Source organism: Scyliorhinus torazame, chromosome 30 (genome assembly GCF_047496885.1).
Source record: "Scyliorhinus torazame isolate Kashiwa2021f chromosome 30, sScyTor2.1, whole genome shotgun sequence".
NCBI lineage: Eukaryota > Metazoa > Chordata > Chondrichthyes > Carcharhiniformes > Scyliorhinidae > Scyliorhinus > Scyliorhinus torazame.
Genome location: NC_092736.1, coordinates 33,774,808 through 33,846,896, shown reverse-complemented (window position 1 = coordinate 33,846,896; position 72,089 = coordinate 33,774,808).

Genomic DNA, 72,089 nt, shown 5'->3' with positions numbered 1-72,089 from the left:
TTGTGCTATCCACAATGCTACCATGCTGCCCACATAGATTCAAAATCCTTTAGAAGTGCTAACTGTCCTAATAGATGATTGTTAGTAAATCCTAATAAGTTGTCTTCCCACAACAGTCTGTTTTGGTACTTTAAATGGAATGTAAATGAGTTACAACAGATTCTTCTCTCCCTTGCAGATTTTTGGTGGGAGCAAAGTCCAGGGGCCTGTCGGGAAGGTAAGTGTAACTTTAAAAACTTATGTTTACAGCTGCAGGAAGTCGGCCGTGGGGATTTCTGGGAAGATTTGTTAGTACCTGTATATAAGTTGGGCGGTTGCTAAACCTGAGACACTACGCTTGTAGCGTCCCCCACCCTTCCACCTCCTCTAACCTAAGGGGTTGAGTGAATAACAGGTGAGCTCTTCCTTTCTTTTTCTTGTTTTATCGAGAGGGGGTGGCAGGGAAGGCAGTGCAATGTTCCTCCTGCAGAATGTTTGAGGTGAGGGACGCCGTCAGTGTCCCTCTGATTTCACCTGTGGGAAGTGCACCCATCTCCAGATCCTCAGAAACCGCGTTAGGGAACTGGATGAACTTAGGATCATTCGGGAGGCAGAGGTGGTCATAGATAGAAGCTTCAGGGATGTAGTTACTCCGAAGAATAAAGATAGATGGGTGACGGTGAGAGGGGCTGGGAGGAAGCAGTCAGTACAGGGATCCCCTGTGGCATTCCCCCCAGTAACAAGTATACCGCTTTGGATACTGTTGGGGGGTGGGTACTTACCAGTGGTAAGCTATGGGGTCCAGGTCGCTGGTACAAAGTCTGTCCCTGTTGCTCAGAAGGGAAGGGGGGAGAGGAGTACATCATTAGTCATTGGAGACTCCATAGTTAGGGGGATAGATAGGAGATTCTGTGGGAACGAGAGAGACTCGCAGTTGGTGTGTTGCCTCCCAGGTGCCAGGGTCCGTGATGTCTCGGATCGTGTTTTCGGGAACCTAAAGGGGGAGGGGAGCAGCCCCAAGCTGTGGTCCACATAGGTACCAACGACATAGGTAGGAAAGGGGATGGGGCTGTAAGGCAGGAATTCAGGGAGCTAGGATGGAAACTTAGATCTAGGACAAACAGAGTTATTATCTCTGGGTTGTTACCAGTGCTAGCGAGACGAGGAATAGGGAGAGAGCGAGCAGTTGAACACATGGCTACAGGGATGGTGCAGGAGGGAGGGTTTCAGATTCCTGGATAATTGGGGCTCATTCTGTGGTAGGTGGGACCTCTACAAACGGATGGTCTACACCTGTACCAGAGGGGTACCAATATTCTGGGGGGGAAATTTTCTAATGCTCTTCCGGAGGGTTTAAACTAGTTCAGCAGGGACTTGGGAACCTGAATTGTAGCTCCAGTATACAGGAGGTTGAGAGTAGTGAGGTCATGAGTAAGGTTTCAAAGTTGCAGGAGCGTACCGGCAGGCAGGAAGGTGGTTTAAAGTGTGTCTACTTCAATGCCAGAAGCATCCGGAATAAGGTGGGTGAACTTGCAGCATGGGTTGGTACCTGGGACTTCGATGTTGTGGCCATTTCGGAGACATGGATAGAGCAGGGACAGGAATGGTTGTTACAGGTGCCGGGGTTTAGATATTTCAGTAAGCTCAGGGAAGGTGGTAAAAGAGGGGGAGGGGTGGCATTGTTAGTCAATTCTGGCCGCCACATTATAGGAAGGATGTGGAAGCATTGGAAAGGGTGCAGAGGAGATTTACCAGAATGTTGCCTGGTATGGAGGGAAGATCTTATGAGGGAAGGTTGAGGGACTTGAGGCTGATTTCATTGGAGAGAAGAAGGTTAAGAGGTGACTTAATTGAGGCATACAAGAGGATTAGAGGATTGGAGAGGGTGGACAGTGAGAGCCTTTTTCCTCAGATGGTGATGTCTAGCACGAGGGGACATAGCTTTAAATTGAGGGGAGATAGATATAAGACAGATGTCAGAGGTAGATTCCTTACTCAGAGAGTAGTAAGGGCGTGGAATGCCCTGCCTGCAACAGTAGTGGACTCGCCAACACTAAGGGCATTCAAATGGTCATTGGATAGACATATGGACGATAAGGGAATAGTGTAGATGGGCTTTAGAGTGGTTTCACAGGTCGGCGCAACATTGAGGGCCAAAGGACCTGTACTGCGCTGTTATGTTCTCTGTTCTCTATCTGCCTTCCCTGTTTGTAGCAGAATCTCTCCCTCCCTCACCACAGTCACTCTGTCTGCCGCGGGCTCCTGACCTCAGGCCCTGACCTTGGCGTTTGTGAGATTCAGCGGCAAACTGTTGCAATTGTTGCCTGGCTTGACCACTGATTGCTGCAGAGGGAAATATTTGATGCTGAAATGGTCACCAACAAACCTCCGGCAGTTAATGTGTTACCTGGTTTTCAGAACACTGGGTGGCATTGTTTACTGTAAGAGTACAGCTTTGTGGAGACAATTTAACAGCACAAACTGTAAGATCTGTGCAGGGGCTGTTTAGCACAGGGCTAAATCGCTGGCTTTGAAAGCAGACCAAGACAAGCCAGCAGCACGGTTCGATTCCCGTAACAGCCTCCCCGAACAGGCGCTGGAATGTGGCGACTAGGGGCTTTTCACAGTAACTTCATTGAAGCCTACTTGTGACAATAAGCGATTTCATTTCATTTCAAACACGGAGCTCAGACTGCAGAAGGGGACAGTTTGCGTCACTTGAATTTGAGAAGAATGGGAAAGAGAACTCGAAAAATTAAGACTCAGTAATGACACTTCATAAGAACATCAGAACTAGGAGCAGGAGCAGGCCACCTGGCCCCTTGAGCCTGCTCCACCATTCAATGAGATCATGGCTGATCTTTTGTGGACTCAGCTCCACTTTCCCGCCCGGACACCATAACCCTTAATCCCTTTATTCTTAATCAAGGATCCTCAACTTCTTCCTTGGGCAGAGAATACCATAGATTCACAACCCTTTGGGTGAAGAAGTTCCTCCTAAGCTCAGTCCTAAATCTACTTCCCCTTATTTTGAGGCTATGCCCCCTAGTTCTGCTTTCACCCACTAGTGGAAACAACCTGCCCGCATCTATCCTATCTATTCCCTTCATAATCTTATATGTTTCTATAAGATCCCCCCTCATCCTTCTAAATTCCAACGAGTACAGTCCCAGTCTACTCAACCTCTCCTCGTAATCCAACCCCTTCAGCTCTGGGATTAACCTAGTGAATCTCCTCTGCACACCCTCCAGTGCCAGTACGTCCTTTCTCAAGTAAGGAGACCAAAGCTGAACACAATACTCCAGGTGTGGCCTCAATTGACCGTTCTCTTTTATGGTGCCGTTGGGAGGTTTGCCATCTCTCCAGGATTTTCTGGGAATCTCCTGGGATGTAACTATTAGTCCCCTGGGCATCTGGTGTGAGCACCTGGAATAGGAAAACCATAAAATGTTTAAAAGAATTGAGCGCATATTTTTAACTCAAAATTTCTTTTGAGCAATGAGCTTGGCCGGGCAATTAGAAATGGGAGGTCAGACGTCAGAAATTTCAGAAATGTACCCAAGCATATTTGGCACCTTGACTCTGTACTCGGGTAGAGCTGTAGCACTTTACAGCAGAGAAAGAGGACATTCAGCCCATCGAGTCTCCACCAGCCATCAAGCACCTATCTATTCCAATCCCATTTCCCAGCATTTGCTCCATGTCCTTGTACACAATGCATTTCAAGTGCTTATCTAAATGCTTCTTAAATGTACCTGCCTCTATTGCCCTCTCAAGCAGCGAGTTCCAGATTCCCACCACTCTCTGGGTGGACAGGTTTTGCCTCAAATCCCCATTAAATCTCCTGCCCCTTACCTTAAATCTATGCCCCCTGGTAATTGACCCCTCCGCTAAGGGAAAAAGTTTCTTCCTATCCACCCTATCTATGCCCTTCATAATTTTGTAGACCTCAGTCAGGTCGCTCCTCTGCCCCCTCTACTCCAAGGAAAACAACACCAGCCTAATCAGCCTAATATTGGAAAGGATTCTGAGAGATCGGATTTATGATTATTTAGAAAAACATAGTTTGATTAAAGATAGTCAGCATGGCTTTGTGAGGGGCAGGTCATGCCTCACAAACCTCATTGAATTTTTTGAGGATGCGACGAGACACATTGATGAAGGTCGGGCAGTGGATGTGGTGTATATGGATTTCAGTAAGACATTTGATAAGGTTCCCCATGGTCGGCTCATTCAAAAGTTAGGGGGTATGGATACAGGGAAATTTGGCTGTCTGGATACAGAATTGGCTGGCCGAAAGAAGACAGCGAGTGGTAGTGGATGGAAAGTATTCCGCCTGGAGGTCGGTGACCAGTGGTGTCCCGCAAGGATCTGTTCTGGGACCTCTGCTCTTTGTGGTTTTTATAAATGACTTGGATGAGGAAGTGGAAGGGTGGGTCAGTAAGTTTGCCGATGACACGAAGGTTGGGGGAGTTGTCGATAGTGTTGAGGGTTGTTGCAGGTTACATTAGTGTAGCGCACAATGACTTACGAGAGAGACGAATAGAGATGAAGTCGATGAGGCTTTATTAAGCGTGACTTGTTCCCCGCAGTTCAGCAACAGACTGGAGCTGCGGGGAGAAGCCCAGGTTCTTATACTCCGCCTTCAGGGCGGAGCTAGGGATCAACAGCCAACCAGGACCCGGGATCTGTCAGCCAAAAGCATCACGGCTTCACAGTCCCACATGACCGCTAATGCATACTACCACATTCACCCCTTGTTAAAAATGAACCCGGCGGGGTGGTGCTTCGCATGGTGGTAGGGGTTTACAAGGCTGGTCCTGGGAGGAGAACATTTTTGTCATGTCCTTTCAATGCTCTACACTTTGCCCTACATTGGGCTATGTACAGGGTTTGTGAACTATTTACAATATTCATAAGAGGAAAAGAACATTCTCGTTAAAGTCCACAACATTCTTGTGTTACACCAATGCCACGAGTCGAGCGGGCGGTCTGGTCTTCCTTGTCGATCGCCTCAGCACCGGTGGTGGTGCAGGTGCTTGTTCCCGCGTTGTCGCTCCGGGAGCTTTTCGGTGTCTGCTTCAGTTTCACTCCTGGTCGGACATGGGAGGAGGACCGATCCTCCCGGGAAGGGGGCGGTCGCGGGGTGCGCCGGTGGCAGGGAGGGGGTGATCGGTGTCGGGGGGGTGTGCGTGTTGCCGGCGGGCGCCAGGTCTCTCAGGGAGACCGTGTCCTGTCGGCCGTCGGGGTATGCCACGTAGGCGTACTGCGGGTTCGCGTGGAGGAGATGAACCCTCTCGACCAACGGGTCCGACTTGTGCGCCCGCACATGTTTCCGGAGCAAGATGGGTCCTGGGGCCGCCAGCCAGGTCGGCAGCGACGTTCCGGAGGAGGACTTCCTGGGGAAGACAAGGAGGAGCTCATGAGGCGTTTGGTTAGTGGTGGTACACAGCAGCGACCGGATGGAGTGGAGAGCGTCCGGGAGGACCTCCTGCCACCGTGAAACTGGGAGATCCCTGGACCATAGGGTCAGTAGGACGGTCTTCCAGACCGTGCCGTTCTCCCTCTCTACTTGCCCGTTCCCCCGGGGGTTGTAGCTGGTCGTCCTGCTCGAGGCTATGCCCTTGCTGAGCAGGAACTGGCGCAGCTCGTCACTCATGAAGGAGGACCCCCTGTCGCTATGGATATATGCGGGGCAACCGAACAGTGTGAATATAGTGCTAAGGGCTTTAATAACTGTGGCCGCTGTCATGTCGGGGCAGGGGATGGCGAAAGGGAAACGGGAGTACTCGTCCACCGCGTTCAGGAAGTATGTGTTTCGATCGGTGGAGGGGAGGGGCCCTTTGAAATCCAGACTGAGGCGTTCAAAGGGGCGGGAAGCCTTGATCAGGTGCGCTCTATCTGGCCTGAAAAAGTGCGGTTTGCACTCTGCGCAGATGCGGCAGTTCCTGGTGACTGTACGGACCTCCTCCACGGAGTAGGGGAGGTTGCGGGACTTTATAAAATGGTAGAACCGAGTGACCCCCGGGTGGCAGAGGTCCTCGTGGAGGGTTTGGAGACGGTCTATTTGTGCGTTGGCACATGTGCCGCGGGATAGGGCATCGGACGGTTCGTTCAGCTTTCCGGGACGGTACAAGATCTCGTAGTTGAAGGTGGAGAGCTCGATCCTCCACCTTAAGATCTTGTCATTTTAAATTTTGCCCCGCTGTGCATTATTGAACATGAAAGCTACCGACCGTTGGTCAGTGAGGAGAGTGAATCTCCTGCCGGCCAGGTAATGCCTCCGCTAGAGCTACATCGGAGGCGTCGCTCTCGACCTGGAAGGGGAGGGACTCGTCGATGGCGCGCATCGTGGCCTTTGCGATATCCACTTTGGTGCGGCTGAAGGCCTGGCGAGCCTCTGTCGACAGGGGGAAGGTCGTGGTCTGTATTAGGGGGCGGGGCCTTGTCTGCATACTGGGGGACCCACTGGGCGTAATATGAAAAAAAACCCAGGCATCGTTTCAGGGCTTTGGAGCAGTGGGGAAGGGGAAATTCCATAATGGGGCGCATGCGTTCGGGGTCAGGGCCTATTATCCCATTGCGCACTACGTATCCCAGGATGGCCAGCCGGTTTGTGCTAAACACGCACTTGTCCTCGTTGTATGTGAGGTTCAAGGCGTTTGCGGTCTGGAGGAATTTTTGGAGGTTGGCGTTGTGGTCCTGCTGATCGTGGCCGCAGATGGTTACATTGTCGAGATACGGGAACATGGCCTGTAACCCGTGTTGATCAACCATTTGGTCCATCTCCCGTTGGAAGACCGAGACCCCGTTTGTGACGCCAAATGGGACCCTTAGGAAGTGGTATAGTCGCCCATCTGCCTCGAAGGCTGTGTACTTGCGGTCACTTGGGCGGATGGGGAGCTGGTGATAGGCGGACTTGAGGTCCGCGGTGGAGAAGACCTTATATTGGGCAATCCGATTTACCATGTCGGATATGCGGGGGAGAGGGTACGCATCTAGCTGTGTGTACCTGTTGATGGTCTGGCTATAGTCTATGACCATCCTTTGCTTCTCCCCTGTCTTTACTACTACCACCTGTGCTCTCCAGGGACTATTGCTGGCCTGGATTATGCCTTCCTTCAGCAACCGCTGGACTTCGGACCGGATAAATGTCCGGTCCTGGGCGCTGTACCGTCTGCTCCTAGTGGCGACGGGTTTGCAATCCGGGTTGAGGTTTGCAAACAAGGATGGCGGTTCAACTTTGAGGGTTGCGAGGCCGCAGATAGTGAGTGGGGGTATTGGGCCGCCGAATTGAAACGTTAGGCTCTGCAGGTTGCACTGGAAATCTAATCCCAGTAATGTGGGCGCGCAGAGTTGGGGAAGGACGTAGAGCCTGTAGTTTTTAAACTCCCTCCCTTGCACCGTTAGGGTCACTATGCAGAACCCTTTGATCTCTACGGATTGGGATCCTGCAGCTAGGGAAATCTTTTGCGTACTGGGACGGATGGTCAAAAAACAGCGTCTTACCGTGTCGGGGTGGATGAAGCTTTCGGTGCTCCCGGAGTCGATCAGGCATGGGGTCTCGTGTCCGTTGATCAGCACCGTTGTTGTCGTCGTCTGGAGCGTCCGGGGCCATGCTTGACCCAGCGTCACCGAGGCCAGGTGTGGTCGTAGTGTCTCAGCGTCTTCTTCGGACCCCATGGAGCCGTCGATGCTGGGGTCCTTTGTTGTCATCCAAGATGGCGGCATCCATGAATCGCACGTGGCCGGGGGTGGACAAAATGGCCGCCCCCATGCATCGCACATGGCTGGGGGGTCACAAGGTGGCGGCGCCCATCCTCCCCTAGTGGTGGCCGGGACCCAAAATGGCGGCGCCCGCGGGTCGCTCATGGGGCGCTGGGGGGGGGTTGGGGAGCGTTTGGGATGCGCTGGACTCTTTCTTCTCCGGGGACAGCGGCGACCCCCCGGGACCGGCACATAGCCGCGAAATGGCCCTTTTTCCCGCAGCTCTTGCAAGTCGCTGCGCGGGCCGGGCAGCGCTGCCGGGGGTGTTTCGCCTGCCCGCAGAAATAGCAGCGGGCCCCCCCGGGATGATCTGGAGTCTTAACTGCGCAAGCCTGTGAGGGAGGGGGAGGGTTTGTCGCGACGGGGGTCCACGGAGCCCAAGGGGCTGCTGCGCGGTCGGGGCCGTAGGCGCGGGCGTTTTGCGAGGCCACATCTAGGGAAGCTGCGATGGCCCGTGCCTCTGAGAGTCCTAGCGACTCTTTTTCTAAAAGTCTTTGGCGGATTTGGGGAGAGTTCATACCTGCCACAAACGCATCGCAAATTAACATGTCCATGTGTTCATTCGCGTTTACCGGCGGGCAGCCGCAGCCCCGTCCCAAAATTAGCAGCGCGGCGTAGAACTCCTCTAGCGATTCTCCGGGACTTTGCCGTCTCGTTGCGAGTTGGTAGCGTGCGTAGACCTGGTTCACTGGGCGAACGTAGACGCTCTTTAGTGCTGCGAGCGCCGTCGGGAAATCCTCTGCATCTTCTATGAGAGGGTAAATTTCCGGGCTTACCCTTGAGTGCAGGACCTGTAGTTTCTGGTCTTCTGTGATCCGGCCGGGGGCCGTTCGGAGGTAGCCTTCGAAACAAACCTGCCAGTGTTTAAAAGCTGCTGCCACGTTCACTGCGTAGGGGTTGATCCGCAGGCATTCCGGGGCGATCCTGAGCTCCATAGTCCTTTAAGCACGCTTAATAAATTGTAGCGCACAATGACTTACGAGAGAGACGAATAGAGATGAAGTCGATGAGGCTTTATTAAGCGTGACTTGTTCCCCGCAGTTCAGCAACAGACTGGAGCTGCGGGGAGAAGCCCAGGCTCTTATACTCCGCCTTCAGGGCGGAGCTAGGGATCAACAGCCAACCAGGACCCGGGATCTGTCAGCCAATAGCATCACGGCTTCACAGTCCCACATGACCCCTAATGCATACTACCACAATCAGGACATTGACAGGGTGCAGAGCTGGGCTGAGAAGTGGCAGATGGAGGTCAACCTTGATAAATGTGAAGTGATTCATTTTGGAAGGTCGAATTTGAATGCTGAATACAGGGTTAAAGGCAGGATTCTTGGAAGTGTGGAGGAACAGAGGGATCTTGGGGTCCACGTACATAGATCCCTCAAAGTTGCCACCCAGGTTGATAGGGTTGTTAAGAAGGTGTATGGTGTGTTGGCTTTCATTAACGGGGGATTGAGTTTAAGAGCCGCGAGGTTTTGCTGCAGCTTTATAAAACCCGAGTTAGACCACACTTGGAATATTGTGTCCAGTTCTGGTCGCCTCATTATAGGAAGGATGTGGATGCTTTAGAGAGGGTACAGAGATTTGCCAGGATGCTGCCTGGACTGGACTAATTTCCTTAGTTTCCTGAGGAAGTGGCGCTGTTGTGCTTTATTGGTGGTAGCGTCGACGTGGGTGGACTCTGATCATCCTGTATGCCTCAATGAAGTCACCTCTTAACCTTCTTCTCTCTAATGAAAACAGCCTCAAATCCCTCAGCCTTTCCTCATAAGATCTTCCCTCCATACCAAGCAACATTCTTCTAAATCTCCTCTGCACCCTTTCCAATGCTTCCACATCCTTCCTATAATGCGGCGACCAGAATTGCACGCAATACTCTAAATGCGGCCGCACCAGAGTTTTGTACAGCTGCAACATGACCTCATGGCTCCGAAACGCAATCCCTCTACCAATAAAAGCTAACACACCGTACGCCTTCTTAACAACCCTCTCAACCTGGGTGGCAACTTTCAGGGATCTATGTACATGGACACCGAGATCTCTCTGCTCATCCACACTACCAAGAATCTTACCATTAGCCCAGTACTCTGTCTTCCTGTTATTCCTTCCAAAATGAATCACCTCACACTTTTCTGCATTAAACTCCATTTGCCACCTCTCAGCCCAGTGCTGCAGCTCATCTATGTCCCTCTGTAACTTGCAACATCCTTCTGCGCTGTCCACATCGCCACCGACTTTAGTGTCATCTGCAAATTTACTCACTCATCCGTCTACGCCCTCCTCCAAGTCATTTATAAAAATGACAAACAGCAGTGGCCCCAAAACAGATCCTTGTGGTACACCACTCGTAACTGGACTCCAGTCTGAATACTTCCCATCAACCACCACCCTTTGTCTTCTTCCAGCTAGCCAATGTCTGATCCAAACTGCTAAATCTCCCTGAATCCCATGCTTCCGTATTTTCTGCAGTAGCCTACCGTGGGGAACCTTATCAAACGCTTTACTGAAATCCATATACACCACATCAACTGCTTTACCCTCATCCACCTTTTTGGTCACCTTCTCAAAGAACTCAATAAGGTTTGTGAGGCACGACCTACCCTTCACAAAACCGTGTTGACTATCTCTAATCAAATTATTCCTTTCCAGATGATTATGCATCCTATCTCTTATATACCTTTCCAAGACTTTGCCCACAACAGAAGTAGGGCTCACTGGTCTATAGTTACCGGTGTTGTCTCTACTCCCCTTCTTGAACCAGTGGACAACATTTGCTATCCTCCAGTCTTCTGGCACTATTCCTGTAGACAAAGATGACTTAAAGATCAAGGCCAAAGGCTCAGCAATCTCCTCCCTAGCTTCTCAGAGAATCCTAGGATAAATCCCATCCGGCCCAGGGGACTTATCTATTTTCACACTTTCCAGAATTGTTAACACCTCCTCCTTATGAACCTCAAGCTCTTCTAGTCTGGTAGCCTGAATCTCAGTATTCTCCTCGACAACATTGTCTTTTTCCTGTGTGAATACTAACGGAAAATATTCATTTAGCACCTCTCCTATCTCCTCGGACGCCAAGCACAACTTCCCACTACTGTCCTTGACTGGCCCTACTCTTACCCTTGTCATTCGTTTATTCCTGACATATCTATAGAAAGATCTAGGGTTATCCTTGATCCTACCTGCCAAAGACTTCTCATGTCCCTGTTGCTCAGAAGGGAAGGGGGGAGAGGAGCAGAGCATTAGTAATTGGGGACTCTATAGTCAGGGGCACAGATAGGAGATTTTGTGGGAGCGTGAGAGACTCACGTTTGGTATGTTGCCTCCCAGGTGCAAGGGTACGTGATGTCTCGGATCGTGTTTTCCGGGTCCTTAGGGGGAGGGGGAGCAGCCCCAAGTCGTGGTCCACATTGGCACCAACGACATAGGTAGGAAAGGGGACAAGGATGTCAGGCAGGCTTTCAGGGAGCTAGGATGGAAGCTCAGAACTAGAACAAACAGAGTTGTTATCTCTGGGTTGTTGCCCGTGCCACGTGATAGTGAGATGAGGAATAAGGAGAGAGAGCATTTAAACACGTGGCTACAGGGATGGTGCAGGCGGGAGGGATTCAGATTTTTGGATAACTGGGGCTCTTTCTGGGGAAGGTGGGACCTCTACAGACAGGATGGTCTACATCTGAACCTGAGGGGCACAAATATCCTGGGGGGGAGATTTGTTAGTGCTCTTTGGGGGGGTTTAAACTAATGCAGCAGGGGCATGGGAACCTGGATTGTAGTTTTAGGGTAAGGGAGAATGAGAGTATAGAGGTCAGGAGCACAGATTTGACATTGCAGGAGGGGGCCAGTGTTCAGGTAGGTGGTTTGAAGTGTGTCTACTTCAATGCCAGGAGGATACGAAACAAGGTAGGGGAACTGGCAGCGTGGGTTGGTACCTGGGACTTCGATGTTGTGGCCATTTCGGAGACATGGATAGAGCAGGGACAGGAATGGATGTTGCAGGTTCCGGGGTTTAGGTGTTTTAGTAAGCTCAGAGAAGGAGGCAAAAGAGGGGGAGGTGTGGCGCTGCTAGTCAAGAGCAGTATTACGGTGGCGGAGAGGATGCTAGATGGGGACTCTTCTTCCGAGGTAGTATGGGCTGAAGTTAGAAACAGGAAAGGAGAGGTCACCCTGTTGGGAGTTTTTTATAGGCCTCCTAATAGTTCTAGGGATGTAGAGGAAAGGATGGCGAAGATGATTCTGGATGTGAGCGAAAGTAACAGGGTAGTTATTATGGGAGACTTTAACTTTCCAAATATTGACTGGAAAAGATATAGTTCGAGTACAATAGATGGGTCGTTTTTTGTACAGTGTGTGCAGGAGGGTTTCCTGAAACAATATGTTGACAGGCCAACAAGAGGCGAGGCCACGTTGGATTTGGTTTTGGGTAATGAACCAGGCCAGGTGTTGGATTTGGAGGTAGGAGAGCACTTTGGGGACAGTGACCACAATTCGGTGACGTTTACGTTAATGATGGAAAGGGATAAGTATACACCGCAGGGCAAGAGTTATAGCTGGGGGAAGGGCAATTATGATGCCATTCGACGTGACTTGGGGGGGATAAGGTGGAGAAGTAGGCTGCAAGTGTTGGGCACACTGGATAAGTGGGGCTTGTTCAAGGATCAGCTACTGCGTGTTCTTGATAAGTATGTACCGGTCAGACAGGGAGGAAGGCGTCGAGCGAGGGAACCGTGGTTTACCAAGGAAGTGGAATCTCTTGTTAAGAGGAAGAAGGAGGCCTATGTGAAGATGAAGTGTGAAGTTTCGGTTGGGGCGATGGATAGTTACAAGGTAGCGAGGAAGGATCTAAAGAGAGAGCTAAGACGAGCAAGGAGGGGACATGAGAAGTATTTGGCAGGAAGGATCAAGGAAAACCCAAAAGCTTTCTATAGGTATGTCAGGAATAAGCGAATGACTAGGGAAAGAGTAGGACCAGTCAAGGACAGGGATGGGAAATTGTGTGTGGAGTCTGAAGAGATAGGCGAGATACTAAATGAATATTTTTCGTCAGTATTCACTCAGGAAAAAGATAATGTTGTGGAGGAGAATGCTGAGCCCCAGGCTAATAGAATAGATGGCATTGAGGTACGTAGGGAAGAGGTGTTGGCAATTCTGGACAGGCTGAAAATAGATAAGTCCCCGGGACCTGATGGGATTTATCCTAGGATTCTATGGGAGGCCAGGGAAGAGATTGCTGGACCTTTGGCTTTGATTTTTATGTCATCATTGGCTACAGGAATAGTGCCAGAGGACTGGAGGACAGCAAATGTGGTCCCTTTGTTCAAAAAGGGGAGCAGAGACAACCCCGGCAACTATAGGCCGGTGAGCCTCACGTCTGTAGTGGGTAAAGTCTTGGAGGGGATTATAAGAGACAAGATTTATAATCATCTAGATAGGAATAATATGATCAGGGATAGTCAGCATGGCTTTGTGAAGGGTAGGTCATGCCTCACAAACCTTATTGAGTTCTTTGAGAAGGTGACTGAACAGGTAGACGAGGGTAGAGCAGTTGATGTGGTGTATATGGATTTCAGCAAAGCGTTTGATAAGGTTCCCCACGGTAGGCTATTGCAAAAAATACGGAGGCTGGGGATTGAGGGTGATTTAGAGATGTGGATCAGAAATTGGCTAGCTGAAAGAAGACAGAGGGTGGTGGTTGATGGGAAATGTTCAGAATGGAGTACAGTCACAAGTGGAGTACCACAAGGATCTGTTCTGGGGCCGTTGCTGTTTGTCATTTTTATCAATGACCTAGAGGAAGGCGCAGAAGGGTGGGTGAGTAAATTTGCAGATGATACTAAAGTCGGTGGTGTTGTCGATAGTGTGGAAGGATGTAGCAGATTACAGAGGGATATAGATAAGCTGCAGAGCTGGGCCGAGAGGTGGCAAATGGAGTTTAATGTAGAGAAGTGTGAGGTGATTCACTTTGGAAGGAATAACAGGAATGCGGAATATTTGGCTAATGGTAAAGTTCTTGAAAGTGTGGATGAGCAGAGGGATCTAGGTGTCCATGTACATAGGTCCCTGAAAGTTGCCACCCAGGTTGATAGGGTTGTGAAGAAGGCCTATGGAGTGTTGGCCTTTATTGGTAGAGGGATTGAGTTCCGGAGTCGGGAGGTCATGTTGCAGCTGTACAGAACTCTGGTCCGGCCGCATTTGGAGTATTGCGTACAGTTCTGGTCACCGCATTATAGGAAGGACGTGGAGGCTTTGGAGCGGGTGCAGAGGAGATTTACCAGGATGTTGCCTGGTATGGAGGGAAAATCTTACGAGGAAAGGCTGATGGACTTGAGGTTGTTTTCGTTGGAGAGAAGAAGGTTAAGAGGAGACTTAATAGAGGCATACAAAATGATCAGGGGGTTGGATAGGGTGGACAGTGAGAGCCTTCTCCCGCGGATGGATATGGCTGGCACGAGGGGACATAACTTTAAACTGAGGGGTAATAGATATAGGACAGAGGTCAGAGGTAGGTTCTTTACGCAAAGAGTAGTGAGGCCGTGGAATGCCCTACCTGCTACAGTAGTGAACTCGCCAACATTGAGGGCATTTAAAAGTTTATTGGATAAACATATGGATGATAATGGCATAGTGTAGGTTGGATGGCTTTTGTTTCGGTGCAACATCGTGGGCCGAAGGGCCTGTACTGCGCTGTATTGTTCTATGTTCTATGTTCTATGTTCTATGTCCCCTCCTGGCTCTTCTTAGCTCTCTCTTTAGGTCCTTCCGAGCTAACTTGTAACTCTCAAGCGCCCTAACTGAACCTTTGTGTCTCATCTTTACATAAGCCTCCTTCTTCCTCTTGACAAGTGTTTCGACTGCCTTAGTAACCCACAGTTCCCTTGCTCGACCACTTCCTCCCTGCCTGACAGGTACATACTTATCAAGGACACGCAGTAACTGTTCCTTGAACAAGCTCCACATTTCCATTGTGCCCATCCCCTGCAGTTTTCCTCTCCATCCGATGCATCCTAAGTCTTGCCTCATCGCATCATAATTCCCTTTCCCCCAGATATGACTCTTGCCCTGCGGTATATACCTATCCCTTTCCATCACTAAAGTAAACGTAATCGAATTGTGGTCACTATCACCAAAGTGCTCACCTACCTCCAAATCTAACACCTGGCATGGTTCATTACCCAGTACCAAATCCAATATGACCTCGCCTCTTGTTGGCCTATCTACATACTGTGTCAGGAATCCCTCCTGCACACATTGGACGAAAACGGACCCATCTAATGTACTCGAACTATAGCATTTCCAGTCAATATTTGGAAAGTTAAAGTCCCCCATAACAACTACCCTGTTGCTTTCACTCCTATCCAGAATCACATTTGCAATCCTTTCCTCTACATCTCTGGAACTTTTCGGAGGCCTATAGAAAACCCCTAACAGGGTGACCTCTCCTTTCCTGTTTCTCACCTCAGCCCATACTACCTCAGTAGACGAGTCCTCATCAAACCTCCTTTCTGCCACCGTAATACTGTCCTTGACTAACAATGCCACCCCTCCCTCTCTTTTACCACCTTCCCTGAGCTTACTGAAATATCTAAACCCCGGCACCTGCAACAACCATTCCTGTCCCTGCTCTATCCATTTCTCCGAAATGGCCACAACATCGAAGTCCCAGGTACCAACCCATGCCGCAAGTTCACCCACCTTATTCCGGATGCTCCTGGCATTGAAGACACACTTTAAACCACCTTCCTGCCTGCCGGTACACTCCTGCAACTTTGAAACCCTACTCATGACCTCACTACTCTCAACCTCCTGTACACTGGAGCTACAATTCAGGTTCCCAAGCCCCTGCTGAACTAGTTTAAACCCTCCCGAAGAGCATTAGCAAATATACACCCCAGGATATTGGTGCCCCTCTGGTTCAGGTGTAGACCATCCCGTTTGTAGAGGTCCCACCGACCCCAGAATGAGCCCCAATTATCCAGAAATCTGAAACCCTCCCTCCTGCACCATCCCTGTAGCCACGTGTTCAACTCTTCTCTTTCCCTATTCCTCGTCTCGCTATCACGTGGCACGGGTAACAACCCAGAGATAATAACTCTGTTTGTCCTAGATCTAAGTTTCCCCCCAAGCTCCCTGAATTCCTGCCTTACATCCCCATCGCTTTTCCTACCTATGTCGTTGGTACCTATGTGGACCACGACTTGGGGCTGCTCCCCCTCCCCCTTAAGGATCCCAAAAACACAACCCGAGACATCACGCACCCTGGCACCTGGGAGGCAACTCACCAACCGCGAGTCTCTCTCGTTCCCACAGAATCTCCTATCTATGCCCCTAACTATGGAGTCTCCAATGACTAATGCTCTACTCCTCTCCCCCTTCCCTTCTGAGCAACAAGGACAGACTCTGTGCCAGAGACCTGCACCCCATGGCTTACCCCTGGTAAGTCCCCCCCCCCTCCCCCCAACAGTATCCAAAGCGGTGTACTTGTTACTAAGGAGAATGACCACAGGAGATCCCTGTACTGTCTGCTTCCTCCCAGCCCCTCTCACCGTCACCCATCTATCTTTATTCTTCGGAGTAACTACATCCCTGAATCTTCTATCTATGACCACCTCTGCCTCCCGAATGGTCTGAAATTCATCCAGCTCATGCTCCCTAAAGCGGTTTCTGAGGAGCTGGAGATGGGTGCACTTCCCACAGATGAAATCAGCAGGGACACTGTCAGCGTCCCTCACCTCAAACATGGGAGACTTTAACTTTCCAAATATTGACTGGAAAAGATATAGTTCGAGTACATTAGATGGGTCGTTTTTTATACAGTGTGTGCAGGAGGGTTTCCTGACACAATATGTTGACAGGCCAACAAGAGGCGAGGCCACGTTGGATTTGGTTTTGGGTAATGAACCTGGCCAGGTGTTGGATTTGGAGGTAGGAGAGCACTTTGGGGACAGTGACCACAATTCGGTGACGTTTACGCTAGTGATGGAAAGGGATAAGTATACACCGCAGGGCAAGAGTTATAGCTGGGGGAAGGGCAATTATGATGCCATTAGACATGACTTGGGGGGGATAGGTTGGAGAAGTAGACTGCAAGTGTTGGGCACACTGGATAAGTGGAGCTTGTTCAAGGATCAGCTACTGCGTGTTCTTGATAAGTACGAACCGGTCAGGCAGGGAGGAAGGCTTAGAGCGAGGGAACCGTGGTTTACCAAAGAAGTGGAATCTCTTGTTAAGAGGAAGAACATAGAACAATACAGCGCAGAACAGGCCCTTCGGCCCACGATGTTGCACTGAAACAAAAGCCATCTAACCTACACTATGCCATTATCATCCATATGTTTATCTAATAAACTTTTAAATGCCCTCAATGTTGGCGAGTTCACTACTGTAGCAGGTAGGGCATTCCACGGCCTCACTACTCTTTGCGTAAAGAACCTACCTCTGACCTCTGTCCTATATCTATTACCCCTCAGTTTAAAGTTATGTCCCCTCGTGCCAGCCATATCCATCCGCGGGAGAAGGCTCTCACTGTCCACCCTATCCAACCCCCTGATCATTTTGTATGCCTCTATTAAGTCTCCTCTTAACCTTCTTCTCTCCAACGAAAACAACCTCAAGTCCATCAGCCTTTCCTCATAAGATTTTCCCTCCATACCAGGCAACATCCTGGTAAATCTCCTCTGCACCCGCTCCAAAGCCTCCACGTCCTTCCTATAATGCGGTGACCAGAACTGTACGCAATACTCCAAATGCGGCCGTACCAGAGTTTTGTACAGCTGCAACATGACCTCCTGACTCCAGAACTCAATTCCTCTACCAATAAAGGCCAACACTCCATAGGCCTTCTTCACAACCCTATCAACCTGGGTGGCAACTTTCAGGGATCTATGTACATGGACACCTAGATCCCTCTGCTCATCCACACTTTCAAGAACTTTACCATTAGCCAAATATTCCGCATTCCTGTTATTCCTTCCAAAGTGAATCACCTCACACTTCTCTACATTAAACTCCATTTGCCACCTCTCGGCCCAGCTCTGCAGCTTATCTATATCCCTCTGTAACCTGCTACATCCTTCCACACTATCGACAACACCACCGACTTTAGTATCGTCTGCAAATTTACTCACCCACCCTTCTGCGCCTTCCTCTAGGTCATTGATAAAAATGACAAACAGCAACGGCCCCAGAACAGATCCTTGTGGTACTCCACTTGTGACTGTACTCCATTCTGAACATTTCCCATCAACCACCACCCTCTGTCTTCTTTCAGCTAGCCAATTTCTGATCCACATCTCTAAATCACCCTCAATCCCCAGCCTCCGTATTTTTTGCAATAGCCTACCGTGGGGAACCTTATCAAACGCTTTGCTGAAATCCATATACACCACATCAACTGCTCTACCCTCGTCTACCTGTTCAGTCACCTTCTCAAAGAACTCAATAAGGTTTGTGAGGCATGACCTACCCTTCACAAAGCCATGCTGACTATCCCTGATCATATTATTCCTATCTAGATGATTATAAATCTTGTCTCTTATAATCCCCTCCAAGACTTTACCCACTACAGACGTGAGGCTCACCGGTCTATAGTTGCCGGGGTTGTCTCTGCTCCCCTTTTTGAACAAAGGGACCACATTTGCTGTCCTCCAGTCCTCTGGCACTATTCCTGTAGCCAATGATGACATAAAAATCAAAGCCAAAGGTCCAGCAATCTCTTCCCTGGCCTCCCAGAGAATCCTAGGATAAATCCCATCAGGTCCCGGGGACTTATCTATTTTAAGCCTGTCCAGAATTGCCAACACCTCTTCCCTACGTACCTCAATGCCATCTATTCTATTAGAAGAAGGAGGCCTATGTAAAGATGAGGTGTGAAGTTTCAGTTGGGGCGATGGATAGTTACAAGGTAGCAAGGAAGGATCTAAATAGAGAGCTAAGACGAGCAAGGAGGGGACATGAGAAGTATTTTGCAGGTAGGATCAAGGAAAAGCCAAAAGCTTTCTATAGGTATGTCAGGAATAAGCGAATGACTAGGGTAAGAGTAGGACCAGTCAAGGACAGGGATGGGAAGTTGTGTGTGGAGTCTGAAGAGATAGGCGAGATACTAAATGAATATTTTTTGTCAGTATTCACTCAGGAAAAAGATAATGTTGTGGAGGAGAATGCTGAGACCCAGGCTATTAGAATAGATGGCATTGAGGTACGTAGGGAAGAGGTATTGGCAATTCTGGACAGGCTGAAAATAGATAAGTCCCCGGGGCCTGATGGGATTTATCCTAGGATTCTCTGGGAGGCCAGGGAAGAGATTGCTGGACCTTTGGCTTTGATTTTTATGTCATCATTGGCTACAGGAATAGTGCCAGAGGACTGGAGGATAGCAAATGTGGTCCCGTTGTTCAAAAAGGGGAGCAGAGACAACCCCGGCAACTATAGACCGGTGAGCCTCACGTCTGTAGTGGGTAAAGTCTTGGAGGGGATTATGAGAGACAAGATTTATAATCATCTAGATAGGAATAATATGATCAGGGATAGTCAGCATGGCTTTGTAAAGGGTAGGTCATGCCTCACAAACCTTATCGAGTTCTTTGAGAAGGTGACTTAACAGGTAGACGAGGGTAGAGCAGTTGATGTGGTGTATATGGATTTCAGCAAAGCGTTTGATAAGGTTCCCTACGGTAGGCTATTGCAGAAAATACGGAGGCTGGGGATTGAGGGTGATTTAGAGATATGGATCAGAAATTGGCTAGCTGAAAGAAGACAGAGGGTGGTGGTTGATGGGAAATGTTCAGAATGGAGTTCAGTTACAAGTGGCGTACCAAAAGGATCTGTTCTGGGGCCGTTGCTGTTTGTCATTTTTATCAATGACCTAGAGGAAGGCGCAGAAGGGTGGGTGAGTAAATTTGCAGACAACACTAAAGTCGCTGGTGTTGTTGACAGTGAGGAAGGATGTAGCAGGTTACAGAGGGACATAGATAAGCTGCAGAGCTGGGCTGAGAGGTGACAAATGGAGTTTAATGTAGAGAAGTGTGAGGTGATTCACTTTGGAAGGAATAACAGGAATGCGGAATATTTGGCTAATGGTAAAGTTCTTGGAAGTGTGGATGAGCAGAGGGATCTAGGTGTCCATGTACATAGATCCCTGAAAGTTGCCACCCAGGTTGACAGGGTTGTGAAGAAGGCCTATGGAGTGTTGGCCTTTATTGGTAGAGGAATTGAGTTCTGGAGTCAGGAGGTCATGTTGCAGCTGTACAAAACTCTGGTACGGCCGCATTTGGAGTATTGCGTACAGTTCTGGTCACCGCATTATAGGAAGGACGTGGAGGCTTTGGAGCGGGTGCAGAGGAGATTTACCAGGATGTTGCCTGGTATGGAGGGAAAATCTTATGAGGAAAGGCTGATGGATTTGAGGTTGTTTTCGTTGGAGAGAAGAAGGTTAAGAGGAGACTTAATAGAGGCATACAAAATGATCAGGGGGTTAGATAGGGTGGACAGTGAGAGCCTTCTCCCACGGATGGAAATGGCTGGCACGAGGGGACATAGCTTTAAACTGAGGGGTAATAGATATAGGACAGAGGTCAGAGGTAGGTTCTTTACGCAAAGAGTGGTGAGGCTGTGGAATGCCCTACCTGCAACAGTAGTGAATTCGCCAACATTGAGGGCATTTAAAAGTTTATTGAATAAACATATGGATGATAATGGCATAGTGTAGGTTAGATGGCTTTTGTTTCGGTGCAACATCGTGGGCCGAAGGGCCTGTACTGCGCTGTATCGTTCTATGTTCTATTCTGCAGAAGGAACATTGCACTACCTTCCCTGCCATCCCCTTAGATAAAAAAAAAGAAAAAGAAAGAAAGAGCTTACCTGTTATTCACTCCCCTTCTCAACAAGCACTCACTCAACAACCTCTGGGCCCTGCACGATAACACCTGAAGGAAAATACAAGAAAAACTACTTACCAGTCACCAGCCAATCCCTTACCTGCAGGCTGTGACATCACCGTTCAACTTCTGTCTACTTCTACCTGCCCTCGAGCCTTCCTCTTGATCTTTACAGCGGTTGTTTTTTTTTGGTTAGAGGAGGGGGTAGGGAGGGAAACACTGAAGAAGTGTTTCGGGTTTAAGTGTCACTTGACAACAGCTCATCCACAAACCAGCTTCTAGTTAGGGTGACCACAACGGAGGTATGCAAATTTGCCTTGCCACAGCCAATCAGCAGCTCCACTCTACTGCCCTCTGCTGGATGCGTGTCTCCACTTGAACTGCTAGGGTCTCTAGCTCAGGTACACCTGCAAGTTAGGGTGACCACAATGGAGGTATGCAAATTTCCCTTGCGACAGCCAATCAGCAGCTCCGCTCTACTGCCCTCTGCTGGATGCTTGTCTCCACTTGAATAGCTAGAGTTTCTAGCTCAGGTACATCTTCAAGTTAGGGTGACCGCAACAGAGTTTTTAAGGATCCTGGTTTGAAAGACAGCCAGGCTTTGTGGCTACGAAATGGATTATTAAAGCATTGTGAAAGTAATATCCTGGTGTATTCCAGCCATGTTTATTATTTACCCAAATTGGGCTAATGGAAATTTGTTTATAGAAAAAAGGTTCTCTGGGGACTAGAAAATTAGAGACATTGTGTTTAGCATTAGTGAGATGGTCGTAACATAATTAGTGGGATAGAGATGATGTGGTTAGCACTGCTGCCACACAGCACCAGGGAAGCGGGTGTGATTCTGACCTCAGGTGACTGTATGTGTAGGGTTTGCACATTCCCCCCTGTCTGCATGGGTTTGCTCCGGGTGCTCCGGTTTCCTCCTATGGTCCAAAGATGTGCAGGTTAGGTAGATTGGCCATGATAAATTTCCCCTTCGGATGGGGTTGCAGGATGAGGATGGGGGATTGGGCCTAGGTAGGGTGGTAGGGTGGTCTTTCAAAGAGTCGGTGCAGACTCTATGGGCTGAATGCTCTCCTTTTGCATTGTAGGGATTCGATAGTTAATGGGAGGAGCCAGGCACTGAAGCAGTCAGTATTGAGTTTTCAGTTTTAGTTTTTGGTTGGAAGGTGAGCGGAGAGTCAATTTCTGTAGAATACAGCCAGAAATTCTGCATTATTCTGATATTTGTCAGGTCCGTCTCTTCAAGCAGTCTCAAAAGAATTCTATCCAATGTTTGGCAAGGAATTCTGTTGTTCCTACCTCTAGTTAAAAGTGAATTTTGACCAGAGATGGGTTTTGATTGATTGGAGATAAAAAGATAGCCGTTAGGGGTTGAAAGTGTTTAATTTTATTGTTAAGCATTGTTTAACTGGTAGTTGAAAGTCATTTCTTGTATGATGTTAAAGTTAGTTTAATCTTGTGTTAGTAATAAAGTTTGTTTTAATATATTATATCCTTATTTGTGCGTGGAATCCTTTCCTCACCGTTTTGTAAATTAAATAAAATATTAGGGTTTCTACCCAGTATCCTGGCAACCGTTCGGGTCTGGTCCAGGGTGGTGATAAAATAGCATCTTTAATGTAAAGTGGCCCAAGCAACATTCCCTCTACTTTTCCCTGAGCCTGCAGGTGTTTTATTTAAGTATGTGGTCCTGAACGTTTTATTCGGTCTGCGCAAGGTTGGTTATTTAAAGGTGCTGTCAAGTTTGTGGCCTGCATGGGGCCTTTCGGCTTGTCATGTGGCCATGCAGATAGTTGTCAAGTCTCCCTCTTCAAGCAGTCAAGGGAACCAGGGGAACCTTGGTTCAAAGGCACTTCACAGAAATGTAATAAAGGGAAACCTGACCCTGAATCCTGTCAGGGGATATGAGAATACGATGGTCTGAGCTTGGTCACACACTTTTAAGCAGTGTCTTCGGGGGAGAAAATGATGTAGAACATAGAACAGTACAGCACAGAACAGGCCCTTCGGCCCTCAATGTTGTGCCGAGCATTGTCCGAAACCAAGATCAAGCTATCCCACTCCCTGTCACTCTGGTGTGTTCCATGTGCCTATCCAATAACCGCTTGAAAGTTCCTAAAGTGTCCGACTCCACTATCACAGCAGGCAGTCCATTCCACATCCTAACCACTCTCTGAGTAAAGAACCTACCTCGGACATCCCTCCTATATCTCCCACCCTGAATCTTATAGTTATGCCCCCTTGTAACAGCTACGTCCACCTGAGGAAATAGTCTCTGAACGTCCACTCTATCTATCCCCCTCATTATCTTATAAACTTCTATTAAGTCGCCTCTCATCCTCCTCTGCTCCAAAGAGAAAAGCCCTAGCTCCCTCAACCATTCCTCATAAGGCCTACCCTCCAATCCAGGCAGCATCCTGGTAAATCTCCTTTGCACCCTTTCCAATGCTTCCACATCCTTCCTATAATGAGGTGACCAGAACTGCACACAATACTCCAAATGTGGCTGTACCAGGGACCTTACAGTTGCAGCATAACCCCACGGCTCTTAAACTCAAGCCCCCTGTTAATAAACGCTAACGCACTATAGGCCTTCTTTACGGCTCTATCCACTTGAGTGGCAACCTTCAGAGATCAGTGAACATTGTTAGAGAGAACATCAGAGATTAGTGGGCAGCACGGTAGCATAGTGGATAGCACAATTGCTTCACAGCTCCAGGGTCCCAGGTTCGATTCTGGCTTGGGTCACTGTGCGGAGTCTGCACATCCTCCCCGTGTGTGGGTGGGTTTCCTCCGGGTGCTCCGGTTTCCTCCCACAGTCCAAAGATGTGCAGGTTAGGTGGATTGGCCATGATAAATTGCCCTTAGTGTCCAAAATTGCCCTTAGTGTTGGGTGGAGGTGTTGACTTTGGGTAGGGTGCTCTTTCCAAGAGTCGGTGCAGACTCAATGGGCCGAATGGCCTCCTTCTGCACTGTAAATTCAATGATAATCTCTGATTAATCTAGGACAACGGTTCGGCACAACATCGTGGGCCGAAGGGCCTGTTCTGTGCTGTATTTTTCTATGTTCTATGTTCTATTACAAGCCAGCTGTTTAGCCCACTGTGCTAAACCAGCCGCTTAGAGGTATAGCTTTTTACTTAGCAGGGGGATTGAGGGTTATGGGGATCAGCCAAGAAACTGGAGAAGAGGCCGAGATGGGATCAACAATGATCGTATTGAATGGCAGAGCAGGTTTGAGGGGCTGAATGGCATCCTCCTGCTCCTCGTTCTTATGCCTTGGAAATTTGGTGGGCCATTTTGAAAAAGAGATTTCAGCAGCCAGATCGGGAAGATAATAACGGAATGACATTTGCTAGCAAATATTACATTTTTGAATCGAAAGAGCTTGAAAAATTATGACTGTGGTCTTTTTAATTCTTTAGAGGAAAGTCTAGCATGTCTTTCACAAGCTTAAGCCATCGCAAAGTCCTTATTCACCTTACACCTAACACTCCAAACCCCCCACTGTTTGTTCATTGTCACCATGTTAATGGGGCCATTAGCATCGTCTAACTTGTTACAGTACTCGGGCGAGACCCCAATTTATATTAGGAAATCTGACGGGACCCCAACAATCTTTCAATTTGTAAAGTGTGAGGAAAGGATACTTCGCTCCTGGAGTGATTCTACTGACAATGAGGGAATGTTTACATTAAAGTCAAACTGTATTATTAATATTGGATCAGCCCCATTGACATCCAAGGATAAAACAGTTTTTCAATTAACCGTCAATCCATTCTAAAGAAAAAGAAAGGTCTTTGAGCTCACTTTCCCATCTACTTCTAAGCTTTCAAATAAGCGAAATCCAAGCACACAGGTCAAAAGCCACTTATGAATAAAGTTAACACTAAGCGGTTTACAGATTTATTCATAAAGTCCTTGGGAGAGAAGCTTTCAGAAGTCAGTCTGAGAAACACATCTCCTTTCCTCAGAACCCAGAGCAGAACTCTTAAAAAAGAAACGAAAAATGTCAGACGTAGGGCAGGGCTGAAAATGAAACTAAAAACAGACCCAGCCCCTTCCATGAACAATATCACAACCTGCCTAGCTGTTAACCCCTTAATCACAGCTTTAGCAGACATATAATCTAGATACGTTAACCTAAGTTATTTTAATAACATTACTGCTACAGACACAGAATGTAATATATATAAACATTCCCTACATTCATCACATGCTCCTTCTCTGGTATTCTTCAAATCTCCCTTGGTCCATGTCTCGATGTTACGCTCCTCTCTGATTTTGTTCCTTCCTCTTCTATTTGTACCCTCAGTTTCTCCTTCGATCGTTGCATGGACAAGGCTGCTGGTGTTTGTTTCCAATGATTGTACTTGGCAATTGGAAATGAAGTTGGGTGGAGATGAATGTAAAGATTTTCTAACGGCATCGGAGGTCAGAGAGGTGGTGGGGGTGGGCCGTGGGGGGCTGGTGGGGGATTGGGGCGGACAGGCTGGAAACTGACAGGACACTCTGGTTTCATTCTGCATTTCCTTTGGTGAAACCGGCTAACTTTTATTAAAAATGTAGTGTTGGGGACAATGTTACCCCACCCTATCCATCAGAATCCTAATGGACTTAATGCAGTGTTCACCTTGAGCTTGCCTGGTTGACTCAATGGAGAATAAAATCAGCCTGGGTGTAAAGCTAGCATTGCACAAGATCATACACATTTCCACATTGGTTGATTGAGTGGACATGCCCCTTACGCTATATTACTGTTCTCTTTCCTCTTCACATGTGGTAATAAGCTCCGAGCATCTTTGGAGAACACAAGATCATAGATCATCATAGAATTTACAGTGCAGAATGAGGCCATTCGGCCCATCGAGTCTGCACCGGCTCTTGGAAAGAGCACCCTACCCAAGGTCAACACCTCCACCGTATCCCCATAACCCAGTAACCCCACCCAACACTAAGGGCCAATTTTGGACACTAAGGGCAATTTATCATGGCCAATCCACCTAACCTGCACATCTTTGGACTGTGGGAGGAAACCGGAGCACCCGGAGGAAACCCACGCACACACGGGGAGAACGTGCAGACTCCGCACAGACAGTGACCCAAGCCGGAATCGAACCTGGGACCCTGGAGCTGTGAAGCAATTGTGCTATCCACAATGCTACCGTGCTGCCCCATGTGAGACAGTCCCACTCAGCCTTTATGCGTTAGAAATGAGATAGAAGCAGACACTACCCCAGGATGAATAGCATGAAGCTTGCCTCTCCCCTGAGGTGTGGGTGATCCTCAGGTTAAATCACCACCAGTCTGCTCTCCCCCTCAAAGGGGAAAGCAGTCTATGGTCACCTATGGAATACCCAGGATTCGCTTTCCAAAATTGCTGGCTCACCTATTTTAATCCAGAAATTTGTCAAAAGAGGAAAGCAATTTTAGGCTATCGTCTCTCACTTTTCTATGGCAAATATTATCTGCAACCAATTTGTCTAATTTAAAAAGAAAATTAATTTACTAGGGCGTCGCTAGTTGGGCCAACATTTATTGCCCATCCCTGGTTGCCCTTCAGAAGGTGCTGGTGATTAGCCTTCTTGAACCGCTGCAGTCCTTAAGGTGTAGGTACACCCACCGTGCTGCTAGGGAGGGAGTCCCAGGATTTTGCCCCAGTGACAGTGAAGGATCAGCGATATATTTCCAAGTCAGGGTGGCGAGTGTCTTGGAGAGAACCTCCAGGTGGTGGGGTTCCCAGGTATCTGCTGCTCTTGTCCTTCTAGGTGGTAGTGGTCGTGTCTTTGGAAGGTGCTGCCTGAGGAACCTCGGTGAGTTACTGCATCTTGTAGATGGTACACACGGCTGTCACTGTTCGTTGGCGGCGGAGGGTTTGAATGTTTGTCGATAGGGTGCTGGTCAAGCGGGGCTGCTTTGTGCTGGATGGTGTTGAACTTCTTGAATGTTGTTGGAGCTGCGCTCATCCAGTCAAGTATTCCAAGAGAGTATTCCAATACAATCAATATAACCTCCTTAAAACCTCTTCCAGCCCTCCTCCCTGTTGGCAAATTTTTGAATTTATGCATCATTGTCAAATTTTGAAGGTGTGCTTCAGCCCAGAGCATCCATCTGTCCTGAAAACCAAAAATAAAATGACCCAGTTCTTACTCCCAGGTCATATCATTTCCAATTCTTCACCCAGTGATATAGCTCATTTCCCCCAACTCTTTGATTCCTGGCTGCAAGCCAGCTTTCCAGTCATGCTTGCTGTTATATTTTCTCTTACACCGCACGCCAAAATATTTTTAAAAGCTACTGTTTTAGAAAGTCTTCTGAAGACACTCCACCGGCTGCAATCCCGTTTCCCTGCCAACCAGTCCCCTCCTCAAAAGACCTTGTAAAATTTGATGAGCTTGGTTTTCAAGTGAATTTATTTCAGAGTCAACTGGTTGAGAGAGCGGGTGTGATCCAGGATGAAATTGTATTCCCGCGCTGGCCTGAATTGATAAAGGTTTGGCCGGAATTCTCCAGCCATTGCGATTCTTCTTTCCGGCCACTGGTGAGGAGGCTGATAAACCCCATTGACAAGGAGCGGGAGTAAAGAATCCGCCACCAGCCAATGGCATACCACCGAGAGACATGCGGCTGTTAAACCGGAGAATCCTTGTCCATGAAGTAACTGTTTATAATAGGACTCCTTGCAACCTTCAGAATGGTCAAAATTAATAAGACCCAGCTTCTCATCATGGCCTAAATTGGCCTTTTTTGCAGCATGTTCAGAAGTTATTGAACTAATTTTCCTGTGCTGTCATTTGTTTTGTTCCTTTCCTCGGAAGGGTAGGGGGTTTCAGTTCAGACGGGCAGCATGGTCGGTGCACACTTGGAGGGCTGAAGGGCCTGTTCCTGTGCTTTGTTCTTCATTCCTTGTGGACGGCACGGCGGCACAGTGGTCAGCACTGCTGCCTCACAGCGCCAGGGTTCCAGGTTCAACTCCAACCTCGGGTCACTGTCTGTGCGGACTCTGCACATCCTCCCCGTGTCTGCGTGGGTTTCCTCCGGGTGCTCCGGTTTCCTCCCACTGTCCAAAGATGTGCAGGTTAGGTGGATTGGCCATGCTAAATTGTTCCTTGATGTCCAAAAGAGTAGGGATGGCATCGTGGGGCAGTGGTTAGCATTGCTGCCTACGGCGCTGGGGACCCGGGTTCAATAAATTGCCCTTAGTGTCCAAAATTGCCCTTAGTGTTGGGTGGGGTTACTGGGTTATGGGGATAGGGTGGAAGTGTTGACCTTGGGTAGGGTGCTCTTTCCAAGAGCCGGTGCAGACTCGATGGGCTGAATGGCCTCCTTCTGCACTGTAAAAATTCTATGAAAAAAAAAAGGTCACTGTCTGTGTGGAGTTTGCACATTCTCCCCGTGCCTGCGTGGGTTTCAACCCCACAACCCAACGTTTTTTTTAAAGTTTAGATTACCCAATTCATTTTTTCCAATTAAGGGGCAATTTAACGTGGCCAATCCACCTACCCTGCACATCTTTGGACTGTGGAGGCGAAACCCACGCAGACATGGGGAGAATGTGCAAACTCCACACGGACAGCGACCTTGAGCTGGGATCGAACCTGGGACCTCGGCGCCGTGAGGCAGCAGGGCTAACCACTGCGCCACTGTGCTGCCCTCTCACAACCCAAAGATGTGCAGGGTGCTCTTTCAAAGGGCCGGTGCAGGCTTGATGGGCCAAATTCCCTCCTGCACTGTAGGGATTCTATTCACAGCCCTTTCCTCATCATCCTCCTGCAGTGAAGGGGCAGCTAGCATTCAGGGACTCCCCATTATCAACTCCCTGAGTTGTTAGCCTGCGAGCCCCCCCCCCGGGCGTATAGCAGGAGCCACGTCCAGAAGGGTCACCCAGGTGTCCTCTCTAATCCAGGACCTCCTGACACATGTCGCGATGAGGGTGGCTCCAGACCTCCTGCCCATGCGCATGGGCCAATGGAGGCTCTTGCAGAAGGTTTGGGTTTCCTGGTCGCACTTGGATGCTTGTATTTGGACGGTGAGGTGGGGTTTGGGAAGTGGGGGGGGAATTACAATGGACTTGCTAATGCAGGAACTGGGGGCCTGGGGAGCGGTGAACCCCTTGTCCTTGTTGCCAAGGCCTGCCAGTCCTCTCACTGAAAGCTGAGGTCCGGCCTTGACTGTACCGCTGTGAGGAGCTGATGGTGCAAAGGGTTAATTCCAGAGGGCCTATCAGTGTCACAAGTGTGAATCTCAGCTTACCAACTGGGCACAATTGCTCCCTCCCTCAGTTCAAGGCTGTGCTAATGACAAATGTTGAATTCTTTACCCGTCAGTCTGGCCTCAATAAAACTCAAGATGGATTTGTAGACACAGTATTATTTATTTTTAACCAACTTGCAAGTCTGATTCGCTTCTCAGGGACACAGAACACAGAACCAGTCTCCTGGACCCCATGGAAACGAATGAGGTCCGAGACAAAGGGATCTCTGCAAATACATTCACATGGCATCAAGTTTCACGTACACGATTCCCATAGATGATCCTATACCCCTCGTGACCTGGCCATACATCCTAAATGGCTCACTTCTCACTCCTTAACCCTGGTCTCTTGTTACCCAACATCCTTTTTTCCTCCTCTACCAGACATCCCTCCCCCTCCCGTGCCATGCTTTCTGAAATCCTTTGTCTGTGAACTCACTAGAATCAGACCGGCCTACATCTACATTACAGTAACTAATATATTTAAAGTAACTATTTTATATCACATTCGTCATTCCCTCCTTTTATCATTTCATGATAACCTATCTATTCAATCCATAGCTACGGCCCCTCATCGAAAAAGATTTGTCGCTGCATTTCCAATTCCTGTTGTAGCCCCCCTTCATCCGCTACACCCTCGTGGATCCTAACAGCCAAGATTCTAGGGGCGTCTATCTGTTCCAGTGCACCCCGCATTCTATCCATCATGCATTTAAGGATGGCCAGGCCCACAAAGATGCAGCCGATAGCCACCACTAAATACATGGCCATATTTATCAACCAGTCCTTCCAACCTCCAAATCCCCAGTTACCCCAAGAGCGAGGGTCCTGCATTCCGTCCAGGTGATCCCATATGCGATCCATAAATTTAGTGATGTTAGCGGTTAGGTCTTGAACTCCCATGATACACTTGCCCTGCACTATGGCACATACCCCACCCTCACGGGCCAGAAGATAGTCAAGAGCATACCGGTTCTGCATTGCAAACAACCGCAGCTGAGACAATTCCTTGGTTATTGCCCCGAGGGCTCCCAAGGTTTCATTTCCCAGGATGGTAAGGCCACAAATAAAATAATTCCTATTGCTGACAGCCAAGGAACCCCCCACACCTCCCAGTGTCAAGACGCTCAGAATCCCCCACCCGGCTGAGTGGCCCCGGTTGGGTGCGAGAACCTGAGGTTTTTTCCAGTTCTCGCAGAATTCAGCTGAGACTGCCCGGCGTGCTAACTGATTATGCAGCATCCACGCCGAAGGGCAGGGGACTGTGGTAGGGACTAGAGTCCCTATAGCAATTTGGCGGGGAAATGGGGGTGACAAAACATTGGTCGCTGTGCCATTAAAAAAAAAAGTAGTATCCTTGCTCCGTGTACAGGTTAGCATCACAATCAGTATATCGGTTGCGTAGGGATCCCCCAGTAGCCCAGTTTATCCAGCTTTGGAACGCCCATTTGGGCCTCCCAGCAATGCGGAATGCCCCAGTCCCAACAGTGATATGAGAGACATTCGCCCAGCCACGAAGGAGCTGGAGGCCGGCGTTCAATGGAACGCAAGTGGTGTTGTAACAAACGCATTGGCCAGACGCCTGGGTGATATGATACCTCCTGTCCGTACAGGTGGGGAACAGACATGTTATATTCGTTTCCACCTCTACCAGCAAACAGCCGTACCCGTCACTGCTGAAACAATTCTCGTACAACCGGGAGTCTCTATTGGGAGTGAAGTGGCTAGGTATGTATATGTATATTGTATATGTTGTGTTGCCCTATTATGTATTTTCTTTTATTCCCTTTTCTTCTCATGTACTTAATGATCTGTTGAGCTGCTCGCAGAAAAATACTTTTCACTGTACCTCGGTACACGTGACAATAAACAAACCCAATCCAATCCCTCCACCATTGCAGCCTATCATACTGTGAGTGGGAATTATCCCGAGGAAGGGGAAGACAAATAGCCGGTGGTGCTGAACCCGGATCGTAAGGAAGAGTGACTTGCTCGGGCAGTGGCTCGGAACGCTGACAATGAACCACCGTTTGGGGAGTGTCCCAAAGCGGTGAAACAGAAAATAACCTAGACACCGATGCGGGGTTCGGGTAGCAGACAACCCGTCCCTGGCCATACAAGCGGTGGTAAATCTGGTAGAAGAGATTCATACTGCCCAGGTTTCTCTCATTCTGGGTCCTAAATGAATTAAGTGTATCTCCTGATAACCTACATTCTAGTTGTACTCCCCTCCTTACACGCCCCGTCCTCTCTCTAGTCCCCCTCTCTCTCTCACAACCTCTTCCTACCCTCTCCTGACGGTCTGATGTTACCTTTATTGCACCAATCTTAACACATCCGAAATCAAATTTACATGTACTCCAAAAACAAGGCAATGTCCATGTAATGTTCCCATCCCATCGCCGGGACCGGTTCAATTGCTTCATGAGTCCTGCATTGTCCGTTAACCTGGTGACCTTCCATGAGTCGATACCATGTCCTCGTATATGGGGGCAGTGAACAACATCACCTCTGCATAAATGAAATGTCCTTGTAGTTTGGTTGGGGTTACAGATGTAGATAATATTTCCCTTTTCCATGTCCGTCCCCGATGTCACTCCAAGCGAGGCGAGGCCGAAGATTAGACAAGCGGTGCCACCCCATCATGCTTCACACCTGTAAAACAGCGCTGGGGAAGGGAGGCAGGTCAGTAACCGACCTTTTTACAGTGGTAGAGGTGGACCCAATTCCACATTCGTCACTAATAGGCAACTTGGCAACTTGGTAACCGAGGGCAGCACGGTAGCATTTTGGATAGCACAATTGCTTCACAGCTCCAGGGTCCCAGGTTCGATTCCGGCTTGGGTCACTGTCTGTGCGGAGTCTGCACATCCTCCCTGTGTGTGCGTGGGTTTCCTCCGGGTGCTCCGGTTTCCTCCCACAGTCCAAAGATGTGCAGGTTAGGTGGATTGGCCAAGATAAATTGCCCTTAGTGTCTAAAATTGCCCTTAGTGTTGGGTAGGGTTACTGGGTTATGGGGATAGGGTGGAGGTGTTGACCTTGGGTAGGGTGCTCTTTCCAAGAGCCGGTGCAGACTCGATGGGCCGAATGGCCTCCTTCTGCACTGTAAATTCAATGATTCTCAAGTAGCAGCCATCCGGGATCTCATTGCTGTTATCCCTCCATAATAACTGGATAGTAAATCCTCAGCTGCAGCCAGTGACCACCCCTCCCCTTGGCCGCCCAGGAGGGGGCTTCAACAACCAGTGTCATGTGGGCACCCACCCACCCGGGCAGGGCACCCACCACCCAGCTGGCGAGGCTGTATAGCACAGAACAAGACCACCCCACCTTCACAGCCCTCCTGACCCCTCGCCACTCGCAACCTCACAGACGCCTGCAATCAGATTTCCATGCGTGAGGTTAATCACAGACTCCCGACAGCGACCCTCTTCTTGCCCCCCCCCACCCTCCACATTCCTGCCAGAGCATTCCGGTGTCCTCTCTCCCCTTAGACTCCCTGACGGATGATGGTGACGTGCATGATCACCTCCAACCCTCCGCCCAGACGTCATGGCGCCAGGTTTGCGTTTTTCCAGAGCGGCAGAGCTGTTTGCCGGTGTGACATCACGGCGACCGGGTGGGAGACACAACGCCCGTGGACGACGCGTTGCGGTGCCCGCTGATGAGGTTGTAATTCATGAAAATCAAGCCCGTGCCCTTTCTGAGTGCGAACGTAATTGCCCCACTGGGGAGTTGAGGGGGGAAACAAGCTGGGAATATTGCAAACGGAAGTCCCGGCTGTGATGATATGCATAAAGCAAGTTTGTACATAATGTCCGAAGACCATAAGACATAGGAGCAGAATTAGGCCACTCGACCCATCGAGTCTGCTCCGCCTACAGGACAGGGTGGTGTCTGGCACCTGGGTAGGAGAGGGGAAGGTGTCGGACGTCTAGCAAGAGCTGCAGGAGGCGGAGGAAGCCCCAGTGGAGCAACTGAAGGGCAAGTGGAAGGAGGAGCTGGGCGAGGAGCTGGATGAGGGCCTGTGGGCTGATGCCCTGGGCAGGATAAATTCCTCATCATCATGTGCCAGGCTCAGCTTAATTCAGTTTAAGGTGGTACATTGGGCACATATGACGGCGTTGAGAATGAGGAGGTTCTTTGGGGTGGAGGACAGCTGTGCGAGATGTTCAGGGAGTCCAGCGAACCATGTCCATATGTTCTGGGCATGCCCAGCGCTTAAAGAATTCTGGCAGGGCTTTGCAAGGGCTATGTCCAGGATGTCGGGTGAAACCGAGTCCAACAATAGCGATCTTTGGGGTGTCGGAGGATCCGGGAGTGCAGGATGCGAAAGAGGCCGAGGTTTTGGCCTTTGCCTCCCTGGTAGCCCGGAGACGGATCTTGTTAATGTGGAGAGACTCAAAACCCCCGAGCGTGGTGACCTGGGTTAGTGATATGGCTGGGTTTCTCAGTCAGCAGCGAATAAAGTTTGCCTTGAGACGGTCCTTGCTGGGGTTCTCCCGGCGGTGGCAACCGTTCCTTGACTTTCTGGGAGAGCGTTAAAATGTCAGCAGCAATCCGGGGGGGGGGGTTGGCGGGGGGAGGGGCCACTTAGGTGGGGAACGGTTTATTTAATGTATATTCTCTTTTTGTATAATGATAACAGCCACCTAGTTTTGTTAAATATTTTCCTTTTATTTTTCTGTTATTGGTTGTGTAAAAATTCTGTTTGAAAAAAGTTTTAATAAAAACAAATTATTTTTAAAAAAGAGTCTGCTCTGAAGTGTTGGGAGTTCGAAGCGCTGCTTAAAGAGCGTCCAATTGAGGCCCAGGTTCCCAGCGACTTGCAACGGCTGCGGTGTGTTGACGGTGTCCATGGCACAGGATGGCAGATTTGTGGGTAGGTTTCAATTCACTTCTGGTACCATGAAGTGTTGGGTGCTCTGAGATACAGACGAACCAACACGGTTGCGATTGGTACAACGCAGTTTTATTCTGTTAAACTATTTATACAACAAACTTGGTACTCAGCGCGTGGTGACTGTGTGAGTGCCTGGCTTTGAAGTCCTTGCCCTGTGCCGTCTCCTAATGGACTGCTCAGGAAGTGTCGTGTTACTTGTTTTGTACTGTGGATGCTGTTGTCTGTGATTGGCTGTCGTGTTATGTGTGCTAATTGGTCCGTTGCTCTGTCTATCATTATGTATGTGTTTATGGGCTGTGATGTTCTCTTGAATATCATGACATCCCCCCTTTTTTTACAAGATTATGTGCCTACGTGGTTATAAATAGAAATGTGTACTGAATGCAGCTAAATGTGTGTGTGTGTAATATTTGCAGCGTGTACATGGGGCTTAACTATATACAAGGGGTGATGTCGGGTGTGACATAATAACGAGGTTGTACCATCACAAAAAGAAAACAACGTGGAAATGTGGAACGATAAAACGAATGCCTGTAACAAGAAAAACATAGACATGTTAAAACAGTGGTTGCAAGAGTTCAACGTGTAAACAGGCTCATAAGTCCAGTCTAGTAGGTGGGCGACGATTTCGGGTTGACCGCCTCAAGGGTGGGTCGGGAACCACCGACTAAGGTGTGGGCCTGGCCACGGGCGGCGACGGAAGGGGCATGGTAGCAGGCAGCTCCACGAAGTCGCTATCAGGAACCACTGGCGTCAGTGTAAGGTTTCGTTGCGAGCGTGGAAGTAGGCGAAGAGCTCGGCGATTGCGCCTACGCACGGATCCATCAGGCATGCGTACCAGGAACGAGCGGGGAGCCACGCGTCGGAGAACTTCGGCAGGTGCTGACCAGCCACCTTCTGGTAGGTGGATGCGGACGTCGTCTCCAGGGGCCAGGGCGGGAAGATCAGTTGCCCGCTTGTCATATGACCTCTTCTGGCGACCGCGCTGCAGTTGCATCCTATGCAGTACCGGAGCATGGTCTGTTGTTGGTGCCAGGATGGAAGGCACAGTGGTTCTGAGGCCGCGACCCATCAGCAGCTGTGCTGGTGGGAGACCAGTGGCTAGTGGGGCCGAGCGATAGGCCAGCAGGGCGAGGTAGAAGTCCGACCCGGCAGCAGCAGCCTTGCAGAGGAGCCGCTTGGCAATGTGAACGCCCTTCTCCGCCTTTCCATTTGACTGGGGGTGCAGAGGGCTGGACGTCACATGTGTGAAGCCATACGAGGCAGCAAACAATGACCAATCCGGGCTGGCGAAACAGGGCCCATTGTCCGACATGACAGTCATCGGAATGCCGTGGCGAGCAAAGGTGTCTTTGCAGGCCCTGATGACAGCAGATGACGTCAAATCGTGCAGGCGTATGACTTCTGGGTAGTTTGAGAAGTAGTCCACTATGATGACATAGTCCCTGCCGAGCGCGTGAAACAGGTCCACACCCACCTTCGTCCAGGGGGACGTCACCAGCTCATGGGGCAGAAGCGTTTCCGGAGGTTGCGCCGGCTGAAACCTTTGGCAGGTTGGGCAGTTGAGCACCATGTTGGCAATATCGTCACTGATGCCCGGCCAGTATACCACCTCTCGGGCCCTCCGTCTGCACTTCTCGACCTGCAAGTGGCCTTCGTGTAGTTGGTCGAGAACCAGCTGGCGCATGCTGTGCGGAATCACAATCCGGTCCAGCTTCAGAAGGACACCATCAATGACGGCCAGGTCGTCTCGTACATTGTAGAATTGCGGGCACTGCCCTTTGAGCCACCCTCCCGTCATGTGGCGCATCACTCGCTGCAGAAGGGGGTCGGCCGCAGTCTCTCGGCGAATACGGGCCAGACTGGAGTCGTCAGCCGGCAGATTTGCCGATGTGAAAGCCACCTGTGCCTCGACCTGACATACGAACCCCTCCGCATCTGGCGGCGTGCTCACTGCTCTGGATAGGGCATCCGCAATGATAAGGTCCTTCCCTGGGGTGTAGACCAGTTGGAAGTCGTACCTCCTGAGTTTATGTAGGATGCGCTGGAGGCGAGGGGTCATCTCGTTCAGGTCCTTGTTTATTATGCTGACCAGGGGGCGGTGGTCAGTTTCGACAGTAAACCGGGGAAGACCATACTCATAATCATGGAACTTGTCTAAACCGGTTAGCAAGCCCAGGCACTCCTTTTCGATTTGCGCGTAGCGCTGCTCTAGTATCATAGAATCATAGAAGTTAACAGCATGGAAACAGGCCCTTCGGCCCAACCAGTCCATGCCGCCCAGTTTTTACCATTAAGCTAGTCCCAGTTGCCCGCACTTGGCCCATAACCCTCTATACCCATCTTACCCATGTAACTATCTGAATGCTTTTTAAAAGACACAATTGTGTCTTTTGGGTCTTTTGTGACCCTCTGTGGGGGTCATGGCCCGCGATGCATAGGCACCTGGGGCCCATGATGCCGTGTCATCCCGCTGCAGGAGCACTGCTCCAATGCCGGATTGGCTGGCATCAGTCGAGATTTTGGTGGCAGGAGACGTGTCAAAAAACGCCAATACCAGTGCCGTGGTGAGCTTGAGTTTGAGCTCCTCCCATTCCAACTGGTGTGTGTGCTGCCACTGGAACTCTGTGGACTTTTTGACGAGGTGGCACAGAGCCGTCGTGTGGGAGGCAAGGTTGGGAATGAACTTCCTCAGGAAGTTGACCATGCCTAGGAAGCGTAGCACTGCTTTCTTGTCTGCCGGCTGCGGCATGGCTGTGATGGCGCTCACTTTGTCTGCATCCGGACGGACCCCTGACCGGGAGATATGGTCCCCCAGGAACTTCAACTCGGTCTGGCCAAAGGAACACTTGGCTCGGTTGAGGCGCAGGCCGTTTTCCCGTATGCGGCCAAAAACACGTTGGAGACGATGTATGTGCTCCTGCGGTGTGGTGGACCAGATGATGACGTCGGCCACGTGGACGCGCACCCCTTCGATGCCTTTCATCATCTGCTCCATGATCCTATGAAAGACCTCGGATGTCGAGATGCTGCCAAATGGCATCCAGTTGTAGCAGAACCTGCCAAAAGGGGTGTTGAAGGTACATAGCTTTCGGCTGGAGGGATCGAGTTGGATCTGCCAAAACCCCTAAGAAGCATCCAGTTTCGTGAATATCTTCGCCTGGGCCATTTCACTGGTGATCTCCTCCCGTTTGGGTATGGGATAATGTTCCCTCATGATATTATTATTGAGGTCTTTGGGGTCAATACAGATACGGAGCTTGCCAGAGGGCTTCTTGACACACACCATGGAGCTGACCCACGGCGTGGGCTCCGTGACCCTGGATAGGACCCCTTGGTCCTGGAGATCCTGCAGCTGCAGCTTGAGGCGGTCCTTAAATGGCGCAGGAACCCTGCGAGGTGTGTGAATGACCGGGATGGCGTCCGTTTTGAGGCGAATTCGCTAATTGTATGGCAGTGTTCCCATGTCCCGAATGCCTCCTGGTTGTGGGCGAGGTGCGATTGGAGCTGTGCGTTGAACTCTGCATCAGGGAAGTCAGATGTGCCGTCTGGAGAGAGAGAGTGGACTCGTTGCACGAGGTGGAGAGCCTTGCATACCTGTGCGCCCAGCAGGGAGTCCTTCGATGAGCCGACTATCTCGAACGAGAGTGTGGCCGTGTGTGTGTTGTGTGTCACCTGGAGCTGGCAGGATCCCATAGCCGGGATAACGTTCCCGTTGTAGTCGACCATCCTGCACCGGGACGGCCGGATTGGTGGTCTGACCTTCATGGCGTAGAAGGCTGACCATGCTCTGAGGTTGGCGGAGGCGCCAGTGTCCAGGCGGAAAGTGATCGGCGATCGGTTGACCGTCAGGGTGGCACACCATTCATCACCCGGATTGATTGTGTTGACCCGATTCCCATGAATGACCGCAACACGGAATGTCTTGGTCATCTGTGTCATCGGTTTGGATGTCGTAATGTGAAGGCTGAATGGTCCGCACGTTCCTGCGATGTTGTCGGATATGCGGGAGATTAACAGGTTGAGCCGCTCGACAGTAGGCAGCGTAGTGGCCCACCTTGCCACAGCGTAGGCATTGTCGGGTTTTTGCGGGACATTGCCCTTTTAAATGTGCAGCTCCACAGTTGACGCACGTCGTGACGTCATGGCGTTCGTTACGCCACTGCGCATGCGCAGTTCGGTCTTGCGTCGAGCGCGCCTGCGCATCACGTCCCTGGCAGAGATGGCAGATAGAGTTTAATCCGGACAAATGTGAGGTAATGCATTTTGGAAGGTCTAATGCAGGTAGGGAATATACAGTGAATGGTAGAACCCTCAAGACTATTGAAAGTCAGAGAGATCTAGGAGTACAGGTCCACATGTCACTGAAAGGGGCAACACAGGTGGAGAAGGTAGTCAAGAAGGCATACGGCATGCTTGCCTTCATTGGCCGGGGCATTGAGTATAAGAATTGGCAACTCATGTTGCAGCTGTATAGAAGCTTGGTTAGGCCACACTTGGAGTATAGTGTTCAATTCTGGTCGCCACACTACCAGAAGGATGTGGAGGCTTTAGAGAGGGTGCAGAAGAGATTTACCAGAATGTTGCCTGGTATGGAGGGCATTAGGTATGAGGAGCGGTTGAATAAACTCGGTTTGTTCTCACTGGACCGACGGAGGTTGAGGGGCGATCTGATAGAGGTCTACAAAATTATGAGGGGCATAGACAGAGTGGATAGTCAGAGGCTTTTCCCCAGGGTAGAGGGATCAATTACTAGAGGGCATAGGTTTAAGGTGAGAGGGGCAAGGTTTAGAGTAGATGTACGAGGCAAGTTTTTTTACACAGAGGGTAGTGGGTGCCTGGAACTCGCTACCGGAGGAGGTGGTGGAAGCAGGGACGATAGTGACATTTAAGGGGCATCTTGACAAATACATGAATAGGATGGGAATAGAGGGATACGGACCCAGGAAGTGTAGAAGATTGTAGTTTAGTCGGGCAGCATGGTCGGCACAGGCTTGGAGGGCCGAAGGGCCTGTGCCTTTGCTGTACTTTTCTTTGTTCTTTGTAAGTGCAAACATCCTCTCCACGTCCACTCTATCCAGGCCTCGCAGTATCCTGTAAGTTTCAATAAGATCCCCCCTCATCCTTCTAAACTCCAACAAGTACAGACCCAGAGCCCTCAACTGTTCCTCATACGACATTCTCATTATACCAGGGATCATTCTTGTGAACCTCCTCTGGACCCTTTCCAAGGCCAGCACATCCTTCCTTAAATATGGGGCCCAAAACTGCTCACAATCCTCCAAATGGGGTCTGACCAGAGCCTTATGCAGCCTCAGAAATACATCCCTGGTCTTGTATTCTAGCCCTCTCGACATGAATGCTAACATTGCATTTGCCTTCTAACTGCCGACTGAACCTGCACGTTAACCTTAAGAGAATCATGAACAAGGACTCCCAAGTCCTTTTGTGCTTCTGATTTCCTCAGCATCTTCTCATTTAGAAAATAGTTTATGCCTCCATTTCTCCTTCCAAAGTGCATAACCTCACACTTTTCCACATTGTATTCCGTCTGCCACTTCTTTGCCCACTCTCCTAGCCTGTCCAAGTCATGCACGACCTCCGGCCACTAGGTGGCAGTGTAAACCCACCACGTGACCCTGTGTTCATCATTCACTTCGGCCAGTCGACAGAACATGACACCGGCGTCGAGAATCGCGCGTTTTTGGCACCTCGCGAGATTTAGCGGCCATTACGGGAATTGCGCCCATGGCTAACATGACTGTTAAATCTCAGCCCGTGATCCTGTGGTGGAGTTTGTCGACACTGCGCAGAATTATCCTGCTGTCTTTTCGATTCCGTGCGCTTTGTTTCCCTTGCCACGGTTTGACTTTGAGAGGACGATCACAGTGGCCAATTAGAAAATAGGTGGCATTTGCCAATTAATGTATTCTTGGTCATTTTGACATTCAATTCATCCAGTTTTTATAATCGTCATGTCGAGGGTTGTTTCTATCGAACTTTGAAGGATGTGTGATTTGGAACAGGGCAAAATGATTGAGTTGCTGCAGGTGTTAGATCCAGCAGCTTAGACCAGACAGCGACGCGTTCAGAGTGAAGACCCCTCGGCGGTTTTCTGCTCTGGTTTCGCTTGTCGAAACTGGGTAACTTTTTGACTTTTTACCATGTGGAAACTTTCTCCGACAGACTCGATGATTGATTTTACTTGGGCCGTGTTTTCCAGCCTCACCTCAGACATGTCCCCGTATCAGTGCGGCTTCCTTGCGCGTTTTATCGAGTTGAAATATTGTGTTCTGCAGCAAGGAAGAAAAATGGTTTACCGGCACATTCCATAGCTGGTGTCAGGATAATCAATCATTTTTAAATACAGGGAAGGAGGAAGCTCAACACTTTACACCAAATCTTTCTTGTACTTGCAGGCGAGGCAGAGTGGAATAATATATTACAGGCGTTACCTGATAACTTTCATTTTAAATGGAGCTTTGCTTTTGTGCTTTACTGCAGGGAGCTGTTATTTCAAAAACCTACTTTTTATTCCACCTACTTTTTTTTCTAATGCATAATAAATCACAAACTTCGCTGGTGAATGCTCTCCACTTTGGAAAGCCCCATTAATGACCATTTGTTTCTTTTTACACTTTTTAATCTCGAGAATCAGCAATAAAATCAGAATAATGACAACAAGCATTGCTTGGGTGCTGGGTACATAGAATTTACAGTGCAGAAGGAGGCCATTCGGCCCATCGAGTCTGCGCCGGCTCTTGGAAAGAGCACCCTACCCAAGGTCCACACCTCCACCCTATCCCCATAACCCAGTAACCCCACCCAACACTAAGGGCAATTTTGGACACTCAGGGCAATTTATCACGGCCAATCCACCTAACCTGCACATCTTTGGACTGTGGGAGGAAACCGCAGCACCCGGAGGAAACCCACGCACATACGGGGAGGACGTGCAGACTCCGCACAGACAGTGACCCAAGCCGGAATCGAACCTGGGACCCTGGAGCTGTGAAGCAATTGTGCTATCCGCAATGCTACCGTGCCGCCCTTCAGTAGGTCTTAATGAAGTCTTCAGTAGGTTAACTTACTGCATGTATTTATTAACTGCAAGAACCTTGTATATATATATGCAGTAAAGGTTTGAATCTCAGAGCTGTCTCCGTGCTTGCTTGCGCACAGGGCTCTGTCCGACACTAGACTGACCCCCTCGGTGTGGGTCATGTATTCTCTTACATCACTGTATGGGCAACACTGTGCTCAGTCCCACGTTAACCCTATGTGTGCCAGGCCCTTATAGCAAACATATTTCTGTATGGTGTGTTCACTCAGGGATCTGAGTCGCTATGGCAACAGGCACCATTTACATGCATGTTCTAGTCTGGAGCTATGGGTGGTGGTCGAGGCTCTAATGTTCTTTCCATCACATGGCTGACCAGGAACATCCCCCACCCTTACCGCCCACCTATGGTGTGTGTTGGAAGGATTCACAGGCTAATGCTCGACCTATTTGGCCAGGTTAGGAACCTCCCATTGCCATCAAGTCCTGGGCTGGGAAACAATCCCAGTTCTTCTGGCACAGAGGCAGGGATGCTCCCCACTGATTCCAGTACAATACCTCCATATATTTTGAAGTAACACGGAGCTGTTTAATTTAAACACAAACTAAAAGGCAACTGGTGATCCGTAATCACATTGCCACCACGATAAATGCCGATGCTGAAAACAGGGAGCAGTCCAGCCAGCTGAGATGAAGAGGCCGGGGAAGTTACATTTTCAGACCTGGCTGAGTTACTGCAATCGCCATCAATGTTGCTTGTTTTTGACATGAATGAAGGGGTAGCGTTTCATAGGAACATAGGAATTAGGAGCAGAAGTCGGCAAATCAGCCCTTTGAGCCTGCTTCGCGTTTCAATCAGATCCTGGCTGATCTCATCCTGGTCTCACATCCACCCCACTGCCCCTTCCTCATATCCCTTTCACACATTTTTTTGATCAGAAATATATCGATTGCCTTCCTGAAACTATATAATGACACAGATTTCACTGCACTATGGGACAGCGAGTTCCACAAATTCACCACCCTCTGCAAGAAGTAGTTCCTCCTCATCTCAGTTCTAAATCTACCGCCTCGCAATCTATATCTGTGACCTCTCATTCTACATTGCCCCACAAGGGGAATATTTGGTCTACATTTACTTTATCAATCCCTTTTAATAAGAACATAAGAACTAGAAGCAGGAATAGGCCATCTGGCCCCTCGAGCCTGCTCCACCATTCAATGAGATCAAGGCTGATCTTTTGTGGACTCAGCTCCACTTTCCGGCCCGAACACCATAACCCTTAATCCCTTTATTCTTCAAAAAACTATCTATCTTCATCTTAAAAACATTTAATGAAGGAACCTCTACTGCTTCACTGGGCAGGGAATTCCATAGATTCACAACCCTTTGGGTGAAGAAGTTCCTCCTAAACTCAGTCCTAAATCTACTTCCCCTTATTTTGAGGCTATGCCCCCTAGTTCTGCTTTCACCCGCCAGTGGAAACAACCTGCCCGCATCTATCCTATCTATTCCCTTCATAATTTTATATGTTTCTATAAGATCCCCCCTCATCCTTCTAAATTCCAATGCGTACAGTCCCAGTCTACTCAACCCCTCCTCGTAATCCAACCCCTTCAGCTCTGGGATTAACCTAGTGAATCTCCTCTGCACACCCTCCAGTGCCAGTACGTCCTTTCTCAAGTAAGGAGACCAAAACTGAACACAATACTTCAGGTGATGCCTTATACAATTGCAGCATAACCTCCCTAATTTTAAACTCCATCCCTCTAGCAATGAAGGACAAAATTCCATTTGCCTTCTTAATCACCTGTTGCACCTGTAAACCAACTTTTTGCGACTCATGCACTAGCACACCCAGGTCTCTCTGCGCAGCCGCATGTTTGAATATTTTATCATTTAAATAATAATCCCTTTTGCTGTTATTCCTAGCAAAATGGATAACCTCACATTTGTCAACATTGTATTCCATCTGCCAGACCCTAGCCCATTCACTTAGCCTGTCCAAATCCCTCTGCAGACTTCCAGTATCCTCTGCACTTTTTGCTTTACCACTTATCTTAGTGTCGTCTGCAAACTTGGACACATTGCCCTTGGTCCCCAACTCCAAATCATCTATGTAAATTGTGAACAGTTGTGGGCCCAACACTGATCCCTGAGGGACACCACTAGCTACTGATTGCCAACCAGAGAAACACCCATTAATCCCCACTCTTTGCTTTCTATTAATTAACCAATCCTCTATCCATGCTACTACGTTACCCTTAATGCCATGCATCTTTATCTTATGCAGCAACCTTTTGTGTGGCGCCTTGTCAAAGGCTTTCTGGAAATCCAGATATACCACATCCTTTGGCTCCCCGTTGTCTACCGCACTGGTAATGTCCACAAAAAATTCCACTAAATTAGTTAGGCACGACCTGCCCTTTATGAACCCAAGTTGCGTCTGCCCAATGGGACAATTTCATCCAGATGCCTCGCTATTTCTTCCTTGATGATAGATTCCAGCACCTTCCCTACTACCGAAGTTAAGCTCACTGGCCTATAATTACCCACTTTCTGCCTACCTCCTTTTTTAAACAGTGGTGTCACGTTTGCTAATTTCCAATCCACCGGGACCACCCCAGAGTCTAGTGAATTTTGGTAAATTATCACCAGTACATTTGCAATTTCCCTAGCCATCTCTTTTTGCACACTGGGATGCATTCCATCAGGTCCAGGAGACTTGTCTACCTTTCGCCCCATTAGCTTGCCCATCACTACCTCCTTGGTGATAACAATCCTCTCAAGGTCCTCACCTGTCATAGCCTCATTTCCATCAGTCACTGGCATGTTATTTGTGTCTTACACTGTGAAGACCGACCCAAAAAACCTGTTCAGTTCCTCAGCCATTTCCTCATCTCCCATTATTAAATCTCCCTTCTCATCCTCTAAAGGACCAATATTTACCTTAGCCACTCTTTTTTGTTTTATATATTTGTAGAAACTTTTACTATCTGTTTTTATATTCTGAGCAAGTTTACTCTCATAATCTATCTTACTCTTCTTTATAGCTTTTTTAGTAGCTTTCTGTGCCCCCTACAGATTTCCCAGTCCTCTAGTCTCCCACTAATCTTTGCTACTTTGTATGCTTTTTCCTTCAATTTGATACTCTCCCTTATTTCCTTAGATATCCACGGTCGATTTTCCCTCTTTCTGCCGTCCTTCCTTTTTGTTGGTATAAACCTTTGCTGAGCACTGTGAAAAATCACTTGGAAGGTTCTCCACTGTTCCTCAACTGTTTCACCATAAAGTCTTTGCTCCCAGTCTACCTTAGCTAGTTCTTCTCTCATCCCATTGTAATCTCCTTTGTTTAAGCACAAAACACTAGTGCTTGATTTTACCTTCTCACCCTCCATCTGTATTTTAAATTCCACTATATTGTGATCGCTCCTTCCGAGAGGATCCCTGACTATGAGATCCTGAATCAATCCTGTCTCATTACACAGGACCAGATCTAGGACTGCTTGTTCCCTCGTAGGTTCCATTACATACTGTTCTAGGAAACTATCGCGGATACATTCTATAAACTCCCCCTCAAGGCTGCCTTGACCGACCTGGTTAAACCAATCGACATGTAGATTAAAATCCCCCTTGATAACTGCTGTACCATTTCTACATGCATCAGTTATTTCTTTGTTTATTGCCTGCCCCACCATAATGTTACTATTTGGTGGCCTATCGACTACTCCTATCAGTGACTTTTTCGCCTTACTATTCCTGATTTCCACCCAAATGGATTCAACCTTATCCTCCAGTGATGTCATCCCTCACTGTTGTCCGGATGTCATCCTTAAATAACAGAGCTACATCACCTCCCTTACCATCCACTCTGTCCTTCCGAAAAGTTTGATACCCTCGGATATTTAACTCCCAGTCGTGACCATCCTTTAACCATGTTTCAGCAATGGCCACTAAATCATAGTCATTCACAATGATTTGCGCCATCAACTCATTTACCTTATTCCGAATACTACGAGAATTCAGGTAAAGTACACTTATGTTGGCTTTTTTACCTCTGTTCTGAATCTTACCACCTCGATCAGTAACCTCTCCGAAGTTATATTTCCTCTTAACATTTCTCCTGATTTTCCTTGTCGTTGAACCCATATCTTCATGTAACAACCTGCCACGTCGCTTACCATTAATGTTTTCACTTCCCGTTTTATTCCTTTTAGAATCCCTGGTCCTATTCACTGAGCTCCCCTCAGTCACTGTACCTTGTACTGTCGCCCTTTTTGATTTTTGACTATGGCTTCTCTGCCTTACACTTTCCCCCTTACTGCCTTTTGTTTCTGTCCCTGTTTTACTACCTTCCAACTTCCTGCATCGGTTCCCATCCCCCTGCCACATTAATTTAAACTCTCCCCAACAGCTCTAGCAAATCCCCCCCCCCAGGACATCGGTTCCAGTCCTGCCCAGGTGCAGTCCGTCCGGTTTGTACTGGTCCCACCTCCCCCAGAACCGGTTCCAATGCCCCAGGAATTTGAATCCCTCCCTCTTGCACCATCTCTCGGGCCACGTATTTATCCTCTCTATCCTGACATTCCTACTCTGACTAGCTCGTGGCACTGGTAGCAATCCTGAGATTACTACCTTTGAGGTATTTTTGTATACAAAATTATGAGGGGCATAGACAGAGTGGATAGTCAGAGGCTTTTCCCCAGGGTAGAGGGGTCAATTACTAGGGGGCATAGGTTTAAGGTGAGAGGGGCAAAGTTTAGAGTAGATGTACGAGGCAAGTTTTTTACGCAGAGGGTAGTGGGTGCCTGGAACTCACTACCGGAGGAGGTAGTGGAGGCAGGGACGATAGGGACATTTAAGGGGCATCTTGACAAATATATGAATAGGATGGGAATAGAAGGATACGGACCCAGGAAGTGTAGAAGATTGTAGTTTAGTCGGGCAGTATGGTCGGCACGGGCTTGGAGGGCCGAAGGGCCTGTTCCTGTGCTGTACATTTCTTTGTTCTTTGTTCTTTGTTCTTTGTCCTACTTTTTAGTTTACCTCCTAACTCCCTGAATTCAGCTTGTAGGACCTCATCCTGTTTTTTACCTATATTGTTGGTGCTTATGTGCACCACGACAGCTGGCTGTTCACCCTCCCCCCCACCCCCCCCCCCCCACCCCAGAATGTCCTGCAGCCGCTCCGAGACATCCTTGGCCCTTGCACCAGGGAGGCAAGATACCATCCTGGAGTCTCGATTGCGTCCGCAGAACCGCCTGTCCATTTCCCTTACAATTGAGTCCCCTATCACTATAGTCCTGCCATTCTTCTTCCTGCCCAGCTGCGCAGCAGAGCCAGCCACGGTGCCATGAACCTGGCTGCTGCTGCCTTCCCCTGGTGAGCCGTCTCTCTCAACAGTATCCAAAGCGGTATATCTGTTTTGCAGGGAGATGACCGCAGAGGACACCTGCACTGCCTTCCTACTCTTGCTCTGTCTTTTGGTCACCCATTTACTATCTCCCTCAGTACCTTTCACCTGCAGTTTGACCAACTTGCTAAACGTGCTATCCACGACGTCCTCAGCATCGCGGATGCTCCAAAGTGAGTCCATCCGCAGCTCCAGAGCCGTCAAGCGGTCTAACAGGAGCTGCAACTGGACACACTTCTTGCATGTGAAGGAGCATGGGTCAGTGGACGTGTCCCTGAGCTCCCACATCGCACACGAGGAGCATGACACAGTTCTGAGATCTCATGCCATGTCTTAAACCTTCGGTTAACTTCAACAATTACAATTTCCCCCCAAAAATAAATAAACAACGAAGAAAAAAATATATATATATACCAATGAAAAGAAAAAGAAAACAGAAACACTACTTACCAGTCACTTACCAGGGATAAAAAGCACTTCCTCCCCATCCAGCTTCGAATTCCCACCTAGATTCAAATTCCCAAACTCACTCTTGATTCTGTCTCACTCTGGCTGTGTCTTCTCTGGCTCACTGGGAGAACTCACTCAGTTCTTATAAACTCAATCTGATCCCCTCTCAAACTTCTAAACTCCAGCGAGTATAAGCCCAAACTGTTTAATCTCTCCTCGTACGTCAACCCTTTCATCCCCGGACTCAATCTGGTGACCCTCCTCTGAACTGCCTCCAATGTCCCACATCCTTCCTCAAATAAGGAGACCAAAACTGGACACAATGCTCCAGATGTGGTCTCACCAACACCCTATACATTTGCAACAACACTTCTCTTCTTGGATGTACCACAGTGAAATCATCCTGAGATCAGTGGAACCACTTAAAGGATGGTGGAGTCTTAAGCACAGGCCTCAAGCTTCCACCATTTTTAGTGTGAATTTAAGAAGACCGACATCCTGGAGGTACCTCCACCGATAAAAGTGGCCATACCTCGAGAGAGTTAAGTATCATTAGGAGTGCTGACTAATTGGGCAGCACGGTAGCACCATGGTTAGCACTGTTGCTTCACAGCGGCAGGATCCTAGGTTCAATTCCCGTCTTGTGTCACTGTCTGTGCGGAGTCTGCACGTTCTCCCCGTGTCTGCGTGGGTTTCCTCCGGGTGGTCCGGTTTCCTCCCACAAGTCCCGAAGACGTGCAGGTTAGGCAATTTGGACATTCTGAATTCTCCCTCAGTGTACCCAAACAGGCGCCGGAGTGTGGCGACTAGGGGCTTTTTCACAGTAACTTCATTGCACTGTTACTGTAAGCCTACTTGTGACACTAATAAAGATTATTATTATAATTGAACTCATTAATGGGCTTTTGAGGAGGGCACACAGATGATTGATGCAGGGAGGGCAGTGGATGTTGTCCATATGGACTTCAGTAAGGCCTTTAACAAGGTCCCTCATGGTAGACTAGTACAAAAGGTGAAGTCACACGGGATCAGGGATGAACTGGCAAGGTGGATACAGAACTGGCTAGGTCATAGAAGGCAGAGAGTAGCAATGGAAGGATGCTTTTCTAATTGGAGGGCTGTGACCAGTGGTGTACCGCAGGGATCAGTGCTGGGACCTTTGCTGTTCGTAGTATATATAAATGATTTGGAGGAAAATGTACCTGGTCTGATTAGTAAGTTTGCAGACGACACAAAGGTTGGTGGAATTGCGGATAGCGATGAGGACTGTCAGAGGATACAGCAGGATTTAGATTGTTTGGAGACTTGGGCGGAGAGATGGCAGATGGAGTTTAATCCGGACAAATGTGAGGTAATGCATTTTGGAAGGTCTAATGCAGGTAGGGAATATACAGTGAATGGTAGAACCCTCAAGAGTATTGACAGTCAAGAGAGATCTAGGTATACAGGTCCACAGGTCACTGAAAGGGGCAACACAGGTGGAGAAGGTAGTCAAGAAGGCATACGGCATGCTTGCCTTCATTGGCCGGGGCATTGAGTATAAGAATTGGCAAGTCATGTTGCAGCTGTATAGAATCTTAGGCCACACTTGGAGTATAGTGTTCAATTCTGGTTGCCACACTACCAGAAGGATGTGGCGGCTTTAGAGCGGGTGCAGGAGAGATTTACCAGACTGTTGCCTGGTATGGAGGGCATTAGCTATGAGGAGCAGTTGAATAAATTTGGTTTGTTCTCACTGGAACGACGGAGGTTGAGGGGCGACCTGATAGAGGTCTACAAAATTATGAGGGGCATAGACAGAGTGGATAGTCAGAGGCTTTTCCCCAGGGTAGATGCGTCAATTAATAGGGGGCATAGGTTTAAGGTGAGAGGGGCAAGGTTTAGAGTAGATGTACGAGGCAAGTTTTTTACGCAGAGGGTAGTGGGTGCCTGGAACTCGCTACCGGAGGAGGTGGTGGAAGTAGGGACGATAGGGACATTTAAGGGGCATCTTGACAAATACATGAATAGGATGGGAATAGAGGGATACGGACCCAGGAAGTGTAGAAGATTGTAGTTTAGTCGGGCAGCATGGTCGGCACGGGCTTGGAGGGCTGAAGGGCCTGTTCCTGTGCTGTACTTTTCTTTGTTCTTTGTTTGAAGAGGTTCCGAAGGTTATGCTGGTTCAGTTGAGTGTGAGGTAAATGTAGTAAAGCCATTGAATTAGTAATCTGGAAGCTAATTCTCCAGGGCCAAGGGTTTCAATTCCTAATCCACTGGTCAGTTAGTGGAGTACATACAGAGAACATAGAACATACAGGGCAAAAGGAGGCCGTTCGGCCCATCGAGTCTGCACCGACCCACTTAAGCCCTCACTTCCACCCTATCCCCTAAACCCAATAACCCCTCCTAACCTTTTTGGTCACTAAGGGCAATTTATCATGGCCAATCCACCTAACCTGCACATCTTTGGACTGTGGGAGGGAACCGGAGCACCCGGAAGAAACCCACGCAGACACGGGGAGAACGTGCAGACTCCGCACAGACAATGACCCAAGCCGGGAATCGAACCTGGGACCCTGGAGCTGTGAAGGCACAGTGCTATCCACTTGTGCTACCGTGCTGCCCAGATGTAAATCTGTCTCAGTAACTGTGAGAATGAAACTATTAGCAATTATTGTAAAAACCCTCTGGTCTCACTCAGGTTCTCTCGGGATGGAAATCTGCCTTCCTTACCTGGTCTGCCCTACATGTAACTTCAGACCCACAGCAATGGGGTTGACTCTTATTTGAAATGGCCCAGAAAGCCACTCAGTTTGTGGATAATTAGGGATGGGCGACAGATGCTGGCTTTGTCAGCGACACCTACATCCCATGAAAGAATATAGAAACATATATGCGAGTGGACATGTTTTCTCAGTTCAAATACCAATTTGTTTGTCACTAAACCCATTTTCAGCTGCATTAATCAAACTGCCCCGCATTATCACATACCAATCAGGAGCGAGGCCACTCCGCCCCTCAAGCCTGCTACCCCACTCAATCATGGCTGATCTGATTGTGACCTCAACCCCACATTCCTGCCCAACCCCCGATAACCTTTCACCCCTTTGTTGATCCAGATTCTATCTGGCTCTGCCTTAAAACATATTCAAAGACCCTGCTCCACTGCTTCTCGCGGAAGCGAGTTCCAGAGACTCACGACCCTCTGAGAGGACAATATTATCCTCGCCTCCGGGTTAAATGGTGACCCCCTCATTTCTAAACTGTGACCTCTAGTTCTAGATTCTACCACAGGAGGAAACATCCTCTCCAAATCCACTCTGTCAAATCCCCTCAGAACCTTAAAGGTTTTGATCAAGTCGCCGTTTATTCTTTTTAACGAGTGGATACAGCCGAGATAGATTATTGATGAACAAGGGGGAGGGGACAGCAAAAGGTTATCAGGAATGTGGGGGTTGAGCTTAAAATCAGATCAGCCGTGATTTTGTTTAGTGGGCTAGCAGGCTAGAGGGGTCGAGTGGCCTCATTCTGCTCCTAATTCGTATTTTCGTATGATCGCCCCCATCTTCTCAGGGAAACGAGCGATAGAGAATAAATGCCAAACTTATTGGGTTTTGTTTTTTAAAAAAAATTTATTCTCCTCCATTTTCACATTTTCTCCCACATTTACATCCATCAACGATAAACAATAATCAGCAAGATATGTCAGTCCCCATAATAACAACGATCCCATCTACCCACCAACCCCCAAACCTCAACCCGCATGTTTACATAAACAGATGACAAAAGTAAATCAGGGGTTACCCGTAGTCACCCTTAATCTACACAGCCCCCCCCCCAGTCTCCAACTCCTCCCGCCCACTGCCTCTTGTAAAACTCCTCCCCCTACCCTCGGTTCCTTCCCCCCCAACTTTCCACCCCGGCTAGACCACTCGGACCCTGTTCTGCCAGGCTCCGATGGCCGCAGCCCCTCCCCCCACCTCGCTCCCGTTCACTGGCCGGCACACACCGGCCAGCGTGGAGGCCCCCGCCCGGGTCCCTTTCCCACTTGCCCGGCCCCAGGAAAGCCCAAAGATCCCCTTTTAGCACACAAACCCCGCATATCCACCTACACCCGAAAGAACTCTCATTTCGAGTGAAAGTCCCGCCCCTTCCCTCGTCCAAATATATACCACATTGGCTCCTTTAATCTCTACACCCGCGCGCAGTGATACAAAAAAGAAGAAAATACAGTCATGAGGTTACATCGGCACATGGCCATTCCTCAGTTTCTCAGTTCTGCCACAGTCCTTCTGCTTTCGCAAACTCCTCCGCTGCTTCCATCGTTCCAAAATAAAAGTCCCTGAGCTTGTAAGCCACCCTCAGCTTCGCTGGATATACAATGCCGCACTGCATCTTGCTAATGTACAGTGCCCTCTTCACCCGGTTGAAGGCAGCCCGCCTCCTTGCCAGCTCCACCGTAAAGTCCTGGTATACACGTATACCAGCTCCAGCCCACTGCACCACCCGCTTCTGCTTGGCCCAGCTCAGGACCTTCTCCTTCACCCTGCACCTACGGAAGCACAGAGTCACTGCCCTTGGCGGCTCACTCGCCTTTGGTACAGGCCTCCACGACCGATGAGCCCGATCCAGTTCATATTGGGAGGGGTCCTCCCCCTCCCCCAGTAGTTTTGCCAGCATCGCGGCAAAATACTCAGTCGGCTTCGGTCCTTCAACTCCTTCGGGCAGCCCCACAATCCTCAAGTTCTGTCGCCTGGATCTATTTTCCAGGTCTTCCATTTTTCCTCGCAGATCCTTGTTAGTATCCATCACCTTCCGCATCTCTTTCCCCATCGAGGCAAGTTGATCACCGTGCTGCAATAACGTCTCCTCCACTTCCTTCAGCGCCTCCCCTTGCTCTCGCACCTCCGCCACTGCGCTCGCCACCTCCGTCCTCACCGGGGAAACCGCCTCCTCCACCAGCACACTCAAAACCTCCCTCATCTCCTTCCTCACCGTCTCCATGCATTTCGCAATCTGCGCCAACTGCTTTTCAAATTCCGCAGCCATAACCTTGGTTATTTCTTCAGCCGTAAGCAGTGCGGCCTTCCCTGGTGCTCCAGCCTCCATTTTTCCTGGTGACCCCGCGGTGACCTTTCCACTCCCCGACGGACCTCCAGCTGGTTTTTTTTCGGCCGTTTTTTTGCTCACCCTCGACATTATTCTTTGGGATTTTTCCCCTCCTGCGTCTTCATTGTGCCTCCTCCGTGCCTTCTCCCTGCTTCTGCCGCCTCCGCGGACCCTGGGACCGGGCTTAAAGCCCCGAAATTGCCGTTCCCGAGCGGGGGCCCTCCATTGTGCGGCCGCCTCCCGCCCGCCGTCACCGGAGGTCCCGCCAAACTTATTGTTGAGACCTATGTCCCAAAATTGAATTTTAAAAAGCAATAACATTTGGAAGGTCAATTTGAACAATCCGTGTGCTCGGAAAAGCAACAAATCCATTAAAGGGGGAGATTGGTTGAACTCCATGATACATTTTGGGGTTCTGAAAACGCCTCACCCGTAACAGCTGAAGGACCTTTTCTGTGCTGTCGACCTTTGTGTCTCTACGACTGTAATGCTTTGGGCCTTTCTGAGGTTGTGAAAGACACAAGAAATGCAAATGATTTTGTTTGTTTCTGTTTTTCTTGGATTTGTCCAGTTTCAATTTGTAAGAATCATAGAATATACAGTACAGAAGGAGGCAATTCGGCCCATCGAGTCTGTACCAGCTCTTGGAAAGAGCACCCCACTTAAGCCCACATCTCCACCCTATCCCCGTAACCCCACCTAACCTAAGGGTAATTTACCATGGCCAATGCACCTAACCTGCACATCTTTGGACTGTGGGAGGAAACCGGAGCACCCGGAGGAAACCCACGCAGACACGGGGAGGACGTGCAGACTCCGCACAGGCAATGACCCAGTGGGGAATCGAACCTGGTACCCTGGCGCTGTAAAGCAACAGTGCCAACCACTGTGCTACTTTTCCCCAGGGTAGAGGGGTCAATTACTAGGGGGCATAGGTTTAAGGTGAGAGGGGCAAGGTTTAGAGGAGATGTACGAGGCAAGTTTTTTACACAGAGGGTAGTGGGTGCCTGGAACTCGCTACCGGAGGAGGTGGTGGAAGCAGGGACGATAGTGACATTTAAGGGGCATCTTGACAAATACATGAATAGGATGGGAATAGAGGGATACGGACCCAGGAAGTGTAGAAAATTGTAGTTCAGACGGGCAGCATGGTCGGCACGGGCTTGGAGGGCCGAAGGGCCTGTTCCTGTGCTGTACATTTCTTTGTTCTTTGTACTGTGCCGTAATTTTGATTTTCTCTGTTAACTCATTGTACAGCTTGACAGGCAATGTATTGCTGTAAATGGAAGCAGGGTGTGTCATGATTGTTAGAAGTGGCATTTGTCTTGGTTGGAAGTGCATCATATACATTCAGTCTGGGAAAAGTCATTTGAATGACAAGTTCAAATTGACCTTCCAAATGTTATTGCTTTTTAAAATTCAATTTTGGGACATAGGGGTGAAGTGGACTTAAAGGTCAAGTCTGTCGGGGCCCGTGACCTTCCGCCATGATCGCCTCAGTCCCCGGCTGTGGTGTGGGCACCGGTGTCGAGACCTGCGCGTCCGGCAGTTGTTGAGTCAGTGGAGGGGGGGGGGGGTTATGTGGGCGGGGGTGATGGTGATGGTTGCCGGTGGGCCTGCGGGTGGCAGTTCTCGAGGTAGGTGGGTAGAGGTGGAGGGAGACGGTGTAGGGTCGGGGGTGGTGGTGATGGTCGCTGGGGAACCTGCAGGTGCCAAATCCCGAAGGAAGACTGTGTCCTGTCGGCCGTCCTGATGTGCCGCGTAGGCATAGTGTGGATTGGCACGGAGGAGCAGGACCTTTTCGACGAGGGGATTGGATTTATGACTCCTTGCATGCTTCCGGAGGAGGACGGGCCCTGGGACTGTCAGCCAGGACGGAGCGAGACCCCGGAGGTGGACTTCCTGGGGAAGGCAAACATACGTTCGTGCGGGGTCTCGTTGGTGGCAGTGCACAGGAGCGACCGGATGGAGTGGAGCGCATCGGAGAGGACCGCCTGCCAGCGGGAGTCAGGGAGACTTCTAGAACGAAGGGCCAGGAGGACGGCCTTCCAGACCGTCGCGTTCTCCCTCTCCACCTGCCCGTTACCCCGGGGGTTGTAGCTGGTCGTCCTGCTGGAGGCGATGCCCTTGCTGAGCAGGAACTGACGCAGCTCATCGTCCATGAATGTGGATCCCCTGTCGCTGTGGATGTAGGTGGTGAACCCGAACAGGGTGAAAAGACTGTGCAGGGCCTTGATGCCGGTGGCAGAGGTCATGTCAGGGCACGGGGTAGCGAAGGGGAATCTTGAATATTCGTCAACAATGTTGAGGAAGTAGACGTTACGGTCAGTGGAGGGGAGGGGCCCTATGAAGTCGATGCTGGGGCGCTCAAAAGGGCGAGAGGCAAGGTGCATTCTGTCTGCCTGGATAGAAGTGCGGTTTGCCCTCCGCACAGACCTGTCAGTCCCTGGTCACGGACCTGACCTCCTCGATGGAATAAGGCAGGTTGCGAGCCTTGATAAAGTGAAAAAAACGGGTGACCCCGGGTGACAGAGGTCATTGTGGAGGGCCCGAAGCCGGTCTATTTGTGCGCTGGCACGTGTACCGCGGGAGAGGGCATCTGGGGGCTCATTGAGCTTCCCAGGTTGATACAAGCTATCGTAATTATAGGTGGAGAGCTCGATCCTCCACCCAGAATCTTGTCTTTCTTGATCTTGCCCCGTTGTGTGTTGTTAAACATGAGGGCAATCGACCGTTGGTCAGTAAAGAGAGTGAATCTCCAGCCGGCCAGGTAATGCCTCCAATGTCGCACAGCTTCTTCCTTTTCGATGGAGGAGTGTCGAATTTCGGAGGCATGGAGGGTACGGGAGAAGAAGGCCACGGGCCTGCCTGCCTGGTTGAGGGTGTCATAATATCTACTCATATATATACTGAAGTGCAGACAGGCACGACCAATAAGCACACAACACAGTGCAGCCAATCACCAGACAGGACACTACCACTATAAAGCCAGAGGGCACTAGATTTCCCGCTCTCTCGGGACCCAGCCACTGAGACAGTCAGAGTCCTCGAGCTAGCCAGTGCAAACACCATGCGGTAGCTAGTAAGTCTGGTCAGGCTAGTACAAGGTCTCCAGTCAGCTCAGTATAGTGTCGACCCACAGCTGAATATGTCTATCAGTTCTATTGTTGAATAAAACAGTGTTGGATCTTCTCCAGTGTTAGACGTCTGCTTCTAGCTTCCCTGCACCAGGTGTAGTCCACATCGAACCAGTCAGCCTAACACATCAGAGGGTAGCGTCCAGAGCAAAGTCCAACGCATCGCTCTCCACCTGGAACGGAATGGACTCGTCCACAGCGTGCATCGCGGCTTTGGCAATATCTGCCTTGATGCGGTTGAAGGCCAGGCGGGCCTCAGCCGTCAGGGGAAAAGTGGTGGATTTAATAAGTGGGCGGGCCTTGTCCGCATAATTGGGGACCCACTGGGCATAGCAGGAGAAGAAGCCCAGGCATCTCTTCAGGGCCTTGGGGTAGTGGGGGTGGGGGAGTTCCAGGAGGGGGCACATGCTGTCGGGCCCTAGGACTCCGTTTTCCACAACGTGGCCGAGGATGGCCAGGCGGGTTGTGTGGAAAACGCATTCTTCCTTATTGTAGGTGAGGTTCAGGAGTTTAGCGGTGTGGAGGAAGTGCCGGAGGTTTTCGCCATGGTCCTGCTGGTCATGGCCGCAGATGGTGACATTATCTAAGTACGGGAACGTGGCCCGCAGCCCATACTGGTCAACCATTCAGTCCATTTCTCGTTGGAAGACCGAGACCCCATTGGTGACGCCAAAGGGAATCCGGAGGAAGTGGTAGAGGCGGCCATCGGCCTCGAAGGCAGTGTATTGGCGGTCCTCCGGGCGGATAGGGAGCTGGTGGTAGGCGGGCTTCAAGTCAACTGTGGAGAAGACTCGATACTGCACAATCTGGTTGACCATGCCAGATATGCGGGGGAGAGGGTACGCATCGAGCTGCGTGTACCGGTTGATGGTCTGACTGTAGTCGATGACCATCTGGTGCTTCTCCCCGGTCTTGACGACCACCACTTGGGCTCTCCAGGGGCTGTTACTGACCTCGATGATCCCCTCTCGTAGGAGTCGCTGGACCTCCGACCTGATAAAGGCCCTGTCCCGGGCACTGTATCGTCTGCTCCTAGTAGCAACGGTCTTACAGTCCAGGGTGAGGTTAGTGAAGAGCGAGGGTGGGGCGACCTTAAGGGTCACGAGGCTACAGACAGTGAGGGGGGGGGCAGGGGTCCACAGAACTTTAAAGTAAGGCTTTGGAGGTGGCACTGGAAGTCGAGCCCCAGTAATAGGGCAGTGCAGAGATGGAGGAGGACGTAGAGTTTGAAGTTAGTGTACTCTACGCCTTGTACGGTAAGGGTCGCGACACAGTACCCCCGGATTTCTACTGCGTGGGATCCGGAAGCTCGGGAGATTTTCTGGGTCGCGGGTAAGATTGGGAGGGAGCAGCGCCTTACCATATCTGAGTGTATGAAGCTGTCTGTGCTCCTGGAGTGGAAAAGGCAGGCCGTCTCGTGCCCTTTGATCTGGACGGTCATCGTAGATTTTGTGAGGTGATGAGGCCGGGACTGGTAGAGCGTGTTGGAGGCGAGCTTCGGAAGGTAATGGGTAGCCCGGTCGGAGGTAGCGGCGGCCAGCGTATGATCGGGTGAGCTGGGCTCCTGGGAGGCTGCAGTGTGGTCCCAAGATGGCGGCCCCCACGGGTCGCACGTGGCGGGTGGCGTGGCAGCTGGGGGAGGCCCCGGCAGGCAGCAGGCAGCGCTGCTGGGCCTAAAAGCTTTAGGGAGAGATTGGGCCTGACAGGCTTTCGCAAAGTGGCCCTTCCTCCCACACCCGTTGCAAGCCGCGTTCCGTGCAGGGCAGCGTTGCCTGGGACGATTACCCTGGCCGCGAAAGTAGCACTTCGGGCTTCCGGTGTTGGCGGGCTGCTGCGCAGCACAGGCTTGCGCCGCACCCGGGTCGGATGATGTCGGCGCCCACGAGGTCCACGAGAGTGCCGCGCGGTCGGAGGTGTAGGCCTCCATGTTCTGGGAGGACACCTCCAGCGAGTTAGAGAGCTGCACTGTCTCTGGGAGGCCGAGTGTAACCCCTTCCAGCAATCGCTGGCGGATGTAGCTCGATTTCATGCCTGCGACATAAGCGTCCCTGACCAAAAGCTCCGCGTGTTGGGTAGCCAATACCGCCTGGCAGTCACAGTTCCTGCAGAGTACACGCAAGGCACGCAGGAATTCTGCCAGTGATTCCCAAGGGCAGCAGACGCTTGGAAACGCCATCATTAACAAGTTCCCCTCTAAGTCACTCACCTTCCTGATTTGAAGCTAAGTTGCTGTTCCTTCACTGTTGTGGGTTCACAACCATAGAGTCATAAAATTTACAGTGCAGAAGGAGACCATTGGGCCCATCGAGCCTGCATCGACCCTTCGAAAGAGCACCCCACCTGGGCATATTCCCCCGCCCTATCCCAGTAAACCCACCTAATCTGTACATCTTGGGATGCTAAGGGGGCAATTTAGCATGGCCAATCCACCTATCAGTGACAGCGCCAATAGTTTTTGCGAGGTCGAGAAAGACCGCACACATATTGGTTGCTGCTGTGCCTTGCAATTCGCTTTGTTTGCCATGCAGTTTAGATCATGTCGGTGGTGCCCCGCGATTGGCAGACACTGCAATGTGACTCTGGATGGCGCTTCTCTGGCCACTGGGAGGAGGTGGATCCTTGGAAAGATCGTCTCTGTGACAGACGGCAGTTATCGAGCTTGGTTCTTGGGTAGAGCCGCAATCGTAACGTCTCTGAGGTGCCCAACGTTCGCTCCTCTTGCCAGGTGGCGCAGTCGCTCCAGGACGGTGACTCCTGTGTTGTAAAACTAAGTGAGGGAAATAAACTATCAAACTGTTTATGATCTTAATCTAATTAAGTCAAGTCTTGTTTGGTCAGACTGAGTGTGAGGTGAGGTTGTTTACACTGTTGGATTTCCTTTGTCTCGGATTTTGCCACTGCAGGAAGTATTTCAAAGTAGGTCAGCTCTAATTAATTGAGAATCATATCTTTTTCACAATCTGTCTGATCGCTGGGACATTAAAAAGGATATAGCAAGGACCCGAAGCTCTTTGGTTTCCCACGTCACTGTGATATGAGTTTGGGGCTTGTTGGCCTCCGTAAGGTTTCCTCAAGACATTTTCATCAAACAAAAATTGTCGTGGAAACTAGGCCATATCAGGGTCACAGGATCCCTGCAGTGCAGAAGGAGGCCATCGGGCACATCGGGTCTGCATCGACCCTTCGAAAGAGTACCCCACCTAGGCCCACTCCCCCGCCCTATCCCAGTAAACCCACCTAACCTGTCCATCTTGGGACACTAAGGGGGCAATTTATCGTGGCCAATCCATCTAACCGGCACATCTTTGGACTGTGGGAGGAAACCGGAGCACCCGGAGGAAACCCACGCAGACACAGGGAGAACGTGCAGACTCCGCACAGACAGACACCAAAGGCCGGAAACAAATGTGGGTCCCTGACGCTTTGAGGCAGCAGTGCTAACCACTGTGCCAGCTCAAATCAAAGTGGAGGATGTTCAAATGTGGCGCGACACAGCTAGAAATTCAACAACATCAATAACAAGCCAATTGACCCAATCACCTTGCATGACAGGGCGGGATTCTCCGGTCTCTGGCGGTGGGGCCAAAGAGTGGCGGGAACCACTCCGCCGTCGGTCCGCCCGGAAGGTGTGGAATCCTCCGCCGGCCGTCGCGAGTTGGCGCATGCGCAGGAGCGCCAGCGTGTTCCCAGAATCGCTGCCGAGATCCCAGCGCATGCGCAGTGGATTTCTTCTCCGTGCCGGCCATGACGGAGCTTAACAGCGGCCGGCGCGGAGGGAAAGAGTGCCCCCACGGCACAGGCACACCCGCAGATCGGTGGGCCCCAATCGCAGGCCAGGCCACGGCGGCCCCCCCCTCCTCGAAGTCAGACCCCCGGCGCCCCCCCCGAGGACTCCGCAGGCCGCCCGCGGAGCCAGGTCCCGCCGGTACAAACCTTGTGTAATTTACGCCGGCGGCTCTGGCCGAAAACGGATTTCACATATTTCACAGCACAGGAGACTATATTCAGCCCATCAAAGTCCATGTTGCTCCATGTAGAAAAATCCACAATCAATCCCATTCTCTGGTTCTCTCCCCATGACCCTGAAAGTTCCCTTCCCTCAAGTGCCCATCCAATTTCCATTTGAAATCATTTGTCTGTCTCCACCACTCTCAAATCATTTTCACTCGCTGCCTAAAGAAGGTTTTCAGTGTCCCCTTGTATCTCTTCTCCAGAACTTCAAATTTGTGCCCCTTCATAATTGTACCATAAGTCAATGAGAAAAGTGTTTCTTCATACTGAGATTCAGGCTACTAGACTAGAAGGGCTTGAGGTTCATCAGGAGGAGGTGTAGCAATTCTGGAAAGTGTGAAAATAGGTAGGTCCCCTGGGCCAGATGGGATTTACCTAGGATTTTCTGGGAAGCTAGGGAGGAGATTGCTGAACCTTTGGCTTTGATCTTTAAGTCATCTTTGTCTACATGAATAGTGCCAGAAGACTGGAGGATAGCAAATGTGGTCCCCTTGTTCAAGAAGGGGAGTAGAGACAACCCCGGTAACTATAGACCAGTGAGCCTTACTTCTGTTGTGGGAAAGATCTTGGAAAGGTTTATAAGAGATAGGATGTATAATCATCTGGAAAGGAATAATTTGATTAGAGATAGTCAACACGGTTTTGTGAAGGGTAGGTCGTGCCTCACAAACCTTATAGAGTTCTTTGAGAAGGTGACCAAACAGGTGGATGAGGGTAAAGCAGTTGATGTGGTGTATATGGATTTCAGTAAAGCATTTGATAAGGTTCCCCACGGTAGGCTACTACAGAAAATACGGAGGCATGGGGTTCAGGATGATTTAGCAGTTTAGATCAGAAATTGGCTAGCTGAAAGAAGACAAAGGGTGGTGGTTGATGGGAAATGCTCAGACTGGAGTCCAGTTACTAGTGGTGTACCACAAGGATCTGTTTTGGGGCCACTGCTGTTTGTCATTTTTATAAATGACCTGGAGGATGGCGTAGAAGGATGGGTGAGTAAATTTGCAGATGACACTAAAGTTGGTGGAGTTGTGGACAGTGCGGAAGGATGTTACAAGTTACAGAGGGACATAGATAAGCTGCAGCGCTGGGCTGAGAGGTGGCAAATGGAGTTTAATGCAGAAAAGTGTGAGGTGATTTATTTTGGAAGGAATAACAGGAAGACAGAGTACTGGGCTAATGGTAAGATTCTTGGCAGTGTGGATCAGCAGAGAGATCTCGTTGTCCATGTACATAGATCCCTGAAAGTTGCCACCCAGGTTGAGAGGGTTGTTAAGAAGGCGTACAGTGTTTTTATTGGTAGAGGGATTGAGTTTCGGAGTCATGAGGTCATGTTGCAGCTGTACAAAACTCTGGTGCGGCCGCATTTGGAGTATTGCGTGCAATTCTGGTCGCCGCATTAAAGGAAGGATGTGGATTAACCCTTTCAAAAACCCTTCCTAAAGTGAGGTGAGCAGAACTGGACCCAATACAACTGTTGTCCCTTAAGGCGGGGGCAGTGGGACTGGGTAGAATGTTCTTTCAGCGACCCAGTACAGACTCGATGGGCCGAATGCACCGTTAAGATTCCATGATTCTGTGGTCCCGAACTTTATAAAGGTTCAGCATAACCTTCCTGACATTTTACCCAATATCTCTATTGAGATGATAGTCCTTGTCAACTATTCTCTCAATACACCCAGACACCTTCAAAGATCAATGTCCCTACACACCCATTAGAATTGTGCCATGAAATATATATTCCTTATCCCTATCCCTTCTGTCAAAATCGATCACATCATTTGCATGTCTTAAATTCTACCTGCCATTTTCTTGTCCATTCTGCGAGCTTTACTACGTCATGTTGCAGTTGACTGGCATCATCCTCACTGCCATATCGCCGAGTTTGGTACCATCAGCAGATTTTGAAATTCTACTCTTCATATATTTTAAAAAACAGTAGCTTGAGCACTGACCCTCGGGGAGCACCACCGTCGATCACCCTCCAGTCTGAAAAACAACATTTACACAACTCACCGGTTTCTGTATTTACACCAACCTTTTGTCTAATTGGACAGTGTTTCATGAGCCTCAATTTTGTTAAACCAGACTTTTATGTGGGACTTTGTCCAATATGTTCTTAAAGCTCATCTTGATAACATCCACTACATTCCCTTCATCAGCCCTCTCTGTTACTTCATCAAAACATTCCATTGGATTAGTGCCAGCGTACAGCCCGCGGGCTGGATTGGGGCCCTCAAGGTGGCCCCGGGAGCCTGTTTTCAAAATGCCAATCAAACAGGTAGGTTTGAATGGTCGATTCTGCAAGGAGCCACTCCTCCAATCACAGGCTGTTTCTCTCCCTCCTTCGCTGCTGATAGGGTCACTATCGAGCCTATCAGCAGCAAACATGGGAGAGCAACGATCTGTGGTTGGAGGAGCAGTGAACATCATTGGTGCCGAATTCGGAGAGCCCAGAGGTGGAGCCAAGGAGTCAAGGAGAGAGAGAGGGACGGAATGTGGAGTATGGAATGTGTGAGAGGCGGTAGAGGGTATGAGGCGGGGTGAGACATTGAGGGGCTGAGGAAATGTGAGGGGGAATTGGGAGTGTGGGGCATGAGAAAGAGAGAGTGTGTGTGTGGCTGAGGGAGATTGAGTGAGCATTTCTAAATGCTCTGCTATTACATCCTTGATAATGTCCTCTAACATTTTCCCAATGGCAGAAGTTAACCTAACTGACCCATTGTTACCCATTTTTTGCCTCCTTCCATTTTTGAATGAGGGAGTTGGCAGTTTTCCAATCCTTTGGGACTTTTCCAGAATTTAAGGATTATTAAAATATGGCCCGACGCTGGCGCCAAGAGCGGCGGGAACCACTCCGGCGTTGGGCCAACCGAAAGGTGCAAAATCGTCTGCACTTCCGGGGGCTAGGCCGGCGGCGGAGGGGTTGGCACCACGCCAACCGGCGGCGAAGGGCCGGCGCGAGTTGGCACATGTGCAGACCGGCCGGCGTGTTCCTGCGCATGCGCAGGGGGGTTCTTCTCCGCGGCGGCCATGGCGGAGCCCGACAGAGGCCAGCGCGGAAGGAAAGGTGGGCCCCGATCACGGGCCAGGCCATCGTGGGGGTCCCCCCTGGGTGCAGATCCCCCCCGGGTGCAGGACCCACCGAGGACTCACCTAGCCGGCCTACAAGCCAAGTCCCGCTGTGATGGACATTGTCCATTTCATGGCGGTGGGATTGGCCGAAAACGGGCAGCCGCTCGGCCCATCGGGGCCCGGAGAATTCCGGGGGGGGGGGGCAGCTGCCAACGGCCCACAACCGGCGTGGCGTGATTCCCGCGCCCGTCCGAAAACCGGCGCCGGAGAATTCGGCAGCCGGCATCGGAGCGGCAGGTCGGGATTCACGCCGCCTCCCGGCGATTCTCTGACCTGGCGGGGGTTTGGAGAATCCCGCCCAATGTATTTGTTTAACTCCGCTGCCATCTCCTGGTTCGCCATGATTATTTCCCCAGCCTCATCCCCTAAGGGGCCTGTGGTCACTTTGACCTCTCTCTTCTTTTTTAAGTATTTAAAGAAGCTCATGCTTTCCATTTTTGTATGACTTGCTAGTTTGCCCCCGCTGTTTATCTTCTCCCTCTTTGTTATTTTTTGGTCATCTTTTGTTGGTTTTTAAATCTTTCCCAATCCTCTGGTTTATCACTACGTTTTGCCATATTCTATGTTTTTTTCTTTCAGTTTAATACTATTCATAACTTCCTTAGTTAACCGTGGTTGACTGATTCCCCTTCCTAGAATCCTTCTTCACAAATAGTAAGAAGAGTTATTGACCATCGCAGAACAGCACTCCCCACACTCCCCACCTCCTGTACAATTGGGCCAGCATTTGACAGATACCTTTTGGGAGAGCGGGCCACTGAAATGCTTACACCAGTCCCACATTGGAATTCCAAAAGGGTGGCACGGTAGCACAGTGGTTAGCACTGTTGCTTCACGGTGCCAGGGTCCCGGGTTCGATTCCCGGCTTGGGTCACTGTCTGTGCGGAGTCTGCACGTTCTCCCCGTGTCTCCGGTTTCCTCCCACAAGTCCCGAAAGACGTGCTGTTAGGTGAATTGGACATTCTGAATTCTCCCTCTGTGTACCCGAACAGGCGCTGGAAGGTGGCAACTTGGGGCTTTTCACAGTAACTTTATTGCAGTATTAATGTAGGTCTACTTGTGACAATAAAGATTATTTAAATTTAACTTCCTGTGTAATCCATTATGTTTTTCTTTGTATGGTGATGTGCCAAATGAAACTTAGACAAAAAAGGGGAAATTGCTCAATAAAGGTATATGACTCTGGCTTCAATAACTAACACAGGAGAGCCAGTAACAGCTGGAGAGTGAGATTCAGAAGCAAACCATTTACTTGTATGACTTCTGACCTTAAAAACCCCTAATTTTGAAAGACTAGTATGCAAACAAAACATCATATTGACAATGAGAAAGAAAACATATACCTTTCGGAATTATGCATGATTTATGATCAGAGAATCATAGAATTTACAGTGCAGAAGAGGCCATTCGGCCCATCAGTCTGCACCTGACTTTGGAACGATCATCCTATTTAAGCCCACGCCCCCACCCTATTCCCGTAACCCAGTAACCCCACTTAATGTTTCTGGACACAAAGGGCAATTTATCATGGCCAGTCCACCTAACCTGCACATCTTTGGACTGTGGGAAGAAACCGGAGCACCCGGAGGAAACCCACACACACACGGGGAGAACGTGCAGACTCCACACAGACAGTGACCCAGCGGGGAATCGAACCTGGGACCCCAGAGCTGTGAAGCAACGGTACTAACCACTGTGCTACCGTGCTGCCATACCGCAAAAAACTTTAGTATGATTTTAATATGGACATGTCATTCTCATGTTTGTTATAATTGATTGATGAGTGATAATAAACCAGGCATAATCAATGCTCGAGGTACATTGAGTGAATCAGTAGATCTAGAATCCCCTGGAGGAGATTTTCCATTGTGCGCTGGAAGATAGCGCAGGCTATTTTTACCTCATTGCCAATGTGGTGGCCCAAGATATATACTGGAAGCTTCCAATAGTTAACAAAGGGGTTTATTGATGAAACACAAAGGCAGTTAGATAACATAGAACATAGAACATTACAGCGCAGTACAGGCCCTTCGGCCCTCGATGTTGCGCCGACCTGTGAAACCACTCTAAAGCCCATCTACACTATTCCCTTATCGTCCATATGTCCATCCAATGACCATTTGAATGCCCTTAGTGTTGGCGACTCCACTACTGTTGCAGGCAGGGCATTCCACGCCCTTACTACTCTCTGAGTAAAGAACCTACCTCTGACATGTCTTATAGAACATAGAACATAGAACAATACAGCGCAGTACAAACCCTTCGGCCCACGATGTTGCACCGAAACAAAAGCCATCTAACCTACACTATTCCATTATCATCCATATGTTTATCCAATAAACTTTTAAATGCCCTCAATGTTGGCGAGTTCACTACTGTAGCAGGTAGGGCATTCCACGGCCTCACTACTCTTTGCGTAAAGAACCTACCTCTGACCTCTGTCCTATATCTATTACCCCTCAGTTTAAAGTTATGTCCCCTCGTGCCAGCCATATCCATCCGCGGGAGAAGGCTCTCACTGTCCACCCTATCCAACCCCCTGATCATTTTGTATGCCTCTATTAAGTCTCCTCTTAACCTTCTTCTCTCCAACGAAAACAACCTCAAGTCCATCAGCCTTTCCTCATAAGATTTTCCCTCCATACCAGGCAACATCCTGGTAAATCTCCTCTGCACCCGCTCCAAAGCCTCCACGTCCTTCCTATAATGCGGTGACCAGAACTGTACGCAATACTCCAAATGCGGCCGTACCAGAGTTCTGTACAGCTGCAACATGACCTCCCGACTCCGGAACTCAATCCCTCTACCAATAAAGGCCAACACTCCATAGGCCTTCTTCACAACCCTATCAACCTGGGTGGCAACTTTCAGGGATCTATGTACATGGACACCTAGATCCCTCTGCTCAGCCACACTTTCAAGAACTTTACCATTAGCCAAATATTCCGCATTCCTGTTATTCCTTCCAAAGTGAATCACCTCACACTTCTCTACATTAAACTCCATTTGCCACCTCTCAGCCCAGCTCTGCAGCTTATCTATATCCCTCTGTAACCTGCTACATCCTTCCACACTATCGACAACACCACCGACTTTAGTATCGTCTGCAAATTTACTCACCCACCCTTCTGCGCCTTCCTCGAGGTCATTGATAAAAATGACAAACAGCAACAGCCCGAGAACAGATCCTTGTGGTACTCCACTTGTGACTGTACTCCATTCTGAACATTTCCCATCAACCACCACCCTCTGTCTTCTTTCAGCTAGCCAATTTCTGATCCACATCTCTAAATCACCCTCAATCCCAAGCCTCCGTATTTTTTGCAATAGCCTACCGTGGGGAACCTTATCAAACGCTTTGCTGAAATCCATATACACCACATCAACTGCTCTACCCTCGTCTACCTGTTCAGTCACCTTCTCAAAGAACTTAATAAGGTTTGTGAGGCATGACCTACCCTTCACAAAGCCATGCTGACTATCTCTGATCATATTATTCCTATCTAGATGATTATAAATCTTGTCTCTTATAATCCCCTCCAAGACTTTACCCACTACAAACATGAGGCTCACCGGTCTATAGTTGCCGGGGTTGTCTCTGCTCCCCTTTTTGAACAAAGGGACCACATTTGCTGTCCTCCAGTCCTCTGGCACTATTCCTGTAGCCAATGATGACATAAAAATCAAAGCCAAAGGTCCAGCAATCTCTTCCCTGGCCTCCCAGAGAATCCTAGGATAAATCCCATCAGGTCCCGGGGACTTATCTATTTTCAGCCTGTCCAGAATTGCCAACACCTCTTCCCTACGTACCTCAATGCCATCTATTCTATTAGCCTGGGGCTCAGCATTCTCCTCCACAACATTATCTTTTTCCTGAGTGAATACTGACGAAAAATATTCATTTAGTATCTCGCCTATCTCTTCAGACTCCACACACAATTTCCCATCCCTGTCCTTGACTGGTCCTACTCTTTCCCTAGTCATTCGCTTATTCCTGACATACCTATAGAAAGCTTTTGGGTTTTCCTTGATCCTTCCTGCCAAATACTTCTCATGTCCCCTCCTTGCTCGTCTTAGCTCTCTCTTTAGATCCTTCCTCGCTACCTTGTAACTATCCATCGCCCCAACCGAAACTTCACACTTCATCTTCACATAGGCCTCCTTCTTCCTCTTAACAAGAGATTCCACTTCCTTGGTAAACCACGGTTCCCTCGCTCGACGCCTTCCTCCCTGTCTGACCGGTACATACTTATCAAGAACACGCAGTAGCTGATCCTTGAACAAGCCCCACTTATCCAGTGTGCCCAACACTTGCAGCCTACTTCTCCACCTTATCCCCCCAAGTCACGTCTAATGGCATGATAATTGCCCTTCCCCCAGCTATAACTCTTGCCCTGCGGTGTATACTTATCCCTTTCCATCATTAACGTAAACATCACCGAATTGTGGTCACTGTCCCCAAAGTGCTCTCCTACCTCCAAATCCAACACCTGGCCTGGTTCATTACCCAAAACCAAATCCAACGTGGCCTCGCCTCTTGTTGGCCTGTCAACATATTGTTTCAGGAAACCCTCCTGCACACACTGTACAAAAAACGACCCATCTATTGTACTCGAACTATATCTTTTCCATGATGTGGAGATGCCGGCGTTGGACTGGGGTGAGCACAGTAAGAAGTCTTACAACACCAGGTTAAAGTCCAACAGGTTTGTTTCGATGTCACTAGCTTTCGGAGCGCTGCTCCTTTCACCTGAGGAAGGAGCAGCGCTCCGAAATGCTAGTGACATCGAAACAAACCTGTTGGACTTTAACCTGGTGTTGTAAGACTTCGTACTATATCTTTTCCAGTCAATATTTGGAAAGTTAAAGTCTCCCATAATAACTACCCTGTTACTTTCACTCATATCCAGAATCATCTTCGCCATCCTTTCCTCTACATCCCTAGAACTATTAGGAGGCCTATAAAAAACTCCCAACAGGGTGACCTCTCCTTTCCTGTTTCTAACTTCAGCCCATACTACCTCGGAAGATGAGTCCCCATCTAGCATCCTCTCCGCCACCGTAATACTGCTCTTGACTAGCAGCGCCACACCTCCCCCTCTTTTGCCTCCTTCTCTGAGCTTACTAAAACACCTAAACCCCGGAACCTGCAACATCCATTCCTGTCCCTGCTCTATCCATGTCTCCGAAATGGCCACAACATCGAAGTCCCAGGTACCAACCCATGCTGCCAGTTCCCCTACCTTGTTTCGTATACTCCTGGCATTGAAGTAGACACACTTCAAACCACCTACCTGAACACTGGCCCCCTCCTGCGACGTCAAATCTGAGCTCCTGACCTCTATACTCTCATTCTCCCTTACCCTAAAACTACAATCCAGGTTCCCATGCCCCTGCTGCATTAGTTTAAACCCCCCCAAAGAGCACTATCTATATATCTATCTCCCCTCAATTTAAAGCTATGTCCCCTCGTGCTGGACATAACAGGCACAGAACACTACCCAACAGGTCTTTACACTTCAGCTCCCTGCCCCACACTGCCTGGGATCCAGCTCCCAGGGCCCCGCGCAAACGGCCCATTGGACGGGGTTCTCGCAATTGGCCCTGAGCTGGTCACATAGTTAGTGGACCTCATCTCCCTTAAAGGGACCACGCTACCAGAAGCATTGCGTGTTTAATCGACAAAAAACAGCAATAGATAGATATCACTGATGCAGCCCTGAGAGCCTTCACCTATTTCAAAGCCTCTGCTTTTAAAAAAGAATGAGAAGGGAAGAAAAGAGGCAAGTTTTGCAAGACCAAGTTGGACACACTCAAGGCACATCAGACCTTCAGTGGGCCTGCACCTAAATAAGATGGAATCTACACAGTCCACTTACCCCAAAACCAACTGATATAATTATATCTGGTGTGAACATCACAATGAGGTGAAATGCAGATAGGCAACTGTCCTTTATTAAGGCCTGTTTACTACTGACGTCTGATACATGGGCTGATCGGGCAAAATGGGTCTTGCTCCGAACATTTGCACACACCCCAACTAGCAAGGGATGAATGGCCTCATGAGGTGGCATGAGGGAGTCTTAGATACGCATGAGGAATGTTGTTCATCTGTCCTCTACATCGGAAGGGTGTGCGCTTGTGAGTAGATCAGGGAGTTGTTATAATATCCACGCATGTATACAATGAAGTGCAGACAGGCAGTGATTGACACACAGGGTGACCAGTTCCCTCACACGGCCATTTCCTCCCTGCCTGACAGGGACATGCTCCACTTTTCATTTGTGCCTTTCCCTGACAGTTTCTGTTCCCATCTTATGCTCCCTAATTCTTGCCTAAACGCTTCATCATTACCCCTCCCCCAATTATAAACCTTGCCCTGCCGTAAGGCCCTATCCCTCTCCATTGCGATAGTGAAAGACGCCGAATTGTGGTCACTATCTCCAAAGTGCTCTCCCACAAACAAATCTAACACTTGGCCCGGTTCATTACCCAGTACCAAATCCAATGTGGCCCCCGCTCTTGTCGACCTATCCACATATTGTGTCAGGAAACCCTCCTGCACACACTGTACAAAAACTGCCCCATCCGAACTGTTCGACCTATAGAGGTTCCAATCAATATTTGGAAAGTTAAAGTCACCCATGACAACTACCCTGAGACCTCCACACCTATCCATAATCTGTTTTGCAATTTCGTCCTCCACATCTCTATTACTATTTGGGGGCCTATAGAAAACTGCTAACAATGTGACCGCTCCTTTCCTATTTCTCCCTTCGGCCCATATTACCTCAGTCGGCAGAACCCCCTCAAACTGCCTTTCTGCAGCTGTTAAACTATCCTTGATTAACATTGCTACTCCTCCACCTCTTTTACCACCTTCCCTACTCTTACTGAAACATCTATACTCCGGAACTTCTATCAACCATCCCTGTCCCTGTTCTAACCATGTCTCCGTAATGGCCAAAACATCGTAGTCCCAGGTACCAATCCACGCTCCAAGTCCACCTACCTTATTCCGGATGCTCCTTGCAACCCACCTTTCTGTCTGCCGGTACACTCCTGCAACCTTGATACCCTCCTCAGTACCTCACTACTCTCAACACTGGCTTCTGGACTACAGCTTGTTTCCCCAGCCCCCTGACAAATTAGTTTAAACCCCCCCGAAGAGCCGTAGCAGATTTCCCTCCCAGGATATTGGTGCCCCTCTGGTTCAGGTGCAAACTGTCCTGCCTGTACAGGTCCCACCTTCCCCAGAATGTGCTCCAATTATCCACGTACCTGAAACCCTCCCTCCTACACCATCCCTGCAGCCACGTGTTTATCTGCACTCTCTCCCTGTTCCTCACCTCACTAGCACGTGGCACCGGCAACAAACCAGAGATGACAACATGGTTTGTCCTGGCTCTCAGCTTCCACCCCAGCTCCCTAAATTCCTGTTTTAAATCCCCGTCCCTTCTCTTACCTATGTCGTTGGTACCGATGTGTACCACGACTTGTGACTGTTCCCCCACCCCCTTCAGGATTCTGAAGACACGATCCGAGACGTCACGGACCCTGGCACCCGGGAGGCAACATACCATCCGTGAGTCTCTTTCGCTGCCACAGAACCGTCTATCTGTCCCTCTAACTATTGAGTCCCATAAGACCATAAGACCATAAGACATAGGAGCGGAAGTAAGGCCATTCGGCCCATCGAGTCCACTCCGCCATTCAATCATGGCTGATTTCAACTCCATTTACCCGCTCTCTCTCCATAGCCCTTAATTCCTCGAGAAATCAAGAATTTATCAACTTCTGTCTTAAAGACACTCAACGTCCCGGCCTCCACCGCCCTCTGTGGCAATGAATTCCACAGACCCACCACTCTCTGGCTGAAGAAATTTCTCCTCATCTCTGTTCTAAAGTGACTCCCTTTTATTCTAAGGCTGTGCCCCCGGGTCCTAGTCTCCCCTGCTAATGGAAACAACTTCCCTACGTCCACTCTATCTAAGCCATTCATTATCTTGTAAGTTTCTATTAGATCTCCCCTCAACCTCCTAAACTCCAATGAATATAATCCCAGGATCCTCAGACGTTCATCGTATGTTAGGCCTACCATTCCTGGGATCATCCGTGTGAATCTCCGCTGGACCCGCTCCAGTGCCAGTATGTCCTTCCTGAGGTGTGGGGCCCAAAATTGCTCACAGTATTCTAAATGGGGCCTAACTAATGCTTTATAAAGCTTCAGAAGTACATCCCTGCTTTTATATTCCAAGCCTCTTGAGATGAATGACAACATTGCATTTGCTTTCTTAATTACGGACTCAACCTGCAAGTTTACCTTTAGAGAATCCTGGACTAGGACTCCCAAGTCCCTTTGCACTTCAGCATTATGAATTTTGTCACCGTTTAGAAAATAGTCCATGCCTCTATTCTTTTTTCCAAAGTGCAAGACCTCGCACTTGCCCACGTTGAATTTCATCAGCCATTTCTTGGACCACTCTCCTAAACTGTCTAAATCTTTCTGCAGCCTCCCCACCTCCTCCATACTACCTGCCCCTCCACCTATCTTTGTATCATCGGCAAACTTAGCCAGAATGCCCCCAGTCCCGTCATCTAGATCGTTAATATATAAAGAGAACAGCTGTGGCCCCAACACTGAACCCTGCGGGACACCACTCGTCACCGGTTGCCATTCCGAAAAAGAACCTTTTATCCCAACTCTCTGCCTTCTGCCTGACAGCCAATCGTCAATCCATGTTAGTACCTTGCCTCGAATACCATGGGCCCTTATTTTACTCAGCAGTCTCCCGTGAGGCACCTTATCCAAGGCCTTTTGGAAGTCAAGATAGATAACATCCATTGGCTCTCCTTGGTCTAACCTATTTGTTATCTCTTCAAAGAACTCTAACAGGTTTGTCAGGCACGACCTCCCCTTACTAAATCCATGCTGACTTGTCCTAATCTGACCCTGCACTTCCAAGAATTTAGAAATCTCATCCTTAACAATGGATTCTAGAATCTTGCCAACAACCGAGGTTAGGCTAATTGGCCTATAATTTTCCATCTTTTTCCTTGTTCCCTTCTTGAACAGGGGGGTTACAACAGCGATTTTCCAATCCTCTGGGACTTTCCCGGACTCCAGTGACTTTTGAAAGATCATAACTAACGCCTCTACTATTTCTTCAGCTATCTCCTTTAGAACTCTAGGATGTAGTCCATCTGGGCCCGGAGATTTATCAATTTTTAGACCTCTTAGTTTCTCTAGCACTTTCTCCTTTGTGATGGCTACCATATTCAACTCTGCCCCCTGACTCTCCGGAATTGGTGGGATATTACTCATGTCTTCTACTGTGAAGACTGACGCTAAGTACTTATTTAGTTCCTCAGCTATTTCCTCGTCTCCCATCACAAAATTACCAGCGTCATTTTGGAGCGGCCCAATGTCAACTTTTGCCTCCCGTTTGTTTTTAATGTATTTAAAGAAACTTTTACGATCATTCCTAATGTTACTGGCTAGCCTACCTTCATATTTGATCCTCTCTTTCCTTATTTCTCTCTTTGTTATCCTCTGTTTGTTTTTGTAGCCTTCCCAATCTTCTGACTTCCCACTACTCTTTGCCACATTATAGGCTTTCTCTTTTGCTTTGATGCATTCCCTAACTTCCTTTGTCAGCCATGGCTGCCTAATCCCCCCTCTGATAACCTTTCTTTTCTTTGGGATGAACCTCTGCACTGTGTCCTCAATTACTCCCAGAAACTCCTGCCATTGCTGTTCTACTGTCTTTCCCACTAGGCTCTGCTCCCAGTCGATTTTCGTCAGTTCCTCCCTCATGCCCCTGTAGTTACCTTTATTTAACTGTAACACCTTTACATCTGATTCTACCTTCTTTCTTTCAAATTGGAGATTGAATTCTACCATATTATGATCACTGCCTCCTAAGTGCTCCCTTACTTTAAGATCTTTAATCAAGTCTGGCTCATTACATAACACTAAGTCCAGAATGGCCTGTTCCCTCGTGGGCTCCATCACAAGCT